The following is a 71,641-nucleotide window of genomic DNA, read 5'->3' as shown; positions in this document are numbered from 1 at the left end:
ACTTTTCACAAGGGGGTCCATCTGCCAGATGAGATATGGGGACCCTGCCCATGGGACGTGTCTGTCTGTTGCTGGTCCACCCAGCAAGCACTGCTGAAGCCATGACAGCCATGCAGCTACTTTGGCAGGTGCATCTGGTGCTCCACATGACCAGCACTGGTCTGTGTGGTGGCCCAGAGCAAGGCGTCCCAGTGGGGGTCACTCGAGCTGGGGCTCTGCGCCACACATCAGGTGCCACTGGGAGGACAAAGTGGTGAAGGACCATCACCCTTCCCGCTCCTGCACCCTGTCCAACACCAGCACACCTTTCCCTCTGGCTCCATCACATAAAAATAGGCTATTAATAGCCTGCCAGTCCTACTGAGAGAAGATTCCTGAAATAACACCATTTCCTACCCCTTTCTGCCTGGAGCAGGGCTATTTGCCAGCTCTACTCAACACAAGGACTAACCTGTACCATGGGAACACCTATTTAAAGCAACACACTTTTAGCTACTCCTTTTCATAGCCAAAGTGCCTGGAGAGAACTCAGGAGTGACTCTCAGGCACCTCTGAGCTGCTGGGTAATTTGGCTGTAGCAGAAGCACTAGGGTGCAGGGGTCAGTGTGGCAGAGGTCTGGTTTTATCTGGCTCACAGTTTTACAGTCATTCTTTCCAGGAATATGGTCTGCATTTCTTTGCTTGGCCATCCTTGTTTCCCAGCGGATTTTCTGATTTCTGTCCTGGCTCTAGCATTTCAGAAAAAGGATGCATGCTGGGAAGTCACTGGTGAAAAACTGTGGTCTTCCTTCTTGGCTTTTACTGACTATCCAGGCCACCAAGACCAGAACATGTGTTTTTCCTACTGCATTAAACATTCTGAATCTATGCTAAAAATGTTAATACGTTATTGAAGGGACTGGAATTTTTCCTTCAGGTATGATACCTTCAGGCCGTTGGTGCTTCACACACTGCTGCAGGTAGGGGCTTGTTGCATTGGCAGAAGCACGCACCTAATAGAGGGCTAGTCTCTGTCTTAAGGGAGTCAATAAGAGAGCTCAGCATCACTCAGGTTTAATGTTTTTTCTTTCAAAGCTTTGTCCTGGAGTCAGAGCTGCAGTGAGGCTGTGGCAAGATGGATGTCTGCGCTCTGAGGAAGGCCCCACACAGGTGCAAATGTGCCAGAACCCTGCTGGCTGCTCTGGACACCTGGGAAAGCAGCCAGGAGATGTGCAGAGAACAGGTGACACCAGCAACAGGAAGGAGCCCAAGAAGGAGGAGGAGAAGGCACGGAAGAGCGCCATGAATAGAAATAGAAAGGGGCAGTAGAAATAGAAAGGGACAGTGGGGACAAGGTGGCAGATTTCACCCTCTCTCTGGTAGCACACCAGCCTGGTTTCGCTGACAGCCCAACCCTTGAAAAGCTGCACAGACACAGTGCCACAGTCCAGAGCAGAAAGCAGGCTCCCTGGGAGGTTAGGGATGTCCCTGGGAGATGCCCAGCTGCAAAACATTCACAGGAAGGCAGACAGCCTGGGGGTGCTGGCAACGAGCTTTACCCCACAGACACAGCCCTGTGGGGATCCAGTCAGTCCCTGTGTCCCAGGGGGGTCATGGGCCTGCTTCATGTTGCGGAAAGGTTAGTGGCACAAGGCCTTGTGCTTGGAGACGTGTCTTACTGACCTCGACTGCTTTGCAGGAGTTGGCTGTAAGCTGGCTGCTCCTCTCTGCTCTGCTGAGGCAATACCTCGATGAGGTGTCTACCTCAGGGGATCCCAGGGCTGGTTCAATGCCTTTGGCCTTTCATTCTGGCTAGTTTTATTCATCATCAGTTGTGGTGTGGTCATTTCATTCTCATTGCATGTTATAGGTTAAAATAGTCCCATACTGCTTCATCTTTATCTTGAAAGCCTCAGAGAACCAGTGAGCTGTGTTCTTCTCCTGAAGTTACCAATACCCACGGATAAGGACTGCAGTGTTGCAGTATAACACGAACAAACATTGTCTTTCATTTATGTTTCTCAATTCAGATTTAATTTCTTCATGTTGAAGATGCTGAAGCAGGAGAGGGCCCAGATAGCTGTGCCCAACACATCGGCACAGGCTGTTTTGCTGGGAGTTGGCAGGGTTTATTGCATACCCACAGATAGTGTTTGGGGGGGGGGACGACGACACACAGAGCACGTTCAGGGCACCATAGCTGATGGAAAAGGTTCCACATGCAAAGAGGCGTATCCACGTGGCCTTGCAGAAGGGAAGGATGTTGGAGGCGATTGCCAGGCTGAGCAGGCCTTTGCGTGCCAAGCGTCCTCAAACCATACTGTGTGCCACCGACCTCATTAGTTTGGCTGGGAGGTGAGGGTGCTCTCTTCCCACCACCATCCTCACCACCTTGCAGGCCCGTGCCCTGATTTTGACTCCTAAACGTGTGGCCTCAGCGTGGCTGGGCGCCGGCCCCAGCCTCTTCGGCAGCCGAGCGTGTTGTTCCGCCTGTCTGCTCGCAGCTCTCGCCTTTCTTCTGTCCTCCTGCTATTCTATCGCTACCATAAAATGCAGTTCTGACCTTTTTGTCCTCGGCAAGCTATTCATTTAAAATACAAATGCTGTCCTCAAACAGCAGTCATTAATATGAGGCAGCAAATTCTTTCCTTTGTTCTTCATTGTTGATTTTCCCCCATTGGGAAACTGGGTGGCAGGAGAACTGCATAGTCGCAGGAGCAGCTTGCTAATTGCATACTTTCAAATACTAATTTGTATGAGCTTGTTTGGTTATAAAGGGAAAAAGAAGCAAGCCGAGGGGGGTTGGGGAAGGATAAAACAATGTCAAGGTTATAAACCCCATAGAAGCTCTCTGGCCTGGAATTTTTATTAATTCTTTAAATGTAAATTGTGGGCCCAGGGCTGCACATCCATGCCTCCTGCCGAGCACCAGGTAGCGTGATGCAATTTGCCCCGTGGACCTTTGGCGCGGCACTTAACCTGAGGAGCCGAGCTCTGCCGAGCAAGGCCGGCGAGGTGCCAGCTGGGCCACTGTTCCCATTGTGGGCATTGCTCCCAACTCTCACCCGGCTGGCTGCGGGCAGGAGCCAGCCTCAAACCCAAACGGGGTCAGGTGGTGGGAGGGGATGGTGGTTTGGAGTGCTGCCACGGGGACATTGTATCTTTACTGGTCTAAGAAAAGAGGTGAAAGAAGGTACACATCAAGGAGTGACGATTTTTACTAAACCGAAGGGAATGGCTGGAAAAAAGACAAGTCTTTGGGTGCCTGTGCTGAGGTTGCTGCTCAGAGTTTCCCCGTGGTGTGTGAACCTCTCAGCCTGGCAAGAAAATGCTTACTAAACATGAACTGCAAGCTTTCCCGCTTTAGTAAAGGAACCGCGAGATTTGGTATGGAAAGCAAACCAAAACTTAAGGATATTCAGCTCTTTTAAGTGCTCAAACCCTTGAGAACCAGCTCCTGGTAGTCTATTAGAGATTGGTTTTTTGAACAGTTGTCCTTTTTGCCCACTTCCAGGGGTTTTCGCCATACTTGATGTATAGATTCTTTCTATAGGTTTTTCCTTGTCACCAACCGATGTCTGCCACTTTTCTTCTCTTTCTAAAAGGATATTTTTGCATGCTGTCTTCTAAGACGTTCACAGTACCCACGGTACTCATGCATAGCTGAGGCATTTCTGCCTACAGCAATCGGATCTGTCTCATTTGGACATTATCATCACTTTATCTCCTTCCCTGTCTCTCTTGCTTGCAGCCACAGGTTTGGAGAAGCACCCTGACACCCAAGAAGAGCAGAGCATCCTGCACTCACTCTCAGCACCAGCGCTGCCCTTGTGCCCAAGGACTGTGGCTGCCAGTAACCCCCACTGCCTGCAGAGATGTCTCCCAGCGTGGCTGCTGCCCATGAAAGCGTGCCTTGAAACTTTTGCCAAGTTGCTGCTAATGTGGCAGATAACCAGCTCTAAGGGCCCACTTTTGGTACTGCCTTGTGAGCGATGTGACAGCAGCTGATGCCAGGAGGAACCTTCCCAGGGCAGTAACCATGAGTCACGGTCATCCCAGTCAGAGCTGCCACTGTATCAGCAGCTAGAGATACTGGAGGGCTCCAAGGCTGTGAATGTGAGGGAGGCAAAGTCAAGAAAAAAAAATTATTAACCATGTTATTTTGTGTCTGTTTGCTGGGAACGGTAGCAATCTCTGTTATTTTCACTCTCTTGTTTACAGAATCACAGAATTACAGGTTGGAAAAGACCTTTAAGTTCATCAAGTCCAACTGTTCCCATCCTATGCTAAACCATATCCCTTAGCACCTCATCTATCCTTTTTTTACACACAGCCAGGGAAGGTGACTCAACCCCCTCCCTGGGCAGCCTGTTCCAGGCCCTGACAACTCTTTCAGTAAAAAATTTTTTCGTACATCTACTCTGAACCTGCCCTGGCACAGCTTAGTGCCATTTCCCCTTGTCCTATCTCCTGTCACCTGGCTGAAGAGACCATCACCCACCTCTCTACAACCTCCCTTCAGGCAGTTGTAGGTGGTGATAAGGTCTCCCCTCAGCCTCCTCTTATCCAGGCTAAACATCCCCAGCTCCCTCAGCTGCTCCTCATATGATTTGCCCTCCAGCCCCTTCCCCAGCCTGGTTGCCCTTCTCTGGACTCACTCGAGCACCTCAATGTCCTTACGGTGGGGAGCCCAGAACTGGACACAGCACTTGAGGTGCAGCCTCACCAGTGCCGAGTACAGGGGCACAGTCACCTCTCTGGACCTATTTGCCACACTATTTTTGATACAATGTCCCATTACATGATGCAGAGTCAAAATGGATTTTGTTGTTTACCACTCACATTAAAAAAATTACAATTGTTTCCCAGTATATACAACAATACAACAATAGGCCACTGCTCCCCCCGCCCCTCCCTCCCCACTTCATAAAACAATCATGGTTGCATGACAGCACCAAGGGAAAAAACTATGCAGAGGTGGCACCAGCTCTCTCAGAAATAACTTATGTTGCATTTTCTTGATGAGAAAAGGTCGGAGTCATCAGCCCAGTCACAGGGTTCAAGTGGGTTTACAGTGGAAAGCACCACACTTGCAGGATGGACCTGTGACATACCCAATACCTAATTACAGATCTCTAATTATAACACCTACAAATGTTATGTTGGCTTGGAAGGTTGTTTTTGAGTTTATAACAGGTAACACAGTGGATCCTTTGCACCGGAATCTTTGAGGTTGCTTTTAGTTATGTGATGCTTAAGATAATTGACCGATTTATTTCCTTGACTGGAAGGCATTATTATTACTATTATTATTATTATTACTATTACTATTATTGTTGTTGTTGTTATTATTACTATTAAAATAGCTTTTATTCAAGGAGCAGCACAGAGAGTATTGGAGTGATGGTCAGTGCTCAGCAGCTTGTGAGTCATTAGGATAAACCTGCTTGGCTGCAGTAAGACCCACAGAACCTATGGTTTGCAGTAGGTGACCTCTGCCATCTCTCAAACCTCCACTCTCTCTCGGTGAGGGATCAAGCCCTGCCCCAAGCCTACATGAAGTGGGCTGTGGTGTGCTCCAGATCCACATTATATGTTTTGCCATGGCTTTTATACACTCAGGAAACCAGAAGGTGGGTGGAGTTATAAACCACAGAGTCTGAAGTGCCTTACTACCATATACTAGCAGGTTCTTAGGAGGCTTGTTTCGTGGCAGCTAAGCTGCCACCAGCAAGCTGGGTGCGCACATCTACCCAGGGAACTGGGTTCCTATGGCTACACTGGGGCCTCTGTCTCCACCCTGTGCTTTCTGCTGCTTCACCTTCTGCAAAATCTATGTCAGGACTGTGGCAACTGGGAGTTATGGTGTACTTGTCATGCTAGTGCTGCTGGTGATGAACACTGAGCCCTGAGTAATACCAAGGAAGGAAAACAAGATCTTCCAAGCAAGACAGGGGGACGATGTTTCTCCTCCCAGTCCTGGTCTTTCCAGAGTCCTCACACCCTGTGGGGAAAACACTCTTTGAGCAGCACCTATAGCTGCCTTCCAGTACCTGAAGGGGACCCCCAGGAAAGCTGGGGAAGGAGAGCTTGTTAAGGGCATGTAGCGATAGGATGAGGGGCAGTGGTTTTAAACTAGAGCAAGGTGGGTTTAGATTAGACACTGGAAGAGGTTGCCCAGAGAGGTGGTGGAGGCCCCATCCCTGCAGACATTCCAGGTTAGGTTCAGTGGGGCTCTGAGCAACCAGCTCTAGTTAAAGGTGTCCCTGCTTACTGCAGGGGGGGGTGGATTAGATGGCCTTTAAGGGTCCCTTCCAACCTAATGCATTCTGTGATTCTGTGATTCGTTCTACAACCCATCACCATCCTCCAACCACAACTGGGTGCAGTTGCTGCACCAACTGGGGACGCAGAACAGGGCAGACTGGTAGTTCCCCAGCTTTTTTCCATGGGTGTATCTCCATGGTCTACTATAGATAATTAGAATGAAAATGCTTCTTCAGTATGATGAAGAAACATTCAGAAGATTTCAGAAACTCTATTAAAATCATGGTAACACTCAGAGTCCTTTACCAGCAAAGCAACAGCCTTTCCTAATCACAATTTTTCTCATGAGGAAAAAAAAAAAACATAAATCCTTAACACAAAAGCAAAATCCTTTCTGCCCCAGGCGAGGGGATTAGCCATGCAGGTTTATTTTTGGGATGCCTTTGGGTAAGCTGTCCCCCAGAATATGCCACGCTGCTAACTCCCACTACGGGAAAAATAACAAGGCAGGAATCGTAACATGAAGCAAGAAGTTATCTGAGTTGTGGATAAGAGCCTGAAGCTGGCATCCAGCTGGCAGAGACTGGATGGCTATTAAACGTTAACAGCCCCAGATAAATGCCAGGATAGCCTTGTGAACAGGAACTCCTGATGGTATTTTCTCTTGTACTGTTGCTATTTTAGTTCTGTTTGTTTTCTATCTATTTTGGACATTATGTAGAGATAAAAAGAAGGGAAAAATAAAAAGACTGTACAGCTATGGAAAACAGAGTCCTGGAAGGAGAAGAATGAGGATGCCAGCTGGCTACTCCTCCTTTGCTCCTGGCTAAGGTAACTGCTGCGTGCTTTATTTTTTCCAACTCACAGACGGTTTAAATGACAGGTATGGTCTGTCCTCAGAGTGTGTCATCATCTGCCATGTATTCAAGGATTTCTAAGGATCTAAGCTTGCCTGCTGTTTGAACACAGGGTGAGCAGCGATCCCTGTTCTCAGGCATGTGTAGAGCTTCCCTGAGGGTGGAAAGGGAGACTGGAATTTAGAGCGATTCTCATTTATTTATTATATCCCTGTACAAAATCCTTGAGTTTCCCCAAGCTGATTGGAGTGCAGTCATTTGTGGAGAACAACCCGTGGCTGCTACCTGGGTTGTGTCGGCATGTAACAATACCTGTCTGCCTCATGAATGTCAGACAAAGCTCTCATAAATCTTCAAGCCCAGCAGTAAAATTAATGGGAATTGCAGAGAGCAGGACCCTGTCAGCTTCATAATAGGTCTGTGGGTGGAAAAAAATTCTCGTGCTTTCCTTCAGGCCTCAGGGAACCCAACTACTGATGCTTGGTGGTCATTATCCAATTATAAGTTTTTTAGGTTTTTTGCTCAGAAGAATTCAGTCGTTATCACTTTCAATGTGCCAAAGTTAAACAGTCACCAGCACTTAGCCCTGGCAAGGGAGCAGACCCTGCTGCAGCCCGCAGCAGAAGTCTGCCAGGCCGGGCCATCTCCTCCTCTTGTTTCTCAGTCCTGAAGCTCTTCACTTGCACTTTGTCATTTGTAATATTGCTTTGTCATTCCAGAGGTGACCGGGTGCTGCGGGAGCCGAGCCTCTTCCCTTCTGCCCTGTCCAGCTGATCAGTATCAGCCTGGGGTGGGGTGTCCTGTTTACATCCCTGAGCGGGACTGGGAGTGCTGGCCTGTCCCACCAGCACCAACACCAACCCCTGATCCCCAGAGCGCTGCTGCAGGGTGTGTGGCTTCTCTGAGCTCCAAGGCTGGGCTGTTTGTCCGTCCTTCTTTGAATTGTATTTACAGCGCCTTTCGGGGTTTCTGTCGGTCAGCCGCTGCAAGGAGAGAAGTATTACACACACAACTCCCCCCCCAGCCCCCCTGCTGCTGCATAACTTGGCTTCTGTTTTCTTGTTGTTGTTTTTTTCCTCCTGCCTTTGTAGCTGCTGGCTGTGGCCACGGCCAAGTCACGGGGCAGGATGTGCTGCTTCTCCGGAGGTATTGACATGCGAATAAATTACACAGTTTTCAGGGACTTTTCCGGGCACTGGAAGGTGATCATCTGTACCATCAAGTTGTTAGCGTGGCTCCTGGCACAGCTCTGTCCTGTACTACTTTGTCCCCTCCTGACCAGGGCCAGCATCCCTCTCAAAATACCTGTTTTGGAGGTGTTCAATGGCACAGACAGGGGTTGTTTGCACTGCAGAGTGGCTCTGGGAACATTTAGTTTGCACACACAGCTCCTGGGTCTCTTTTGCAACCCTGCAGGGGGGGTCAGGGGATCCTTACACTGCTGCAAACTGCCACTGACACCTCATGTTAGGTGGGGCAAAGCTCCAGTCCTTGCTTGTGTACCTGAAATAATGCTTCCTTATCTCTTACAGGTGCTATTCAGATAAAGCCCAAGTAGAGGTTATGCAGCAGATTTGACCACCTGGAGGCTGCACAAGTTCAAGGTCCAGCCACGAGTTGGACCTGATGCGAACAAAGGAGAGATCTGATGAAGAGCAGAGACAGAGGGCAGCCATGTTTTTCACAGGTATACACTTTAAGGTTGTAACATTAGAAATATCCCCTACCAAACCAGGTAGGGATGATGTGTGTGAATCAGTTATGGGAAATACAGTGAGGAAAAGTTCTTTACTCCAGGTTAATGCCAGCCTAATGGAGGGTTGCTTGGTGTTGATTTGGTTTTCCTGTGCATCAGTGCCTCAGATCCAGATCCTGGGCCTAGATCTGGACTGCATTTGGCACTGGCTGAAAGGGGTGTGTATCCACACCCACAGCAAGTCAGCTCAGGGAAACATCACTAACGTTGGGTTTAGAAAGGAATTTTATTATCCCTCAAAGCAATTTTCATACAGAGCTGAGCAGCTTTTGCCAGTCCTGATTTCCAGATGTCTTAAAATCCATGTCCTGTGCACAGCATGTGTATATAAAGTCTATGTGTAAGACTGAGGGAAGACGAAGCCAAAGAAAGAAACACCGTCAGTGTAAGCAACCTGTCTGGTCAGGGGGAGCTCAGAGAAGTGAGCAGAGAAACCACCACCTGGGAAAAGAAGGAGTGAGAAGTCCCGTTGGGATGCACATAGACACACCCTCACTCACACTGACACCCCGCCATGACCTCTCAGCAGGCTGATGAACTTCTTTCACTCATCTTCTACTGCTGAGAAGGTGTCCAGGTAGAGCTTGCAGATGCCTTGACCTGCAGACTGCATTGCAGGGAGCAAGGCTTGGGCATGACAAAATTTTCACTGGGCTGCGTGCATCATTTGGGCATATCTGTGACCCCATCACACCTGTGAGCACATCACACCCATAAGCACATCCCATCTGCAAGGAGCCCAGAGATATTTGCCTCCAGAGGAGTCACCAGAGTGATGGAGAAATGAGGGGATGGGCATAACCCGGATCTGGGCTGGGCACAGAGAGTGGCTCTTCCCTCTTGGCCATGCTAACATTTTCAATATGCCAACAAGCTTCCCATATATAGTAGATTTCCTGGCCCATGAGCCTTGCCGAGGTCTCATTGCTGTCCCTTGAAGCAATAAAAGGCATTTGTGATGTTTCTGTGCTGAACTGTGGGAAAAGAGAGGCAAGAAGCTGTGACCCCTTGGCAAGGGCGTGCTTTGGAAACACTGTCATTGAAAAATCAACATGAGCCCAGAAAGCCCACAGGCTGCTGATCTCCTCCTGCCTTATCGGAGAGAGGGGCTTCTCTGGATACTGGGGCAGCAGCCACCGGACATTTTTGAGATGTTTATTCTATCCAGTGTTGATACTGAAGTCAATAAGATAACTAAAAATAAAGATTAACAAAAAAAAAGAAGAAGAAGAAGAAGAAATGCACTGCAGCTATTTGTTCCCGAGTTGTTATGTTTACCCATACCAGCCCGGCTTCCCATTTCGGCAGGCCGGTAGTACCAGATGTTCAGTCATTTTCAGCAACACGGTCACATCCCAGAAGATTTCACCCACTGGAGTGACTGTATTAAACACGCCTGTAATTTTCCACTGGGGCTGAAAGATCACATTCCTCTGGGGCGAGCAATGGCTGGCCGGACAGGCCCTGTGTGTGTGCAGCCAGCTCGGCCCCAAGTGCTCTCCTGGCTCTTGCCATGGCAGGAGGGGACACGGCTTCTGCAGCTTGCTGGGGCCTTGGTCTGGGAGATGGTGAGAAGGAAGGAGGCCTCTGCCAGCTGCAGCTCCTGGCAGGTGGGGGATGTGCTATTGGGGTCCATGGGCTGTCTGGTGCCCCTGTAGCCTGCTGCTGCTGCAGGGAGGGATGGGGTCAGGGCTTCTTCCCCATCCTTCCTTGCACCTCCACCCTGTAGATATGGTTGGTAACTGCTGTGGCAGTCCAAAGACAAAAAAGCTTGTAAAGGGAATAAGAGCAGATGATTCACCTAACCCTACCCGCTCCACCCCGCACCGTGCCCCGCTCCACCCCACACTGCACCCCTCTCCCCCCCGCCCCGGCCCAATCACCTTCTGCTTCCTGTTGAATGGGCTGGACAGAAGTGCCCATCCTGCATTGGGGGGACGCTCACCCCATTTGCAGATGTTCATTTGCGAGCAATAGGCTGTGTAAGGTGACCTCCCGGAAGGAGGGTGTGGGACATCTCTGAGTACAGCCTCCTCCAATCACCTCTCTTCAGGTCAGTCAGTGAACACTAACATGCAGATCTGGGTCGCTTGTCCTGCTTTCTTCCACAAGTACCAGTGAACAGCAGAGGACAGTGGGGAAAGCTTCACTTGCACAGCAGCTTGTGGATTTAGCTTAGTGCCTGGTCCTGGCAAAGCTCAGCCCCTGGGAAGCTGCCCATCAGCAGCTCTTCTCTGTAAGGCCAGAGGGCTATTTCTGAAAGTAAAGATGCTTCTGTGGATGCAGCTGCCGACTTCAATTGTGATCAAGCTGTTTTTCCTGCCACTGATTTTTGTCCCAAGCAGGACTGGTCAAAGCATTGCTGCTCCTGGAGTCATCATGCAATAAATCTACTCTGCAGGTGGGCAGGGACAGACTTCCCCTTCTCATGCATGTTACAGATGGGGTTAGAAAGATAAACCAGGCAAGCTGCTTTCCTGAATGCACTCAGTTGCCAGGATTTACTGTCCAAGCTGAGAGAGGCTTGGCTGGCCACCTTGTCACTGTGGGTAATCCCACGCGGATGGAGGGATATCCCGCTTACCCCATTGTGGTAAAAGGACGTTTCCTCTACCAGGCACAATTCCCTCACAGAAACTCTAAAGGGCAGATTTTCCCTACAGAAACAATTCTCTTTCCTCTGTAAAACGTTCAGTGCCCAGACCCCAGGCTCAGACCCGACCTGACCCAGGGTCAGACAAGGTGCCATAAGCAGGGTCCACCCCCAGAGCCATTCCGGTTCCCTGTGGTTTTTGAGCCGCCTGGGGCTGAGGACCTCCCTGCTCACACCCTTCAGCTTTCACAATGCCACGTTAATCAACTGGACGTTGTAAGTGTAGTTTTAATGGCATTAAAACGAAATGAAACTAAAAATATGCCAAGCAGGTAAAACTGTGAAGTTTTAAATCAAAGCAGAGCTATTGGAGGCTCTTCGTCTCCGGGTGTCTCCACAGGAGTCTTTCCCTGACCTCTCCTCCAGTGGGACATGGGTGGTGCCTGGTGCCCCCGCAGTCACTGATTAACTGCCCACCTGGAGAGCTGCTGCCCATGCTGTGGCTCATGCCTGGACCCCCCGGCCACTCATTTCTGATGCTTGACTTCACTCTGCAGCGTTTTTATAGAGCTTTTGCCATAGAGTTTGTTTCCCACAGCCTATTTTTTTTTGCCCCCTTTTACAGTTTCAAATGTAGGGAGTGAGCCTGATTTCCACCATCCCTGGCTAGCTTTTTGTGCTTTGCAGCTCAGCCATCAGATGGCTTGTGTGGATGCAAGGACCTGCCCAGCTTTGAAAATACTTAGGTACAGTTCCCCTTCTTATGAGAAGAGTTTACAAGCCTCCCAAAATAGAGGTGAAATGGGATTTCTGTGAGCCACCCATGCTACCTGGCTTTTTATCATATGGTGAACGTAACCCCCTCCCCACCCCCCTAAGAGGAAAATACCCCCAGAGCAGCTTCTTCTCACCCAGCAACGTCTTCACTGTGCTCTCTAGTGCAGGCACAAGGACTGCGATGCCAGTGTCATAAGCAGTAACAGAAGACAAAGATGTTGAACTCATATTATATTTATTACATACATGAGATATAAAAACAAATTACCAAAATAGGATTTTAAATTTTTTTTAATTTTTTTTAAAGAGAGTCCACAGGACCTTGAAAGAAAAATACATATGTAAAGCGGATTGGTAGACTTGTGACTTGTCTGGTGGTGTGTGTCTTCCTTTTGCCCTCACACTGATGAACAAAATACACTCTATGCAATGTGGTTTACAGATGCTTTACAGAAACAGATATATTTTAGTGCTGAAAACGGCAGTAAACTGTGCTATATTCCATACTGGTGTTAATGAGGAAGTATAATGGCCATATATGTTGCAAACAGTAACACAGAAGAAAACAAAATGTTCAGTTTTAAATACTAACATAAAAATAAAATAAACTCCAGGCCCACCATGAATCACTGGGTCGTGATACGTGAATGCGAGTCCTTTCCGTTCTCTGCATCCACTGCTTTTCCTGCAGGCAGTTTCTCTCCTCAGGCAATTGCATTTTTTAACTCTCAAAAGTCTCTTCTTCTGCTTCTCACAACTGCTTGCGAAGTCTCGCTGGAGTCCTGCCCACGGGGTCCACGTGCTGGTCTGAAGCTGGGACTTCAGTGCAAATACTTTATCTTTCAGATTGCATTCTCAGATACTCTGAGTGGCCAGTGCCAGGCTGGCCATTCCCTTTATACCATTAACGCCATCCAGCTGGGGGGGGTGGGGGTGGGGGTGGGGGGTGTCTTCAGGAGTGCTTCTGTTTCAGGGAGTTATTTTTCACGTGTCACCTTCAACCTCTTCTTTCCCCAACACAATTAGACTTCCCGCACTGTGAAGTGGCAGGTAGTAAAGTGCTTTATACAATGAAATATTTACACTAGGGCTTAGGGTTCGTTTTTTAACACTTCAAGGACAAAAGCTCAGAGACTCTTCAAACCTCCGGAGCTGGCTCTTCTCTGTGGCCATGAGGTGGGTGGAGAGCTGGCCTCTGCCCTGCATCGTGCTTGTGCCAAAGCAGAGGGATTCGGCCTGCTCCCGTACCTCCATCCTTGCCAGCACCGGCAGAGAATTTAGCCCTCAGAACCTACAGTGGGGTGACCAGGTTAAAAGAGGGTGATACCTGATTCTCTTCGATGGGTGCCATCTCCTAACCTGAGGGGCTGGTTCTAAAGAGTGCTCGTCACTGCCACGCTGCTGCCAGCACCTGCCCACTGCTGCAGCCATTGCCTTCCCCACAGCATCCTCTGGGAGCCTCTGGAAGTCGCTGAGGATCTGTGCTGGCAGCACTGGCAGCGCTGTTTTGCTTGGCAGCTCTAACTTGTGGGCATGCTTTCCCTCTCTAGGGTGGCAATTTAGTCTGGGGCGATGGGTGGGTTCTCAGGAGTTGCTCTAACTTCACTCTGGAGAGAGAGAGAGAGAGACACAAGCGTCCGCCCTTCCTTTCATTTCCTCCAAGGTAAGGATGAGCTGGGCTCAGGCGAGGCCCTGGCAAGGAAGCTACCGGCGGGTGAATGAGCATTGGCTGGGAAAGGTTAAATCAGGCAGCGCTTACAACTCTGACGCCTTGCTACATGTTTTGGCACTATTTTCTTACATTCCAGTTTTCATCCTAGAGGTCTTCTCTCTGCGAAGGCTGTTGCGTTTGGTGCATAAAGGAATTGCCCTTCGGCGCTCGCACGCTTCTAGTTGCAGTCTCTCTTCAGAATCTCCAGGACCTTTCTTCCAAGAGCCGACTTCCACTGGTGGACAAAACTCTTCATGTTGACAATGAGCCTGCCCGTTCGGGTGTCCTCATGTCCTGCCACAAGGTACTCCAAGCCTGCAAACCAGCAAAGCGGTCAGGAACTGCACAGCACTACGCTCCAGAGGCCCACTGATGCTGCCAAGCCAGCCTGGATATCATAGAATCACAGAATGGTCTGGGTTGGAAGGGACCCCAAGCATCATAGAGTTCCAACCCTCCTGCCACAGGCAGGGCCACCAACCTCCAGGCCTGGATCTACACAAGGTTGCCCAGGGCCCCATCCAACCTGGCCTTGAACACCTCCAGGGTGTTCAAGTTCTATGGATATCTAGTCCCATGGAAAAAAGGACTTATACAAAGAAATATTTATGCATATTGATTCTTTCATATATCTCTATATCTTTGCCTCTACCTGTATCTGTGGAAAAAAACCACCTCTGTGGCACACCTGTCAGTAATGCAGCATACAACCTCTGATCTTCTTGGCTTCTAAATGTAAATGGAAGCTGAAGTGTGGTGTGAGGGGAGGGAGGAGGGCTGCACTGTAAGTTTTTATACCTCATTTGTGAGCTGCTATTACCTTCATTTGGCAGCCTCCTGCCTCACCCCTCCCTGAATACACCTGAGCCTGGAAACTGGTGGGTTCAGCGCTTCCCAGGCAATGACAGTGCAGGACAGATCAGTGCTGGTGCATTGCTCAAAATAATCAGTGCCTCCTTTGCAGGCAAAGGCACGCTGGACCCTGACAAGAGGCAGCACTAGATTTCACAGCATGAGCACCCCAGAAGAACCTGAGGCGTTGGCAGCCACACTGAAAAGAGCTGCATCACCTCCTGCCTCTGCCAGCTGTTTCAGAGGCATGACAGCAGCAGTGAGATCTGTGGCAGTGTTTCTTTAGCTAATTCAAGGAGAGGAATTGGCTCCTCTTCCCTTGCAGATGGCTGGGACCTTTACATCTTTCAGCTTAGTGTCCTACCAGAAGCCCAACCTGCCTCTGAGGGTGTATGTGGAAGGGAAGGTGTGGCAAGAGTAGCGAATATCCCACCGTAGGAAGGAGCACATTTATCATCTGAAACAGCCCATGGAGATCTGATAAATGCTTGGAGTTTGCATTTCTTGCCAGAGCATTTAAGAGCCTACCCTCCTTTAGGTATGCCTCTAGCCTGGTGAAACAGAATAAAAATATGTCTTTCTTTTATTTTTATCTTTAATCTCCTCTATGTTTTTAGGAGATGTGACTTCCATTACAACTATGTGTCAGGAAATTGCTTTGTATCAGCTTGGCTTTTCACCCAGCTGTTGTTGGTTTATTCATCTGGAAGTCAGAAGCTCTTATAGAGATGGTCAAACCTGCTAATGTAGCATTGCCAACCATTCAGAAATGAATGTGGTAGCTAAAGGAAAACATGAGATTAAAAAAAAAATCTGAGATTTCCCCCCCCTTTGAAATGATTGAACCTTGAAGATGCACTCAGCTGATGTTTTCAAGTTTCCCATTAGGACTAAACTTCACTCCTTCTTTCCAACATGAAAGCTGACATTCATTTATAGTCATGGAACTCCAGCAGCTCCACTTCAAGACAATACCAAGCTTTGCTCATGAGAGCTGGCAAGGGAGTAACACTTCATGTGTCAGGTGCCTGCATCCTCCCTAAAGATAACTGCACCTCCATCCTTCTGCTGGTATCCCAGTGACCTTCACAGATTGTGTGACTGACACAGTCTTTGCTGGGGAAAACCAGTGGAGCTCCTCCAGAGGTAGCAGAGTCGCAAAGCTTGGTGTCAGGTGTGGGGCTGCCCTGCATGCCTGTTGTCTGACAGCTTTCCTGGCGTTCCTCCAGGTTCACATTAATGCTTTCTTGCTTGCATTTGCATTGCATATGGAAAAATAATCCAGCTGTATCTATTTAATTATAGATTTATGGTGTTTTAGCTGTATCCAAAGTTTTACTGCACTTAAACTGTAAAGTCTTGCCTAAGGCTGCTGATTCATCCAACCCTTGCCCCTGACAAGGCTTCCTGAATTACAGCTGTGCTATCACAGCAGCTTTGCCTTCAAAGCCAAAGACGGTCACTCAGGTAGAGATGAAAGAATACTGCAAACACCTCATCAATGAATAACCTTTCTGCATGATCCAGCCTCACAGACAGCCCTTTCCCACCTCCACGAAGGAAGTTCCTACTGCTGCATATGTAAAGGTCGTCCCAGCACTGAAGTTGAGCTTTTGATCAGTGATTTCCAAGTGATGTGTGTGCCTCACAAAGAAAACCCTTTATCTGAACTAGCTGGTAACTGTTGTAAAGAAAGGTGTGTCAGCCTGGGCTTAGTTTTGCTTTATTGAAGAAAAACCTGAGTCTGCATGTCCTCATCCCTGTGCTGGAGGCTGCACACACTGTTCAGCCACCATGGGTTTTACTCCATTTCAGTGACAGGAGATGAAAGAAAACTGTGAAGCCAAATCTGCCCTCTCGCTGCGTAAGAGAACCTCTTCCTTTTGTAGATGCAAATCAGCATTACTTTCAAAAGAGACACCTTCCCTTGAGTTTAGATTATAATTTTAGTATAATATCAGTACTCAAATTAGATATAAATGTGTTTTTATGGATTCAAATTAGCATTAGTTTTGAAAAGATATGTCATGTAGTCGGGGTACGATAGGTGCCTCTCTCCCTCTGGGAACAGACTGAGACAGGTAAAGCTGTATGAATGTCATTATGCTTCATAAAGAGAATCAGATGTTTGAAAGTTTGTAGAATGAACCAAGTTTTTCTCCACAAAATTCAAATTTGATGGAGATTGCTGTTGGAATCTAAGAGATGTAACAGCCAGTAATTTAATCAACACCTGGCTGCAATCTCGGCTCATTGGCATGAGGGGACAGAGGGGTGGGAATGAGACCTGTGTAAATGGGGTGGGTCAAACGTACCAGGATTGAGGATGGGACAAGTGCAGCCTCTGTTAGTCCAGGATTCAGGGTAGAGCGTCCTCTTGCCCCGGAGGATCTTCAGCTTTGTGGATTTCAAGACTTTCTTGATCTTCACATTGACTTCTGCGTGGGAGCCTTTGTCATGGGCTGACAAGATCTTTGTTTTGATCACTGGGAAGACACAAATTCAAACCCTGAAATACATAAACTATTTACAATAGTTTGGGGTTTTTGGGTTTGTTGTTTTTTTTTTTTTTTTTTCTCTAGTGCAGGTGTGTGGGCAAAGCCATGAGGACAATCAGTTACAGTGAAGTCAGCCTGATGCTACTTGCTGGGAAGCCCAAGGTGAGCAGAGCTGATGGACAAGGACATATGTCCCCATACCCATGGGCAGAAATGCTGCTGGTTGGTTTGGAGTATTTTGAACTCACAGATAACCCACAGGCATACTCCCACCGTCTGAGTCCCCGTGTGTTGGAGGCTCAGGTCCCACATGTGAGCCTCCTGACCATGCTGATACCTGTCCTGGCAGGTGCTTTATTCAGTGTGGTGCATTAGGAAGCTCAAGGGAACTTCTCCTGCTGTATGACCTCCTGGAGCTCATGATGAGCCCCATAACTCACCTGTCCCTCCAGTTTAGCTGACACCTTTGCACGTTGAGTGATGAAAGGGTGGGAAGCCTGAGTGCACTTTAGATAAGATTTATGAACTTGGGTCTTTTGTGACTTTTTTTTTTTTTTAAATTTCTTATCTTTTGGAAGATTAAACACGGTCACTATCGCAGCCAGGGAGCAAAGCAAAGCAGAATCAGATTTTTCCCTAATATCGCTAAGCCAGGGCTATATTTCAACAGCTGTCGGCCCCTTGAACTTCCCTTTGTAGGTTGCTCCCCAGCCTGCAGAGGTAGGGGTTATCTCTCTGTGCATTTTCAACTTCTGTGCAAAACAAAGCAGGTGAAGAGACCCCTGGAAGGCTGTCAAAGAAGGGAGTGCTACACGGAGCATTCCTTGCTCTGCTGTGGTATAAAGGAGTCGGTTCAGTGGGACACATGGAAGAGGTCTTGGGAAACAAAGTGCCTTCTCTTATTCATTTAAATCCAACAGACACATAGACAATACACATCACTCCATGCAACAGACGAACCCTGTTGACAGAGGAAAGATCCCAGTGGTTGCTGGAGTCGTTTTCTCTGTGTGGTGATCACTGTCCCTCCTTACATTCAGTGTAATTCGTATTTAATGATTTCTGGACTGTGCTTGGGGCACCTGGTCTACAGACAGAGTTTCAGTGATGCATTTTTTGGAAACAGTGCTTTATGGTCTGTCTCGGACCTAGACAACTCTCAGGGAAGCTTCCAGATCTTCCCCCCCACCCCACCCCATGATTTTGGCACAAGGGTATTTTAATAGCAAGAGAGGTGGGGAGCAGGGGAAAACACTTCCCCTACCTTGAGATGGGACCATGAGATCTAAGTATTTGAGAAAGGTCAAAGATCTGCCCTTAGATTAAGTCGCCCAAGGATTTGCCAGTATGGAGAGGCACACAGATCAGTACCTCTCATGCTTCACACTCTTGCACTTCCCCGCAGCACCTCCCTTTAAACCCCTGCCGCCTCACTCACAACTCACCGTAGGTGTACTTCATCCCGCAGAAGACCTTGGGATTCCCTAAAACTTGCTCTTTACATTCGCATTTACCTGGGGAAAGAGAAGGAAGCAAACAGCTGTGGATTGTACCTAAAAGACAGGAATGGGCAGAGCCCAGGACCTGCCAGAAGTTTCCACGTGGTCCACAAGCCCTGTGCAAAAAAAAAAAAAAAGCCCTATTTTCAGATCCTGACTGAATACATAATCTTAGCCCAAGGGCAATTATTCCTTGTTTACAATTTGAAGAGAAGGGAAACAAAGGCCTCATTATTTTGCCTTGGGATGCGAATAACATCCATGCCTTTCCCCGTGGTATTTTCCACACCGTAATGTACCAGACGAAGTTTTAAAAGGAAACGTTGCAGAGGTTAAGGCAGATTGATGACTTCCGTGATCCTAGGACAAAGAATAACACGATATACTTATTTACGTCCAGAATGAAGTCGCCCAGACAAATGATGGAGCTTTCCCCTCAATTAACTCAATTATTGTATCTTGGAGATGCTATCGTGCCGCTTTCTGAGAGCGCAGGAAGTGACGCATGCCTGCTTGCATGCAGTGATTGCTGGGGGGGGGGGGGACGGCTTGACGTGGTGCCGTGGGGCCAACCTGCCTCCCAGCAACCTCACACGGCACCCAGCCCCGACAAAATGGGGCAGGGGGGGACAGGGGCGCAGTACCTTTCCCGGCTGTGGCAGTAGCTGAAACACTAGGTCCTCTCGAATTGCATCCTAAGCTGCAGTTGATGCCAAAATTGTGGTGTTGGGGAAATAAATTCTGAGTTAGAAACACTCTAATTCCCTGCCAGTGGAGCGGCCAGCCCCACCCTCTAAGTAATGTTGCTGGTTTGTCCAACACGTAATAGTCCTAATGAATACAGAGGCACGTGTAAAGCACGATGGCCAAGTAAAACACCAGAGCATTCAGCCTTGAAATTCGGAGCTGGGACTGCAAACTCAGGCAGGCAGCTCTTGCCTTTATCCACAGCTGAGTGCTGGGTACAGCCTTCCGGCATGGACAGGCTGCCTAAAGGGTTTGCATGTCCTCACACTGATGGGATGAGCCGTAAGGCTCCTCTGGCTTCTGGAGAGAAAGGAGGTGGTCACACAGGACACCAATGGGGGAACGTCTATCCCCGCCAGCAATTGCCAGGGCACTAATTACACCCCAGTGCAGAAGACTCTATCCATGCTAGCTGGTGGCAGGAGGGACAGGGCAGGGAAACGTGTGAAGCACCATCCTACCCGAGTGCCGGAGTGCTGAGAAGCCCTGCTCATCCTCCCAGTCCCAGGAGGGCTCGCTCTCATTGAGCATGGCCTGGAAAGGTGGTGCTTCATTGTGCCAGGTCGTGTCTGAGCTGTTGGGGGAAAAGAGAGATGGTCATCCTTCCTCCTGCAGCAGACAGAAAGCAGGGCCACTACCAACCTATCCTCTGGGCACAACCTGACAGCGTCTTGGTGGTGTTAAAGGCAAGGGGCAGTTTTGGAAAGCAAACAGGTTGAGTGTTGTTAGAGTGAGTCATGAATCTATTTGGGGTTTAAAATATGTTATATGGATTTATATGCTATAAATATCCCCAGCTTGGTAGGAAAAAAAGCTACGTGTGAGATCCGGAGAGTGGGATACTATTACAATGTGTGTCTTCTCAGAGTCAGAGCCTGCCTCTAAGTCCAGTCATTGCAAGCTGAATTGTTACAGAACCATATGGAGCCTTTGGTCTTGTCTCACCCAGATCTCCCTGATGTTCACATTTTGCTCATCAAAAGGAAGCAACTGTGAAGGTTGTGGATAACACCCCATGCATTAATACCTGCACCGAGAGGCAATAATCCAACGGTGTGTCAGGAACACAGATTAACTGCAACTTCAGCTCCTGCTTCAACTCCAACTCCTGACCACCCCAAACCCCACATATTTTATATAATGGTTTTTTTCAGACCATGTGCTGTGCATAAATCAGGTCAGAGCAGTGCTTTCCCTGCGACTGAGATCATGGAGGTAATGTTGAGGCTGGGGAGGGTCACCAGGACCCCCCAACTCACCTGCTGCTGCGGCAGTCACCGGTGTGGGGGTCGCAGCTGCGGGCACAGTCACAGGGGCGACAGCCATAGGCACCGAAGCCCCAGTAGCCGGGGAGGCAGTGGTCACAGCGGGGCCCCGCCACGCCGGGCTTGCAGGGACAGTCACCAGTGCTGGGATCACAGAAGGTGCGGGGACCCAGGGGGAGCGCGGCTGATCCCAGGGGGTGGCAGGAACAAGCTGCAGAAGACACCGTGGAGGAAGAGACAGGATCTGTGAGTGCAAAAGCTCTGTCCTCCTAACTCTTGCCTTTTATGTATTTATAAACATGAATAAGGTCACCCCTCAGTCTCCTCCAAGCTACAGAGGCCCAGCTCCCTCAGCCTGTCCTCATAAGGAAGATGCTCCACTCCTTTAATCATCTTGGTGGCCCTGTGCTGGACTCTTTCAAGGAGTTCCCTGTCCTTGAACTGAGGGGCTCAGAACTGGACACAATATTCCAGATGTGGCCTCACCAGGGCAGAGTAGAGTAGGAGAAGGGCCTCTCTTGACCTACTAACCATACCCCTCCTAATACACCCCAGGATGCTACTGGCATTGCCATTAGCCATGAGGGCACATTGCTGGCTCATGGTCACCCTGCTGTCCACCAGGACCCCCAGGTCTGCTCTCCAACAAGCCAGTCCCCAGCCTATACTGGTACCTGGGGTTGTTCTTCCCTAGATGCAAGACCCTACACTTGCTCTTGTTAAATCTCATTAAACTTCTCCCCACCCAGCTTTCCTGCCTGTCCAAGTCTTGCTGAAAGGCAGCACAGCCTCTGGTGTGTCAGCCACCCCTCCCAGTTTTGTGTTGTCAGCAAACTTGTCGACTGTACACTCTATTCCCTCAACTGTCTTGCAACTAGGTGGTTAACACCCCCTCCCCCCCCCCAAACCAACTACCTTAGAAAAGTAATTTTAATTAAAGTGGAGGTTGAACAAAAAGTACCCCTCTGTTGCTATCTGATTTTCTTTTAAAGGCATCATTTCAAGACACTATAAAAAAGAATGAGGACACCGATGGCTCAGAGCTGTACTTTTGCACATACTCCAGGACAGGAGCTTGTGCAGCTGCTCTTCTCTCCTCCCCCACAGCCCCTTGCAGCAGAAGCATACTGGGACACACGGGGGGAAACGTCTGTTCTCACAAATCAGAAAGGACATCCTAATACAGGTGGTGTGAGGTTTTCCTTATATCATTATTAGGATTTTTCTTTTGGATAAATACAATTCGTGTCTGGTGCAAGACTGTGGTCTTCCCATCACCCTTCTGTCCCCCCCGCCCCCCAAGATGTTAATCTTCTCCAAGATCAGAAACACAGCTACCAAAAGTGTGAGCCAAACCTCTGAGCATTCAGCCTGGCCAGCAGGCAACACTGTGCCACGCAGGACCAATAGCAGGGTGACCCATGCCCTCCTTCCCTCACCATTTGGGTCCCCGACTAGGCCGTGCTGCAGTCAGCCTTGTGCATTACATCAAAAACAATTCCCTGCTGAAAGGCTTTTGTCTAAGACTCTATTTACATAACAATTAGATTTCCTGAGAAAATTTCATTTGGAAGGAAAATTTGTCACCAAATTCTAGTACCAATGCTTTTATTTTGCAACCAGGAAGGCAATAAAGCAGAAAAGCCACTGCATGTTCTTTCTTTCTCTTAAAATACTTACTGTTACACACACACACATACAGATGTATTTAACTTTGCTCTGACAACATTCTTGTGGTTTCAGGGTTTTGACATATCTGAAGTGTCGTTTCAAAATATTAAAGGATAGATTAATATTGGCAGTTAACTTGGAGGCGACGACGATTCCAAAATCTTTGCCAAAGTAATCCCCAAATTTCCCCCACCCTTTCCATTCCCAAACAAATATAATTATATAAAATTAAAAGATTAGAAGGCCTCTCCACAAACTGTGTAACTAGCTGCAGGCAGTGAACTCCAGTACCTTTAATAGCATAGTTTTCAACAGCGCTCACCAAGGCTCGCATACCTTTCTCCTGAAGTCTATGAAGTGTTTTACACCTGACACATGCAGCCAAATGCTCCCTTTTCCTACTAGATGTGGTGGGTATTTCTGGCATTCCTCAGCCCCTTCAGGGGAAATATCAAGCACTTCAAGCTCTTCTGTTCTCCTGCAGTTAGTGAGCTGAACCTGTGGCTCAGAGAGCGATTTGGCCCTGTTTCAGTTGGGTTGCAGCAGAGTTTTCCTTCAAACCCTACTGGGATTGGAGCTTTTTATGCTCTAGACAACAACTTTGCACAATTTCTTTTTTCTAATAGAAAATCTCATGGTGGTGGCACACCGTTGTGAGACAAGAATATTACATTTACAAGGGCTGTTGTGAAAAATACAACAGCAAGCTCACAGGCAATTAAAATGGCAATTCACCATGAGAATGTAGTTGGCTATACCTATTAACAAAAGCTGTAAAGAGATGCAGCTTGTTGTAAAGGTTGGGCATTTCTACAAGGACTGTGTACCCACCTCCACGGACCACATCCTTCCTAGCTGTTCCACTGTGAGTTCCCAAGGTGCTTTCCACCAGCAGCCAACAAACAGAAGGTTTTTGGTTTTGCACCTAGGGTGGAGGCCTGAGATGACACTAAGTGGCATTATTCTGAATGCTTTTGGTGGCAAATTTACAGCACAGTAAATATTTGTGATGAACTGCAGTGGAAACGTGCTGGGCAATGTAGAGGCAGAAGAGAGACTCCAGAGCTCAAATGTGAATGCATTGTGCCAAGTTTGAAAGAAATGCCTGAAAATAGGACCAAGTGCTTCCAAGCTATAGTAACGTCAGGAAGAAAAGGACTGCAGGACTGCTGCTGCAACATTTGGCAGCTGCAGCTACTGCTCCCTCATGGGCTGCTGCTCTGAGTGTTGGGTTTACACCCCGTTTTCCTCCTTCCACCTAATCTGTGCCACACTGCAGTACAGATAGCCAGGGACCCACCTCCAGGAAGGTGAGAGGAGCAGCCAAGCAGCAGATAAAGCAGCTCCAGGCCGTGTTGGATGGCACTTTGTGGTGGATATACAGGCACAGAGCACAAAACTCTCAGCGTGAAGCTTTGGGGCAATGCTTGGCTCATGTGTTGGGGCCATCCCATGGGAGACGCTGGGGTTTTCCATGGCCAAGGGAGCTCCAGTGAGAGAAGGGTTGGCTGGGCACCAAGAGAAGCCTTCCACAGGGCTGATTCTTTTTGCTTTCCTTTCAATTCATAACCAGCGTTGCTAAAACAACAATTAACCTCCCTGTACTCCCTAGCAGTGTTCTGCATGTCACTTCCCCACGTGTATGAACTAACAGCCGCCTGTCTCAGCGTCACGTGTGCTGACTGGGATCGAAACCCAGTGAAAGGGACTCTGTTAGGGCAGGAATTCCCCCTCCCCCCCATCGGTGATACCGTTGAGGTTTCTTCAGCTGCCAGCTAACCTTTGGAAATGACAAATATTTACCTTCAAAAACCTACAGTTGAAAAGCAAAAATAAACTCAGCAATTATAAACCCCGATTTATTGTTGGCAATTATACTGTAGTTGAGGCTTAAAAATTCATAAGGGATGTAAAGAAAAGGACTGATATGTATGGCAGGGGGAAAGAGTCATCAGATTGCTGTTTTAAGTGGCAGAACATCTCATTTTATCAGGTACACACCTACTCCTGAGCAAATATTATATACGCTCTTCACGTACAAGAATCTATAAAGTATCCTTAAAGATTATGGCTTAACAACTCCTTTATTTACTTTGACCTTGGTATTTTTAAATGTTCAATGCTGCCCTGCAGTTGAGCAATAACGGTGCCTTGAGCCAGAAGCAAGCAGGCAACTCCATGGCGTTCCCTGAAAGGATAACAGGGCACCACGCGTGTCCCTTGTTCTTGCAGACCATGGTACGGTCCTTGGAAGTGTGCCAGGCATAGGCTGTAATCAGTCTTATATAATTTAATTTAACAGTCATTAGTCATTTGCTACGGCCCTGCGAGCTGCGGCCTCCCCCGTGGGATGCCGGGTCCTCGGGTGCAGCCCAGCAGCAGGAAACCAGAAGGGAAATGGGGAAGTGGTCTTGGGGAGGAGAACATTTGTGAGGGTTTGAAAAGCCCAGAGAGAAATAATCGGTGTGCTTGCAGCAATAGGGTCCCTGAAAGGAAAGCATTCAGATAATCCCTACACTTTTGTGGAACCCAGTTTATGCCGGGGAAAGTTGTCTCCCTGAGCACTTTGTGCTCTGTCACTCATAAATATGGGGGGTGTGAGGTGTGTCCCCCAAAAAAAAGAGAAAGAAAAAGAGAGAGACAAAAAATAGATGTACTTAACGTAAAAGGTAAATAAATGTAGACTTTTTCTCACTGTACTCAGGGCTGTCTTACAGTTCTCATCAACTATATGTTACCTTTGGCCTTTAAGTAGCAGAGTTCACAAATACACAGTGGTACAGAAAGAGGCTGGATTGTTGCTTTAAAGAGTAATGGAAACAAATGCATGGTCTTTATGTCACTATAAAACAACGTGGAAAGTGGAATGCCACAGGCTAGTGATGTAGAGATGGATGCAGAAAGCTGAGAGGACCGAGCACTGGCATATGTCAACAAAAATACCCATTAATCATCTCATCTCCACAGCTTCATCCTGCCCTGAAGGGCTGGCAGGAACTTCAAATCGAGCCTCCTGGGATTTGGCTAACATATAGCTAATGATGTGATGTAATGCCTGACTTCATTAGCACTGGTCTAACTTGCACACAGGCACACGCACGCTGTTGGCAGCCTTCCCTTTGAGCTAGTGGCTGTTCAGCAGCAATACATCCAGAGACCTCTGTTTGCATCTGGTTCTGCAAGGAAGGAGGGGTTCCATGGTGGCCAGTGCAGGAGATGCTGTTTGGCTTCCTCTCAGACTCTCCAAACAGCTGCAGGATTTGGACTGGGTGTTATGGCACCAGGAAAATGCTATGACGGGTCCCTTGTCAAACTCTGTCTCCTCGATGGGCCACATGAGATGTCACAGGAGACAGTGGACACTCCTACCACCTCCAAGGTGAAGTGGGTTATTTTTAAGTGTCCAGAAGCCAGCGCTCAAATCAGTGCCAAAGCTTGAACTGGCTTCAGTGGCCTTGGAAAAGTGCATGCTCTTCCCTGATGTCAGCTGGCACGTAAAGAGCATCACAAATTACAGTCCTAGGGAAGGTGGCAGAACCCCAGTAGAAGCACATTTCAGAGCTTGAGGGTCCCATAAAGAGTTTATTTCAGTCTTTCATCTACCAGGAGGCAATTAATCCAATTGTTTGGGGTTTTTAAATCAGCAAGACTGAATTAATGTATTGTAAAAAAAACTCTCAAGCTTCTTCTTTGGGTCTAGATACAAGATTTAACCTGTTTTTTCACTAATGAGACTCTAAACCAAAAGTTCGTTGCTTAAGTTTTGGCAATAATTACAAGGGGAAAGTATCTGATGTTCAGGGGAGACTTGGAACTTCTATGTACACAAGTATGTAAAGGAACTTAAAAAAGTTGTTAAATGCACTGTTTGAAAAACAAATTTGTGTACATACTACAGCAGTGAAATGATTATTTACATAAGTAATGCAGAACTGTAGTCAATTCTGTTTTCACAAAGAGAATTAGGGTTGTAAAACAGGCAGCTCATCTGTTGCGGTTCCTCCTTGGAAACAGTGAAAGGTGCAGAGGAGGAGGAGGACTTCTTCTCTGGAATTTTGGTGGGGCTGCCCAGAGTCTCACAAGGATGATATGCGGTGAGGCAACAGGACAAAAACAGTCCTTCCCCAACCAACCCTGCAGGCAAAAGTGAAAGTGCACACACCCTCCCACCCCCAAAAGGTTTCTCTTCCTTTAAATACAGGAATTTCTCCTTTGCAGGAGACAGATGGGCTCAGTCTCCCCTCAAATGACACAAGAAGGGTGTCAGTCAGATGTTTTTATGTGGCCTATGAAGTTCCTCCTCCAGATTTGGGTCAGTGAGGAGCAATCCAGTGAAGCCCATGGGTACCTGTGGGCGCAGAGATGAAGCCATGCCTACGCTCTGTATTTAGCTGACCAGTGTGATGTGCTCAGTGTGGTTTGGGGATCTGGAGTCCCCCACGGTGAGTCACCATTGCTCCCTGGGGAGAGTGGCCTTTGGATGGCTGCTTTTGCTCGGGAAATATTTAATTTCACATGTGGCCAAGTCATTGCTTTTGGCCTGGCCTCCTCGGTGTCACAGCTTCTGGACTATCACTTCATTTGTGTTCTGTCTCTCCATCCATGCCCACCTGCTGCTGCCACAAACACGCACTGGTGGGCGATGCTGTTTATCAGCTGCTGCACCCCTGTTGCAATCCCAAGGCACCCCTCCTCTGGGCTTGAGGTCATCACCAAACAAGGACAACATGCAAACATGATGCTGCTTCTGCTCTCCAAAAATAGCCGGAGAAAGTAAGTGAATCATCTGGCTTTCCCTGCCTTGAAGCTGCAGGGATCCTTGGGATAGATTGATCAACAGCATCTGCTTTTTGCCCTGCAAACTGTACCATTGCTTTTAGCCAACAGCATCACAAAGGCAATTCAGAGAGCTCCCTGTCCTTCGTTGGAGCAAGTTGATTGCTCCAAGGACAGGCAGGAAGATCTTACCGTCTTTCCTTTGATGCCTTCTTACTTAAGAGAAGCATTTGACTAGTGAAAGGTTTCTGACTTACGTTTGCAGGCATCTGGGGCAGAGAAGGGCTTCCTGAGGTCCCTGTAGAAGCCTGGCTTGCAGCGCTGGCAGTGCTGCCCTTCCGTGTTGTGCTGGCAGTTGTCGCAGACGCCGCCGCTGCGATTGCCCGATGCCAGCCACGCATCCATATCAAAATGACAAGTGTCAGCATGCCCATTACACTTGCAGGCTGAAACGAAGCCAAAGGGAAAAGAAAGAGTCATTAAGGCAGTGAAAGATGTTGATTTATGGAGAAGAAACACAAAACCCCAAAGCATGTTCGGGAAGGGGAGACCCAGCCTACAAACCCATTGTTCATTTGAACGTGTGAAGTATCATCTCATTTTCATCCACGCTTCCCAACCTCTTGTGGTGACATTTAAGAAAGGATAATGCCTTTAATTCTTTTATTTCAAGTACGAGTTTTGCAGTAGAAGGGCCGCAATGTGGTCAGGTTGGCACAGGGAGACCTCCCACGTTCACTGCTCCTTCTGGGGTGGGATCCTTCTCTCCCTGCTTTAGAAATAAGCAGTGCCCTGAACAGCACCTGGGATGCTCCTTACAGCTGAGGGAGGGAACAAGCAGGTGGATGGAAGGTGTGTGAGAGAAGTTGAGCATCCCCTTTTCCAGGCATGGGCAGTGACAGAAGTCTGGATGCCCACAGGACTGAAGTTGGAGACCGAATGAGATCTGTTCCAACCTCTGCAGGGAAACAGGGATTCACTGGCACTCCCGTGAGGAACATCAATTCTGCAGCAAGCTATGACCACATGCAGGCAGGCTGACACTAGCTTAAGTGTTGGTAGCATCCTAGCCACACCAAGACAGTGCTCAGCATGCCTGAAAACCTTCCTGGCATGATGCAGTTAATCCTCAGCACCCTCCTGGCTAGGATGCTGCCTGTTAGTGAAGCAGATCATCTTGTGATCTCTGCAGTCCCTCGCAGCCTGCACTTTCCCCAGAGCCCCTGGCTCCTCCTGCCCCCAGCACCCAACAGCTGACCAGAGCCCAGGTCCAGCAGCTGAAGGCCATAGCTCCTGCAAACATGCTTGTCAGTGGTGTCCATTGAGGGGACAACACTGTGCCCCCATTGCATCCAAGGCACCCAGGCAGTCTTGCCCACAGCACAAGGCTACATCTGAGGGAGATGTGCTTGGGACCCACAGAAAGGCAACATGGTCTCATGAGGAGACCAAACAAGGAGCTTTGTGAGCAAGGCTGAGAAAGGTTGTCCTTGCCATACAAGCGTGCAGTGGGTGCTGGGCAGGAATGTGGCACCGGCTCTCCACTCACCAAGCTGCTTCTCAAAGAGCTGCCCACCACCTCAGTATCTGCTGCCCCTTGGAAATACAGATGTGCACCGAGAAAGTGTTTTGCTCCAGCAGAGGCTCTGGAGATGCTGTTCCTGGCTGGATACTTACACTGGCACTCTTTGGGGGCTCCAGTTTTGCCGTCGGCAGCCTGCCAAGGCTGGTCGTTGTACAGAGGGGCACAGTGCTGGCAGTGGGATCCTGCTGTGTTGTGCTTGCACATGCATTTCCCATGGACCTAGTAGGGCAAAGAGAGCAAGGATCACCCATGGCAATGCCCAAAGGATCTCTGGGGCACAAGCAGTGCCCATATACAGGAGATACCTCACCAGCTACATGCTATTACAGAGGCTAGAAAGAGGTCTAACATAATGTGTCTCAGTGTCTAATTCAGTCAGAAGCAAATAATCTGCAGTTATGCTACTGATTAGATTAGTGTTTGTGGATCTGCAGGTCATGGTATCCTATAATCACAGTTTTCTTTTTTATTATTATTATTCTTATATTTTGAGATCTAAAATACTCCCCAGTAGAGATTTTCCAGACGCAGCATGGACAAATCAAAAGAGGCCAAGATTCAAAGCATCCTTGAGAAACACTATAAAACCTTTCTCTCTCTTGCACCTTCCTAGACATCAGTAAACTTTTGCACGTCTGCAGGGACTGCTTTCACCATCTCAGCATCAGCTCTGTGTGACCAGTCACCAGAGAAAAAAAGAAATTCAACTCCCTGAAACAGATATCTACTCATCCTAGGCAGAGTTTTTAACCCACAAAGAACCAGTGATAGTAAAAAGGCTGTAGGGGACTACACTTGGATATCTTCATGACAGATAGGTGACTTAGCAGCTAGACAGCCCAGTGTGAGGGGTAATTAGAGATGAAAAGCCAGCATAGCATGCTCAGTGCCAGCTGCCCTGTCAGCTGCTGGCATTGCTCACACTGCTGGCAAAAGCAAAGAAAACAGGACGTAGCCAGAGGGCAAGAGCAGCCCAGAAGCCCCTAGATACAATGAAATCAAGCTCAGAAGCAGCCTGGCTCCTCCAGCAAGGCTGAAGGCTCTGCTTTTTACCAGGGAGCATGGCAGGGAGCTACCCACCACAGCCATTTCGGTGGCTGCCTATTCCTGCACCTTCACTCTGCTCAACATCTTGCTTTCACGTGCAGTTTCACTACGAGCATTTCTGCTGCAAACCTCTCTCCAGACAGCTAAAGCACGGCCAGGCTGAAGGCACAACCGGCACCCTGTGCTTGCTGAAACACAGTGTCTTACGGTGCCCATTCCTTCACCGGCCGTGGGGAAAATGGTAGAGAAGGTGGCAATAAACCAAGCGTGGGTCGGCTTCTCCTGCTGCTTGGTAATGAGCCAGAGATCTCAGCCTGCCCTGCCAGCACAGCCCTGCACTCGTGCCACAGGTTGGCCACAAAACTAAGGCAGCTGGGGAGCTGCACCAGGTGCCGGCCACTTTTGGCATCAGGAGCAGCACGGGGCGGTTGGGGTAGCTGGAGACCCAGCCCAGAGCTGGGGCATGGCTGTAGCTGCTGCTGGAACCTGCTGCCTTCCGCTCTGATTAACTTGTGGTTTTATGAGTGTGCTGCTCCCAGCTGCAGGACTGGCTGCCCAGAGCTGCCATGGGAAAGGTTCCCCCGAAAAAGCAGACCAGTAAGCAAAACAGAAGAGGAACCTGAGCACGTTGTAAGCAGCTCCTGCTTGTACGTAGGTGCACACATACACACCACACCCACTCCTGGCTAATGATGGCTTTCTGATCTAGTTTTCTTTTCATTAATAGATTTAATCTGCTATCTCACAGGGGCCAGTGATAAAACTTTCCAGTGGACCTTGAAGGTCCTTAACAGACTTTTCAGCAGCGACGCAAATAGCAAAACCTTTTGAAAACTTTTCAAGTGATCCTTTCCTGCCTTGTTGAAATGCCTGGATCATGAAAGTGGGAATAAGCAAAATACAGTCCAGCAACTGGACTACATAAACAATGGACAGAGACAGACAGAGTCTGAATGCACGATCATCTAAGCTAAAACACAACTGCTAGGATAACATTGCATTCTGTGCTATTTTGGCCTCATCTCAGGTATCAGTTGTCTCACCAATACCTGATACAACAATACCAGTTGGCCTGCATTGATATATGCCCAAATGTGCCCTACTGTTTGAAAGAAATGAGAAGCAAATATAGAAAAGAAATAAATCAAAATTGCAGAAGTAATATTCAGTTCTCAAAATGTGTCAAAGGGAGAGAAAACCAGATCAGAACCAGGTGGTCCTTTGGTGCTTTTGTGGTCCTGATGCGAAAGCAGGAGAGATGAGGGAGAAGACTTGCAAACAGGGGTATGTCTCAGACACAGTGACTCTTGGGGTTACAGTGGGGGCTCATGATCTCCCTGCCTGCCCCCACATCCCGCAGCCTCACCCTTCAAATTCAGCTCCCCCCTTGCCAAAGCTGCACAAAGAATCAAAATTAATCAATCAGCCACCTGCTGCTCAGCATTAATAATATGTGACTTTGAAACTTAGCAGCACCTAAGAATCTCTCAAAGGATTAAACACCCCAGGACACCAGCACAGAGTGAGATAAAACTCCCTGCTGAGGAGCATTCATGGTCCCAAGGCATAAGAGGCTCCATTTTCTGAAAGCCCAAGTACCGTATAATAGAGCATGGCACATGCCCAGGATAGGGGGAGGTGGGTGAAAATAAAACAGAGAGGGTGGGTATCCCAAGAACCTGATGTGCAGACATTAATTTGGTATGCAAGGTCATCATTAAATCGCTGAATGGCTGCATGCCAACCTCTTAATCTGTATATGAACTCTAAAGAAAGAAGTTTTATAACCTTAAAAAACTGCTACAGCAATGGCAGACTTGGGGGCTCTCAGAAGAGGTGTTGCTGGTGAGAGGTGTCCCTGCCCATGGCAGAAGGGTTGGAACTTGATGATCTTTAAAGCCTGTTCCAGCCCTCACCTTTCTATGCTTCTATTCTAAGGAGCACTACAAAAAAAGGCCAAATTTGGAGATGCTGCAAATCAAGTCAGCAGGTGTTTAGAGTGTCCCTGAGACAGGGCAGGACATGATGCTCCTGGACCTGATTGCTTGTGAAGGTATGATGCACCTGGGTGAAGGAAATGAATGGTCTGGCTGAAAAGCTTAAAAATAATAACAGAATAGAATAGTAATTCTGTGTAACAGCAAGTGCAGGGTCAGCACAGAGGTCTGTAGGGGTGGGCACCCCGGCTCCCCGGGTGACTCAGTGGGGCTGGAAACCCACTCCTGGTAAGGGCTGCTGCAGCCTGGGTCAGGGGGAACCACATCTTCCCAGTCCTTATCATGAGGGTGCTGCTTTGCAGACTCTTCTCCTCCAGGGTTTATCACAACCAGATTCTTTGGCATCTTCGTCAGATGCTCCTTCCCAAGCCCAGATCTAGCCATGGGTCCTGTACCCACTTTGTAGAAGTGCCATCTTGGCATGGGCTGGGCTGGCCCTTCAGTGTCCCAGCCTGCCATGCACTCTTGGCAAACCCAACTGCCCCTGCTTGCCCTGGGGCAAGGGGCTCATGATCTCAGTGGGACTCATGCCTGGGTGAGCGCCCATGGGGGCACAGGATATGATGGCCGGCTGGCATGGCTTCTTCAATAGCTGCCCATGCCAGATCCAACCTCTGGGAGCAAGCACTGGAAAAGGTAGCTGGGTTCCCAGTTCCCATGGTGCCAAGCCTTTACATTGACTCAAACAGCCAGGATCCCAAGAAAAATCTGCCTCCACAAGGGACTTGACTTGTTCTTCGCTGCAACTGTTTTGTTAATACCTTTTTTCTCTACCCCTTTTTTTTTCCCAGAAATTTAATGAAAGCTGGACTGAAGTGCTTCAAAAACCTTGCCTCAGGCCGATGTGTTTATTGTCTTTCAATAGCATTACAAGGATTACCCTCCAAAAGAGCTCTACTTTAAACATCTCTCCATCCTAGCTTCACCCCATCGAAGAAGATATCCTCTTTTCTTCTGTGCAATTCCAGCATGACAGAAAAGCTTTTCATGCCTCGGAAACAGCAGAAGAAGGTGAATATTAGCAAGCCCTTTCTTGCAGCAGGCAGGTATTTTTGTTTAGTTCTAAAGAAATACAGTGACAGTTGAAAATGGGAGAAAGAAAGGAGAAAAATAATGGGCAGCAGGAGGGAAAGAGAAGCAGCAGCAAGTGAAAAACAGCCAACAGACTGTCTACACTGCAAGAAATGAATGCTCTTAAGAGCTGTAGGAGGGCCAGATGCAAGGCTGTGATGCCCTGTAAGCTCCCTGCTGTACCAACGAGCGTCTGGGAGCTGGGGCTGAGAAACCAGCCCGGCAGCTCTGCTGGGACACAAAGTAGAGGAGGGAAATGGTGTACCCTGCATCTCTGGCATCTCAGCACCTTTCTGAAGGCAGGCTGCGACCCCCAAGCATCAACAAAAGAAAGAAGACCTTCCCCCACCCCCACCCCCACTTTTAATTCACCTCGATTTACATGTGAGGGTAAGGCAGACCCACTCGGGTCACCCTGGAGCATCGCTAAGTACACAAACACAATCCCCAGTACGTCTCCCCGCCACAAGCATTCACACGCCTCGGCTCACTTTCAGCAGCAAAGCCCTCCCCGCTCCATCTTTCATTTTGTCACGGGGTCTTTACACCCCAGCTCACTCTCACACTGTTCCCCTTCTTTGCTCGGCAGCCCCCGCCGCACCGCCAGTCATTAGAGGGCACAATGCAAACAGTGTTACAAAAGTTGACTCCGGTGAGATAAAGGAGTGACTGATTTCTCCCTACAAAGACAGTTGCTAGGGCATGCTTCCTTCCCCAGCCTTTTGTTGCTGAATTATAACCTCCCAGCGCTTCCTTTCAGATTGCAAATATGTGGGTTGGTGGGTTGGGTTTCCCCCCCCCCCCTCTTCAGTCTTATAAAATACTTTCCTCCTTAACTTATCCCGATCCAAAATTTGGGGCAGTGAGAAAGAAATGCTGCACTGAGGGGGAAAATGCTTTCAGTCACCTGTTAGGAATTGATTTCTATTGCAAGAGCTCACCCACTATATCTCACCCAACATAAATGTTACACCAAAACAAATTAGAGAGCTTTCTTTCCTTCACTCTGTGTTGAGTCTGTTTTGCTCATGTTGTTGATTACAGGATGATCTTTCCCTGTCCTTACCTTGACTCCTAAGCCTCTCAAAATATATTTTTTCCCCTGTCCAACTGAAAAGGGGAGTGATGGATCAACTTTGGTGGGTGTCTGGCCTCCAGCCCGGGCTAAACCACCACAGAAAATCACTGTCCCAAAGACCCAATCGCGTACATAGGCTAAGGAGCAGGGAGGAGCAATTGCTTTTAATAGAGTCTCTTTCTTGGAACTGCTAAAACTGTGTTTTCTCTTTTTTTGGTTTGGGATTTAGTTGGGTTGTTTTCACTTTCAGGGAAAATGGGCATGGTATCAGCCTAGAGGAAAACCAAGGCATTCATGCCGAGTCCCCAGCGATAGCTTTTAAACTGTGCTGCGCCCGAGCCTCTGTGCCAATTTTAGAAGCGATGCCTACTGGCTGCTGTCGGCGTGCAGGGAGGTATTCTTTCCCAAAGCACCAGACAACCAAATTTATGCATGAGAAAATTCTCATATCCTATCTTGTTCCTGTGAAAGAATACAAAGCTTGTTGTCCGGGGAGTGGGGGACGTCTGGAAGGGTTTGGGTTTTTTTTAATTCCTTGTACAATAGGCTTCTGTCAGTACTGCTGGGGAAGACCTTCAGCATCTTTTGATGTCAGTAGCACAGTAACAATTTATAACAGCCACTGGGTTGGCTATGTGGGAAGGGGGAGGAATATTCACCCTGCCCGACTATACAGAAGTTCTTTAGTGTGGTAGCTCGGTCTACCTGGGATCCCAACCATGGTGTATATCTCCACTCCTTCATAACTATGGAAAGAGCCCAGGGAGATCCGCTGGCTAACTTGGGTACATCAACTGCCTGCCTAAAATTAGGTGAGGTATATCTGGGGCTTGGTGCCTAATCGTTGGGCAACTGCCAGAAATCAAGTTCAGATGCATTCGCTGATCAGGTTCCTGAACTGATTTGTTTGTCCAGCCTGGAAAATGAAGCACAGTTCCTGGAAAACTCCTTGACTCACACTGACACGGCACTTCAGACTGCTGAAGAAGCATATGAGCATAGTTGCAGCAGTACCATTTCAGTACGGCAGCAGTGCCCCACCAAACTGCTTTAGGCACAAGTCCACTGAAGGTTTTTCATGGCCAGATTCTAGTTTCCCATTTCCTTTCTTCAGAGCAAAGATAACTGCTGTATCATGTTACTAAAACTGCCACTGAAGGGAAAAGAGAGCAAGAGGAAAGCCAAACCAGACTGCTTCACCTGGTCTCTCCCCGTCCAGTGCAGGACAAAGGTGTGCAGGCAGGGCTGTGCTAGTGGGAGTATAGGAGAGGAAAGCCAGGGGACAGTGGGAAACATTAGATACTTGATAATACTGGATTATCAATGAGATAATGACTCATCAATTGACAATGAGATATCATCTCATAGGGGTAAAAGCAGGAACCCCTACAAGGACACAGCCTTCTGAGACAGAGAGCTCAGGCCAGCTGTGAAAACCACTTAGTTGTTGCAGGATTCTGCAGCCAAGGAGTCTCTGAGATGGATGAACTCCTGCCCTCACCTTGAGACAGAACTGCACATCCCAGGTAAGGTATCTCTGAGTTTGGATTACCCACTTAGGAGTCCCAGATTGTAAGGTCCTACCTATTTCTAGGCTAATCTCCTCTCTCACAACTTTTGCCATAGGTGCAAGCAGGCCATGGGGGTGCTTTGGCTGGCAAAGGGCAAAAAGCTCCATACATAGAGGTACTGACAAGGGGTGAGGGGCTCCTATGTTACATATCAACAGAAAAAAAAACAGTCTTCTCATGGCCACTGAAGATCAGGAGTGATCTCCTGTGCCTGTGAATCCATATGGTGTGAGGTGTGTTTATCCATGCACATCTTCCTCGATCGTGCACTGGGCTGTTGTTGACAAGATATGGGCAGTGATACTTGTAATAAATTTGAGAGGAGTGGGGAAGAGAAGGAAGAGTATCTGTGTCACCCTGATGGCTATTTGTTGCACACAAGTGTGTTACAAGGGACAGTCAGGATCATGCTACCCGCAAGGAGCAGCCTTTGCCACTGCTGGAAGGCAGCCAGGTCTTCTCTGAAGGCTTCCCTGCAGCTCACGGAGAGGTGCCCTCCCCTGGAGCTGGAGCCTCACCTGTATATTCAGAATTCACCTAAAGGTTGACACAGCATTTCTGATGCTCAAAAGAACCCAAAGCTTTCCTACATTTCCTCACACCTTTAGGAACTGCTGGCAAGATTTGCTCTGTGGTACCCAGACAGTCACCACCACACAGAAGAGCATCTTGGAGAGTGTTGCAGCAGGATGGTGGTGAGGGCACAGACACACATCTTTTATCAGGCCCTGGCTATTGCTTTCTGCTCTTGGGGCTAATGTGAAATATTTTTTCTCACAGTGAATGTTTGGAAGCTGTAAGGTCCACCTTTGCTCGGAGTCAACTCAGGAGGTTATCCCACCCCAGTGAACAGAGGTAGACCTGCTTCTGCTGGGCTGGAAGGAGCCATCATTGTTCATGGAGCCATCCTGTTTACATCCCACCCCCACGTCTCGAGGATGTCCTGTGTTGCTAATATCTCATAGCCAAGCTGTACTTCTAGCCTCCTTTCAGCCACTCAGAATGTTTACCTTCAAAACTGTCAGCTTCTCAGCACATGATGGCCTGACCCTTGGGAAAAAATGCATTCAATAGGAGGAACCCCACAGCAGCAAGCTGAACTGATGGGCCAAGCTGAGTGGAGCTTCCTGGCCCCAACCCTGGTCCCTGCACCAAACCTGCTTGAGCAGCAGCCACCAGCATCCCTGCATGCCTGTGCAGTTTTGTCAGATCCTCTCCAGGTGAGAAGGCTGAAATACTCCCAGTTGATTTGTGAGATCCACCCAGCTACTCCCAGTGCTGCCAGAACACCCCAGCTTGCTGCCCACAGCAGCCCATGAGAAAAATATATCATGTCCAGTTCTTCTGCTGGCCAACCAGGGACTGAAACTAAGCCTGCAGTTAGGGTTTTGCCCATGGGCTGAGACCAAGTAGGGCATTAAGAAAACTTGTGCATATACTTATATTACTTTTTATGGAAAAGATTATTTTGTTGTTGTTTTGTTTTGTTTTTTTTTCTTAAAAGATCTTAAACTTGCTCAAATTTTGATGTTAACTCTCTGTCTCAGGGGATGTTCTTCAGGCGTGCTCTGGTCTAAACAAGCATATAAACAGAGCCAGATTTTATCATCATATTGTGAAATGGAAATGTCCTTCCCAGCTTTTGCTGTCCTTGGTTTTACAGTGGAGGTTCTGCTAAATTCTGACACAGACACAGTTGCATGAAGACAAGACTGAAGTCCTCATCTCATGCTTGAATGACTAACCACCATCCTTTGGAATTACCCTTTACGTGATTTTTCAAGGTGAAATGTGCAAAAATGTTCCCCTCTGAAATCCCACTCTCCTTTCAGGAGTTTCACTTCTCCCAGCTAATCAGCCACATAACCCACAGTCTTTTGTCCCTCTTCTGGTTGTTCACACACGTGAGTCTTGTGATCCTCTTGGAAATAATCCTCTCTTCCCATCTTGAAGCAACACACTGGCAACCCCCAGCCTGGTACCCACAAGTGGGGTGCCACTGCAGACCCCAAATCACAGCAGCCTCGCACCAGGCAGGAGCCTGGCACAGACTCCAGTTGCCCCAGTGCCATGGTGGAAAAGGAGGCACTGGGAAACATCTTACCACTCCCTGACCCTCCCTGCAAACCGTGGGGCTATGTCACCCTTACACCAGCGCATCCCTTAGGGGACGTGTGGAATCAGCTGCAAGGCGCAGCGGCATGAGTCAGCCTCGCTGCAGAAACGTCACCTTTGGGACTCTTGCCACAGACACATTTATAACTGGAGTTGAATTTCCAGTCCCCCTGGGGCCAGCGCAGGGGCTTGTTTCTATTTCTTGCTTGGGTTTTACAGTGAGATTCTGGCACTCGATTCCTTCCCACAGCACCGCCTGTTACCTGCACACTATGGTTTCCATAGGCTGTAGCTGTACCAGAAGCATGTTTGGCTGCAGGCTCTGTTACAGCCCTTGGTGGTGCTCTAGGGAACGCTCCCATGCAATTGTATCCTACTGAAATAATCCTGAGCAAACAGCTCCTTTCAAAGACTTTCCCTTGGGGAACATCCATGGAAAGCAGAGCAGTGCTACTTGAAACAGCCTTATCAATCACAGCGCTGCATGCCTTCAAACCAGTATATTCTCAAGATGTTCCAAGAGCAGCTCTGTTAGAAGGGAAACATGCTCACTGCTTCATGCCTGAGACCATAATTTAAGTGAAATAAGAGTTGTCCAAAGAACTGGACAGACGCCAGGCCTCCTTACCTCGAGTAACTGCCTTATGTTATTTTAATGGTTGCTCCCTTTCTAACATTATTCAGCTCAATATGTTTGACCTCCCTGGCTTTCCCTGCTGCTCCTCCACCAGCAAAGTCAGGACTGTTCAGAGACACCCAAGACAGGCAGAAAGGACAAAAATGTGTTGGGGGCAGTGAGACCAGGGTGTCCCCAGGCTGACAGAGTGCAGGCACACCATGCTGCAGGCATCCCACACATCAGCTGCTGCTGTGCCCATTGCCTCCCCAATGAGTTAGTGGTCCTTGTTTCTCTATAATGTGGGAGGACTGGGGTTTTAGTCTGGGGTCAGTCCCAAGGGATTTGAGCTCAAAGCTCTTGAGATGGGAGACTCCTCAACAGTGGAGCACGGGGGTTTTATGCAGAGAAAGGTATTGCAATGGAACGCCTGGGAGCGAGAGGCAAAGCCCAGCTCTCCTGCCTCTCAGTTCAGGAGCCAACCCAGTATTTGAGGATATTCCAGAAGCAATGACAGTCACAAGATCCCTAGCACATTTGAGGGATCTCTCCAACCTCTCTGTCATCAAAATGCATTTATTATTTTTTAGCTATTGTGTTACTCAGAGTTAACATTTTGGGGAAGAAAAGAGTCAGTGATTTTAACTTCCTTTAGGCATCCACCTGAAATAAATAAACTTAAGTCACTGTGGAGCACCCTTGAAGGATAAGAGTCCTGGTGGACCCCACGCTGAGGCACTAGGGAAGCCCAGCACCTCAGCCTCAGACCACCTCCTTTATAAAGAACGCTTTTGCTCACCGTGCTTGGGACTGGCGACATCACATGTCAAATATCATATACTTGGACCTGTACCATACTCTGTACTGTTCCCTAGTAACTTTACCACTCTGCTCTCCTGCAGTGCAGGCATCGTTACGTGCACGTACGTACCATGTGGAAAATGCCCGCAGCCTTGACGGGCTTGAATCCAGCGACGGGGACGCAGTGGTCAGCGTGGCCATTGCAGAAGCAGCTGCCCTTCACGATGAAGTCATAGATGGCGTAATGCAGGGGTGGTGGGGACTGTGAGGGCTGGGGAGTTGGGCCTGCCGGGAGGCAGGGGCAACCCTGTTGCTCCAGCAGCTGTACCCGCAGGTTGGTGATCTTCAGCTGTGCCTGGGCTTCCGGACTGTATGGGTCCTCCGTGGCATAAGGCGGCGACAGGGCTCGGTATATCACCTGGGCAGAGACAGGCAGCAAGGGAAGTAGAAGATGTTAGCCAGCCCCACAGAGGCTCAGGGGCTGGGGTGGAGGTAGGAGCATCCCCCAGGAGCACACACCAGGGTCTTATGATGCTCTGGTGGGAGCAGCAAATCGAACCTCCACCCAAGGGTGTGCAAAGTGGCACTCCGTGATACCTTATGCCCCTTTCCAAATGAAATTTAGACCCTATATATGTCAAACAAAATTTTCCCATTAACTTAAAGCAGAGGTGGGTGCCACTGGTACATGGTGTGGCCCTGGCTGCGGTGGGCAGTCCGGTGCAGGGATCAGAGGTCCTACAGGCGATGCTCAGGTTGGGAACTCTTCATTAACCTTCCCGCCCCCAGAATGGGTGTATTTTTTAACAAATGAAACTCAGATTTCCAAATATTTGGCTCCTGTCAATCCCAGGCTGCTTCCTAGTGGAAAAGTGATTGGGTGTGGCAATTAGTGTGATTGGGTGTGGCAAGCTGATAGCCAGAAAACCAAGATAAGAAAGAAAGAAAAGTGGGGGGCTTCTGAAGTGTAAAAAAATACTTAGCAGTCAATCTTTCTTTTAACTTTGGCCCGATTGAATAGGTAAATATTGGCTCAAGCTGAAAATTGAGAGCACTAGATAAAAATAACCAATTCGATTGAAAAGATTTATTTTAAACTTGTCCATCTAGCTGACTGCAGTGTGACATCAGAAGCAGCATATAATTCATATAACTGCCATTTACATAAAATGATGTATTTACAACACATACGTTAATTACTCATACTTTTCATTTACAGTGACACTAAATAGTTAAATAGCTCTTCACTGAGTAGCCACCAAAAGCTCAGCAAACAGTATTTGCAAGCAACATTCAATCAGTCACTTGACAAGCTTTTGAGGGTGTGACATGGTCTAATGGTTTGATGCTCCACTCCCAGAGTGGCTTAAAACCTCCTCAAACCTCCCTGCTGCCTCACTGACAACCACCCATGCCACCTGAAATGCCATCCAACCTTCTATGGACAAGAAGGTGTGCAGCAGCAAAGGACGACCATCGTTCCTTGTCAGGAAGTGCTTTGGGGTGCCTGGTAATAGGCAGCAGGCAAGCCTGCCAGCACCTCTTATGGTGATCACAGACTCCTCTCCCTAAATCCTACCAGAGGATGTGGCTGATACACTTCAGCTGATGAAGGCTTCCCTGGAAATTATGACTCTGCTGCTGCCAGTTTGTCTGCCCACAGGCTTTGCTTGTCAGCTGCTGCCTCTGCTAGCCCCTGGCACTGCTCTGGCCTGGAGCCTGGCTTTCCTCCAGAGCTGCCAGGATCTAGCTGGAGGAAGCTTTGTACTGGCCTGGAAGGAGATTTAGAGCTTGTTTTGGAGTTGAATGGTGGCAGTGTGCTTTTGTGTGGCCCATTGGCCTGCCAAGCGCAGTTGCTACCAGTGGCCGGTGACAGCAGGGCCCGGGTGTGCTGGTGCTGGATGCCACGTGCTGGCAAGCACATCGTGGCTGGAGCCCCACGCTGCCATCCTGCAAATGCTCCCTCCCAAAGGTATTTCAGCATCTTCTGATGGAAAGATGTTGATAAGGAAGAAGGTTAATGGGAAGAGGTGGTCAGAGGACCAGCCTGGTGAGGCTTGTGCGGAAGTGTAGAGTCTGATGAGGGATATTGATAAACATTAACACATTTCAGAAGTGGGCTGGGTTTTTTTCCCTCTCTCTTTCAAGAACATACAGAGGGTTTTTGTTTTCTGCTTTCCTAAAATAAAAATGTCAAGCAGATATGAACAGAAACCCAAGCGAACCCAACTATTGGCCCTGCACCCCTACCCAAGGCTTGCTCTTTACCCAAATTTAAATTGATGACATTCTGATCACATTTACTTGTGAACATAAGATGTTTTTGGATGCAAAAAGAAAATCTATTGGGAAACATCCCAACTGGAGACATCAATTTCCTTTTAGTAGAGATGATGGAAAATGTCTGGCTGGGAAGTTTCCATAATAAATAGCATTTTGGGTTCCTGTGATTACTTGAATCACATCTTAGAGAATTCTGTGTTTGTCTTGATCCAGATAAGAGTGGCGAAGAAAATACATAAATAAGAATGATTTCTTCTAGATGGAGCTGCAGACTTTCACCATTTTCAATTTTTCTTGTTTATCTATCCCCATTTAAAGCATGTGACTGATGCTTGCAGTTCTAGCAGGCAATCACAACGAAGAATTCAAGAACCCTTCACACCAAGAGAGTTAAACCATGTCTGTGTGGAATTCAGGGGGAGTTATGCTGCTGATTTCAATGGAGCCAGTATTCCCTCTTAGGCCCTAAAATGTTACAAACATTTCTTTTTATGGTTACTTGAAAACAGTGATGCTAAACATGAGCTCTATCTGTGATTGCCAGGGGCTGGGGGCTCTCAGCCGCTACCTCTGGCTGCCCTGTATTGCTCCAGCTGTGCCCAGCAGCTCTGTCCCTGGCTTCAGAGCCATGCTGCACCCCATAGCAACGCAAAGTAATGGGGTGAGCCTGGTCTCAGTGCTGCTGACACAGTAACACCCTCATCCCTCCATTCCAGATGCTACTTGTTCTGTTTTAATAAAATACAAACCAGTCATTATAACATGCAGGATGCCATACAAATAGCAGCTCTCCACTCTGTCCCGGACAATGGAGCTGGATCTCCCAGAGGCTGCATAATAAGGTCAAGGACATGTTTGCCAGCAAGATTTCCCAGTTCAGATGTTAACCTCTCTGATTTATTCCAGCCCGTCCCAGGATTCAGCACATCACTGGGGCCACACCATCCCCATACAGCTGCTATGGGTCTGCACCCCTGTGCTGCCCAGCATCTCAGCCCCACGTACACACACAGGTGGGTAACAGCTTTCCTGCTTTTTCCTCTCCTTGGTCTTATCTGTGCACTTGTTCTACTGATAGGGTTAGGCCTGGTCTGCAGCATCCCATCTATGAACAAACCGTGGTTTGCACAAGCCTGACTGGGCTTTCAAGCCTACAGTTCTACTGGCAGACCCTGGCCACCACAGTCAAAGGCTTCCCCCACCAAAATACAGTTTTGTTTTAATGGTGCAGTGAAAGCATTTAGGCAGGATTTGAGGAGAATGTGCTGTCAAAATGCCTGTATATCTCATGATGGGGTTTTGTAAGCCCAATATCTCCCTTGTGCCACTGGGCAGGACATCCTCTGATCGAGCCTGCTGGTCTGGTTCTCCCCACCCCAGGATGCTTGTGGTGATGTGCCCAACCCACAGCCATCATCCCCTCTTCCCAACAGCTCCCTGAAGCCCTTTAGGTTTATCTATCTTGCTAAAACCACACAGAAATCACACGCACCTGGCTCAACCCAGAGGGACTTTCCCCAGCAGATCTGCCACTGCAGTCTTGACACATGCTCTGTCACTGTTTTAGCTGTTGGAGAAGTCCCACTGACAGATGCAGTGGGGGAATGGCTGTTCCTTCCTACCCCCAGAGAAACTGCTGCCTGCAGAGCCATCAAGCCCATTACTCTTCCTGTGCCAAAGGTGCTGGAAGAAGTCATGCCAGAGGGTCTTGCCGAAGAGGTTACACAAGGGAGATGAATAGCTCAGGGAGTTACAGGAGAACATCCTTTTTGATAGATGAAGCTGTTCCTGTTTTCACAGAGCAAGGCCTCTGCTAGGAGAAAGTTCCACCATGTGCAGGGGAACGTATCATCTCCCTGGTAAAGGAATGACTGCAGCAAAATCTGGCCATATACCAGCAGTGAGCAGAAAGCACCCCCATGGTGACCAGACCTTTGACTTCCCCACTCATGTCTGCCTTCATGCAGGTGTCTTTCCGATGGTATGTCAAAGCCCAGCATTATGATGTTGGGCAGAGTGTGAGTTCTCCCAGTAGTCAGCACCTATAGTGTATGCACTAATCCACATTTTCTATTTTGTAGAACAAGTAGGAAGCAATAAATTGAAAACCCACAGCACTTCTGTGTTAGACAGACCATACTATCACCTCTCTGAAAGATATTTTCTTTTCCAGTGTTGCTAGCTCACTATAAATTTCATGGTATTTGGTATTCTTCTCAAACACAAATTCAAGAACCAAGCATTTATCTTAGCTTCCTTTTAAAACTAAGTGGCAATATCTCATCTCTGAGGAGCAAATGTCACAAACCAGGAGGTAAATAAATAAAAAAAGAACCTCTGTCTTTAAAACAAAATATTGGTATTTGGGGTAATGCTATTTCCACTTCACATGGAATTCTACTGTTAGACTCCATGTCCTATAAATGTGATGGTGCATGAAGAAACATCAATAGAGAAGTGATGTAAAACTTGCATGAGGATTTTTTGGTGGGGAAGAAGTCTCTACACAGCCAGACAGGAACTGTAGACTACAATCCCTGAGTGAGGAATGCAGGAGCAGGAGGGATCCCACCCCACTTTCAGGAGTGCAGGAGAGAGAAGCTTGAGCATGCCAGTGGCAGGAGGGATCCCACCCCACTTTCAGGAGTGCAGGAGCAGAGAAGCTTGTGCATGCCACGGAGTAAAAGTATTCTGCTCTTCATCTAGATGGCTTCAGCTGGCTGTGGTCTGGGGACACCCCTACATATATAACTGCTAATAAATTTCCAGAGTGTTTCCATGTCCTTACAAGCTGTCATGAGCACTTCTTGCTCTGTTGATTACTTCATTTTGCCTTGGTGGCTCAGGAAGCCTTAGCTACTTGCCATTCCACAGACGCAATAATGTAGCCCTGTATATAAATAAAGCCGCAGCCATGAGCACAGTGCACTCAAGTAACCGCCTGCACCACAATGACCCCGATTTATAAATACATAAAAGTCCCTTTGCAAGAAGTACCCTAGTATGTTTACACTTGAGAGGCAATGAAAGGACATCTTTATATATATCCACAGTGGGAAGGAAAATGCTAATGAATGATGCCGAGAGCAACAAAATAGGCTCTGAAGTCAAAGTTGCCCTAGGAAGTCAACAAACCCAGTGAAAGATTTGCTGCCAGCAAAGCCTTCTCGATGAGTCATGGGTGCATCTCAGACCACTGGAGCCTCCACTAGCCCCAGCTGCAAGTGCCGAGACCTTTGTCGAGACACAAGTGTGCGCAGCGATGAAACGGGGGGAGCTTTGGGTTGCAAATGCCCACAAAATTGAGGAGACACACGTGGCCCACAAGAAGCTTCTTCCTCACAGACCCTCAGGAACAGGCACAGCCACAGAGGCTGTGGGCAGGGGCTTGCAGATCCCATGAATGCACTCCATCCCTAGGTCCTGATGCCCAGCTAGAGGCACATCTCAAGTCTGGAAGGCATCAGGAGATGATTCACAAAATGACACCACCAGTAAACTACAGACAGAGGGAATAAATGGATGAGAGACTCAAGAAGTGTATACACATGGGAATCAATCAACAAATGGGAATATGGCAGAAAGAAAAATAATAATTAAAAGCATGAACCCATCTTTATTTGGTTGCAAATGAAAACCAAGATAGTAATGCTGCACAAGGTGGTCCGTGGTTTCTTTACAACAAGGTAAGATAAGGTAAGAGATTGATGGACTCTACCCTGTGTCACCTGACCTGGATGATTGAGAATACATGTGTAAGAACTCTGTAATAATGACATATCCACATCAGTGATGCCACATGGGCATTTAATAAATTCAGTGCTGCTTTCTTTGTTCCTTGCCGGTGGTTTTTAGTCCTTTTAATGGATTTTATGGGAATGCAGGGGAAAAAATAATACAAATAAAAAGAATGTAAAGTTTGCTATCTTCTCCAAATAGAGACACAGTGAATGCAATGGGGAACCTGCACCACCTTACAAAGAGGAATGTGACATCTAGGTAAGTGTTTAATAGAAAAGTTCAGGTTTGCATTAGGAGCCCGCAGTGTCTCTTGGCATGCAGACACTAAACAAATGTGGCTAATTTGCCTGTATTATGGGGCCCTGTTGAATCTCCACGTCACTGGAAGCTATCTGGTTTATTTAGTGCCTGGACAATGCTCTGGAAATGCAGGCAGCTGTGGATCTCTGCCAGGATGTCTGGAACCTCATCCCTTTGCCTCCCGAAAAATCTCCCTCAAGCACAGCACACAGCTGAGGTTAGGCACCGCCTGCCAGGAGCTGGTGCTAAGGTGAAAGAAGACCCCTCATCCCCCACATCCCATCCCCAGGTTTTCCAGCTGTGTGCCCAGCATCACCTCACATCTGCTCATGGCCACAGGCCCCAGCTGTTGCCTGCAGCCATACACAACTGCAGCTCAAGCTGGGATGATCCATGCTATACCCACTGTCCTGTGTGCCCCTGCCACCCCAGCTACTGCGTGCCTGTGCCCTGTCCCTCTGCTCTTCTCTCCACAGACAGCCCAGCCCATCAAACAGCCCAGGACCTCTCCCACAGGGACTAGACAAAATCAGCAGCTGCCCTCAGCCTTGGCAGGTCTTGTTTGGAGAAGTTTATCTGGGAAATTTTATTGGGCCAATTAAGCTTTCCTTCTAAATAGATGTAAAAGTTAGAAAGTAATAATTTATCCCAGTAAACATCACAGAGAGCTCACTGGGGGCAATAGGGCTGATTTGTAGAAGTGTGCAATTGAAAAAATAGTAATGATGATGCAACATGTGTGTGCCCACTGAGGCTGTAGGCAAAGTCAACCTGCCAGAGTGTCTGCTTCCAACATCCACACAAGAAACTCCGCTAGGAGCAGTAACCTCATCATGACCACAAAAGCCTAATTAGGCTGCTTGGTCTTTCATTTGCAGCTGGCATTTAGCTGCAGAAATACAGTGCCAGACAGGTGCTCCCACCTCACAGAGGGTGTCAGTCACACACTCCTTCTCTGGCACCCTTTGATGGTGCAAAGGAGCCTCGGGGATGAGACCACTTTGTCCCTCTGCACCCTCCCAGAAAAGAGTGATTAAGCTTATGCCAAATAACTCATGCAAGAAAGACAGAGGTGAAACTGCCTCACTGTATGTGTGAGGATGGCTTGACTCTCAAGGTTTGCTGTGCCAAGCAGCAAGACTCATGCCCCAGCAATAAATACTGGTGAGGAGCAGCGATAGCCCTACCTGCTCTGACTCTTTTGGGGACCCCTTTTTGCAGTGGGAAGCCTCAGGCATGGGAACTGCCTGGTCTGAGGGAGCTCCCTCAGCCCTGCCAGTGCAGGAGCAGCTCAGGTGCCCCATCTATCAGACACATGGTCTAACCACCAGAGCTACAACAACCGACACACTCCCCACCCACGTACATCCTCTGAGAAAGACCGAAACTCCCAGATAGGCTTTTCTAGTCTCAGTTTCAGTATCGAGGACTCAACCCCATACTAGCAGTTTCCTTCCTGGTCAGCATTTTAGCTTCCAAGGATTTTCAGCATCAGCATGGTGAACTCCTGACATGCTCTCTCCTTGGCTCTTCCCAGAGGGGAAAGATGTGTCAGCAGAGGAGCGTTTTGCTTGCAAAGTCTTCCCCTACCTTTTAGGTTAGTTCCCTACTGAAACAGGCCTTATGTCATTGCACTGCACTGCATCTGCCCATTGGTCTGTCCTTAAAATATTTGAAACCACTGACTAACATGAAACACATTTGGGAGATATATCTTAAAGGTGTTAAGATCCTTAAAAATTTTATGAAAACAATCTTGTCCCTTCAGAAAATCAAGCCTGGTGGACTCCTCCCACTGTGAAGAAAGCTAGCACAGCAACAGTCCTGGTACCCTCTGTTGACAAAACAAAGCTATGTGACATATCACCACACCAAGCAAAAGAGCTTTTAAGAGAGAAATCCATGTGCATCTCTGTGCTACGTTCATGGCAGTGACCCTAGGCTTAAAAAAGAGGTTTTGGCAGATGCTGTAAATAAATCATATGGTGTGGGAAGCTCATTGGCCTAAACTGGGCAGGTATCACCCACCAGCACCTCTAGCATACTTTGTTTTTTTGCCTGTCAGACCGAGTGGACTGCAGGGAAGAGTATCTCTTCCTTCTCATGGAGATGTCTGACCATCCCCTGCATGTACATATTCACAGTGCACACTTCAGCATCTTGCAGGTGAGATGAAGCAGCAAGAAAAAATGGGAAACCTGCCTTGCCATTGCAGAGAGGTGACTGTCAGAGAGACTAAGGTCACACTGAGCAGTGGAGCCCCCCTTTTAGTCCACAGCAAGAAGCACTCTGTCCGTGTCCTTAACTATGGTGATGGAAACCTGCTGTGTACCACCAATGGCAGCCCCATAACTCCTCAAGACCCCGGAGAAATGGCACTCCATTTTGGCCCATGACTACAGCCCTTCTGCAATCTTTTACAGCACTTAAAACAAGGCAAATAATGCCTTGTCTCACCAACAAAATATTAGGCAATCTTGCAGAGCCTTCAGGAGGATACCAAATAACTGGCCCTTGCAGTGGCCTTAGCAAGGCAGCTTTCATCTTTTGGGAAACTCAAGGCTTTCATCTGCCATTCTCAAAGGCAAGAAGCTGTATGGGATGAATTTGCACTTACAGGCAGCAGCCAGGCAGTAGGGGGGAGGGAGGGCTGGAAAAGGCAGGAGGAGATCCAGGTAAGAGCCTTGGGATTTCTCCAGGATCCTTGACATCTCTGGCAATAATCAATCAGATGAGAGTCATCCTCTCAGCTTCACTTTGACATCCCACCACACAATTTCATTAGATGAAAATGAAACACTGCTAGGTCATGCCTGCCTTCATGCAGACAGAAGTAATATTCTTACCAGAAAAATCTCTCTCCATCTCAGAACAACTCAAAACATTTGAATTTCTCCACCTCCAGTTAGCAGTGCTTCTGCAAGCATTGAGTTTATTCCACAATGGCTTTATTTTGCCTAATAATGACTTTCACCCATCAAACAGATTGAAACACTCAGTTTCTTGGCTTACAAAACCCTCCAGATGCATGATATCATCAGCTATGTGCTACCAAGGAAAATAATTACTACTTTTTTTGTCATCTTCAGAATCACCCTTTCCAAGGCTGCACTATCCCATACAGGAAAATGTACCAGCACATTTCAGCTGATGACACGGAGTCCTTTGACCACTCAGCAAGAAAGATGGTACTTAAATACTTTCCCCCCCAGCAATTCCCCTCCTTTCCCTACCCCCACAAAGATGTTCTCAGCCTTGGCATGATGGCAATACCAGTTGTGTGTATGGAAGACCAAGAAAACCTGGAGCTACCTCCAAAGAGCCGGAGAGAGAACTGGACTTGCTGGTTGATAGGCAGGGCCATAAGAAAGTCTGGCTCACTCCCCAGAGCTGCAGAATAACCCCTTTAAAAGTGCTTGAGCATGACAAGCCACTGCTGAAGCCTGCAAGGCAGCAGGTTAGCATTTCAGCAATCATGCCTGCAACAGTACTGGGGAAGGGGGGGGGGATTTCTCTCAGTGTAGGAGCAACCCCATTTCATTAGCATTTTTCAGTTGCTCATATCTATAATGAAAAGGCTTTGTGTCTTACAGAGCTGAATGCATAAACCACCCAGTTACCATGAGCTATGCTTAATTTTAGGAAAAAGAACACCTGCCTGGATTATATGTGAACAGGCATAGTCAAAAACACGGGGAGAAACAGCACCAGCACTGCCCTTCCAACTCGTGGCTGCAGATTTTGACCACAGCAATAAGGGAGGCTGTGCAGAGACTGGTAATGCTACATGGCATACGTGTGCACTAAGTCTGTTTTAGGACATTAACTTCTTTTCTTTCTGAAAATGTTGCCCAGGGAGAATTGGAGGGCTTCCCCATTCGTGTAGGATTTTGAATGTTCATAGACTGGATATCTCATGCTGACACCTATTGTGCACGGTGATTAATCTCAGGTTAAGTCCCTGTAAGCTTTTGATCCAAAACTTCTGAGATGTGTGGATTCACCGCTTTAGATTGCACATTCCTTGTGTAACCAGTTGTATCCAGGAAATCCAAGGAGAAACATGGCAGCCCTACGTCGCAGCCAGCGAACTGGGAGCTGAATAAGTAAGACAGTCCTCCCTTCATGCCAAAAATGAACTGTGAAATGAAGCGGTGGGGTGCAGTGCCTTGAAGAGAGGCTCTGACTGAAATCCCGCGGCACTTTTCTCAAGAGAAACAATAGTCCTGCTAACAAGGCCAGGTGCCAATTCAGAGAATTAAATTCTGTCTGCCCAGACTTCTCTTGTTTCGTGTGGGTACAGTGTTCTTCACTTCCTACATAAGAAGTTTGGAAAGGGTCTCCTGGAGCCCCGGGACCCCATTCCTTCCTGCTGTTGGCAGGCTACAATATACCCCCTTTCATGGACTGGTCAAGCTCCCTCTGAGGAATAATTTGCTTTAGCCATAATTGGAGGCCAGTCCAGAAGCCCTGGTCTGCAGTTGTTAGAAGCTCGCTGCTCTGAATGGGGGACGGCCGATACGCACTGCTAAACACTGGCTATGCTCTATCCCAGAGGCGGCTGCATTTCAGGAGCTGGCCAAGTGCAGGGCCAACCTCCAAGTGCCAAAAGCACTGGGAAAGCCAGGGAGAAAAGGAGACAATGAGTACTTCCTATGAGCTAGCTGCAAGGGGGGGAATCATGCAGAGCATCACCGGGTAGGTTGGAAAAGCATCTTGGCCTTCACATGCCCCAGTCCCCCAGAGATGCTGAGCACTTGGGATGCCCAGCAAAGGGACACATCTGTCCTCTGGCAATGACTGCGCCAGAGAGGGAGGGTTTGGCCACAACCTGGCCCAGAGACCTGACAGTATCATCCCTGGCACTCCCCATATGGAGAACTTAAAAAAGCAGGTGCTGGTGCCCAGAAAATAGCAGTTGTGTCACTCAGCCCTGATGGTGCCCAAACTCTGGAGCAAAAGTATCTTTGAAGGTAAAACTCCCTGGAGAAAAAAAGGTTATCTCCTCATGTGCCCAGAACTGCCATCATCTTGGGTCCTTTCAGGCACTAAGGGGAAAACTAAGCTCAGTTCTCCCGTTTTAGCTGCTCCACTATTTAAGGGGAGAAGCTCCCCCTCACCCCACTACGTTGAAGCCACTGAAAAACCCACACAGGGCTTGGGAAGACGGGCTGGGTGCCAGGGGGCAGGGCTGAGAGACGTGGACCAGGCTGCTGACAGGATGACGGCATCCTGCCCGGCAGGCATGCATCCCGCTCAGCTCTCACCAACCCTTCCCAGCCACCCCTCACTGCATGGTCAGATGCCACAGCCCTGTGATTTCTAGGTTCCTACATTATTTCATCAACTCTGGCCTGACACAGTTTATTTTGTCTTGTTAAATTTTCCCCTACGTATCATTATCCTTATGCTGATGAAATAATGGCCCCCATGCCTTGCTAAATTAACTGATACAATACAAAGAGTTTGGCTGGGTCTTGCCACCACCCCCATCACCCCTGGCCTCTAGCTGAACAGACTCTCCTTTGCACGGGGCATTTCTGTACAGTACCTGACAATTTGCATTTTGCCAAAGACACAATCATCAGGAAGATGCTGTTAAAGAGGGTGTTTTGGTTTGGTTTGGTTTGGTTTTCCTGTAAAAAACACTTCTACAAAGTGTAGAGATGGGACTTGAAAACATACTTCCCTAGCTGTGTCCTCACGTGTCCTGAGCACTGCTGAACACCAGCCAGGATTCCTCTTTCCTTCTGGTCCGTTTGGGCCTTTGTTTTCTCTCTGTGCAGGCACCAGTGGCACAGGATGATCAAAAAAATGCTGTTTGCAGCCCTCTAATATGCCGACGTCCCCAGCTGTTTCAAAGTTATTCTTGCATATTTGGCCAGGTTTTTTGTGGAGTCCCAAGTCCTCCAAGTGACTGAACTCAAATCTTCCATGACCCATGAGATCCCTGAAGGATCTCAGAGTAACGGAGATGTAGCTTCAGTTAGGGACAGCAATGATGAGCTTAAACCCAAGCTTATTCAGGTCTAAAAGATGGGGAAAAAAATAGGCAAAAGTTTCTAGGCTGCAATGGAGTTTCCACAACCCAAAATTAGGGCTCCAGGATAAAAATCACTGAGCAACTTGAACTCCTGTTTGTGCCAGTGTGTGCTGCAATTCCTCATCATCCATCACCAAGGCCAAACCTCTGAGCAGCAGGACACGCTTTACCCCTCCTCAACAGAGCTAATTTCAGGTAGAACCACCAGGACTGGTGTCCAGATCCTGAAGGAACAGAGGCAGGCTGCGTGCAGCAACAGCGCAAGGCAAAACATTTGAAGGGTTGGGGTGGGTTTTTTTTTGCTACAGGAGGCACATGAGAGCAATAAAACACTCAGTAAGATGCAAACCCCGCAGCACAAGAGCAGTATGTGGTGTTTCAAAAGTTACAAGCACGTTAGAAGTTGTTACTGGAACACAGTGGAGCTGCAAATACGCCTCTCCTATTAATAGCAAACAGCAACAATAGTGGAGGTCTCTGAGTGATTTATTAGCAGTATTCTGAATAGATGAACACTCAAATAAGCTACTAATTTACTAAAATCTTGTCAAGGACACTCTGCTTCAGTAAGTCCTTTTATCCTGGAGCTTGCCTAAATGGGGACAAGTCAGGCGAGCTAATCTGAATTGCCCACAGATGGGAATGTAAAGTGAGTGAGATAATTGCATTGCAGAGTGGACAGTCACTCTCGCTCACAGTTAAAGAATTAACATCTGCTAAGGGCCCCTTGGTGAGGAGCCCTGAAGAGAGATCAGATTAGGCTGCAAAGGAAGAAATAGAGTAATGCTGGCTGAAATTACAGTAGGGAAGACAGCTTTTTCTGTGTACTAATAAAACTGACTTTCCTGTCTAAGCAAGATGCTGAAAGAGGTTATTTCTGCATCTTGTTTACTTAGATCAGATGATGTTTGGCTGGTGAGTCCAGTTCTGATTTCCCTTGAAATGATGTGGCTGAAGGGTTACACCCTGGAAAACAGTGGAAATACTCTGGATTTGGCAGATGCTTTGAAGCTTGCTGGAAAGCTGGGTCAGTTGTACTGAGCTTTCCTCCTCCTTTCCCCTTCTCCTCCCATATTGAACATACTCCATGATGGTGGACAACCTGCTACTATGTTTTGAGCATTGAAAGGTCCTGAAAGCAGTGCCAGCCTGCGGCCACACTGCAATGAGTGCCTGGGGATGGTGGGGCAGGAGACCGGTGCCCATCATCCACCTCTTTCCTCTGTTCCTCATCAAGGAGGCACTCAGTTGTTTTGTTTGGCTCCTGGATCCTTGCAGAGAAGTCACTGGTTTCCTGGCTGCTGAAAGGGTGGTCCTTCTTTGCTTGAGGCCAGACTACAGCCAGGGCGCGCCGGCAAGGGACTCGGCAAAGTATTTAAGAACACCCAGACTCATGTTTACTTCTACAGAGAAAGCCTTTAAGACCAAACCCAGGGTGTCAGTGCAGTGTTCCTGACATCAGTACTGTGCCATGCAGCCTGCAACATCTTCCCTCTACAGTTCTGTCCAGATCTGCCCTTTCCTTCCTAATCCCACCATTAGGCTGCTGACCCTCCTGCTGCAGGGTGGAGGACTCAGATGCATCCAAAGTAGAGTTCAACAATGCCTGGTGTTTTTTCAGCATCAGGGACAGGTAGCAAGGAAGGGCAGAGACCTGCCAAGTTCCTGCTGAGGACACTCTACCCATCAGTAAACCTGACAAGTGCCACACATGGCGTGTGATATTATCACTGCCAGCTCCCACTGCCATGCAGACCGTTCTCCCAGCGCCCTCCACCACCCCAGTCCCACCACAGCAAAGGAAAGTCAGAACTCTACAACAGAAGAAAGATGAAAGGCATTTCCCAGAGCTAACTCAGCATCTCTCCTTCCTCCACAAGCTCTGTGAAATGATCCCACAGGCCTGACAGCTTGTTTTCTGTGTATCATAAATCTCCTCAATATCAACATCATGGCAAAGTTGTGATGGGGGAGGATATTTGTCATAAGAGTTGGACTAGGCATTTAAGGAATGACTCGTGATGATGAGGGTGGAAGAAATGCAAAAAGCCTGATGTTTCTTTTCAGTAAAAACTGAAGCAAATACACTTTTGCTCCAGATTAAGGCAGGTGATTTGTTAAAAAGAGGCTATAAACTCCTGAGTACTGTGAGCTGCTGCGTGCGGCTGCCTTGAGACGGGGCTCACAGGCACCATAACAATCAGCAGAAACACAGGCAGATCAGCACCACCTGCTCTTTGCAGAGGGCTAAAGCCAGAAACCACCAGCCCAAACAGCCATGGGTCTGTGCTCGAGCTCAGGTGCCGTGTGGGGTGAGCCACCATCTCCAGAGGCTTCCCCTGAGCTCTGCAAATGGCTCTTCCAGGGGGATGAGCAGCAGTGACGGAGCTGCCAGCAGCGTGCAGAGACCCCCCACCCTCCCAGGAAATCCTGCAAGCCCTGACTCTGTGCCTGGAAACGCACATGTGGCCTTGAAATGTTTGAGGTGGGAGAAAGTGGTGTACCGAGGGTGCCAGTTTGGGTCACAGGCTGCAGTTGCTACACTGCAGCTGGAAAAAACCCAACTCTAAAAGTGAAGGAAGAAATCCAGTAGCACTAGAAGAATTTAGGCTTGTGCTTTAAAGAGAACTGTGGCCAATGAGCTGCAATTAAACAATACCCTTCAGACCTGGGCATTTCAGACGGCTGCATACTTGAAACCACTGTTTCAAGTGAAATTACTGCTTCCACATGCCTGACGTCAGGTGCTACCAGAAGTGGGAGTAAAGCACAACCAAACAGAACACAAAACTCCAATGTTTCTTTAGGTGAGATACATGTTGCTATTGGCAGTTCCAAGTAATTGCTGGAATGTAGCATGCTGTAATAAATTAAGGGTGATATTTGCTAGGCATGCAGGCTTGCCATCTGGTCACCAGAAAGCTGCTGTTACTACTTTGCAGGTAAAAAGTGGTGTTTACATGCAGGGAACTGAAGTGTGCCATGTAAGTAAAATCTTGTAAGCTCCAGCCCCTTGGACTCAACATGAGTTTAAAACCTGGAATAACAAAATAGTCTTTGGCTTTTATAGTTTCTTCGCAATAACACAAACTAAAGTGATGCCAAAACAAGAGATCCCACAGGAACAAGCTCTGTAAATAGCCTCTTTTTTTTTGCAGTGTGCTACTGCAGATGCCTCAAACACCACTAAGTTCCTTTCTTTCTTGAGATAGGCACTGGTTTCCACACACAAGGCCTTGATCCGACTCCCACACATCGCCCCCAAACCGTAGAGGAGCCATCCCGACGTCAGGATTTGCACAGGTTCTTGCCAGGCTCAGTCCCTATCCTGGTGTGTAGGCACATCAATGGGGGGAGTGAAGGATAAGCCACATTGGGGTGCTAGCTACATGGAACCCAGCACAAATGAGGCAGATGCTTCCCTGAATGATGCCGAGTTTCCCATCCCTGGGAAGGCTAAAAAAAGGAGCATGCAAGTCAGAGTAACCTAGACATGTTCTGCTGGCTGGCCCAAGAGCTATAGATTTAGGTCTGTGCCCTGTATCACAGCCTGGCATAGCCTTATGATTCAGGTGGTGGGACACACAGGCTGCCAGAAGTGCTGTGGGACTGGAAAATTCCCAGGAGTACCTCCATCATTCCTTTCCTAGGTCCAACTTTGTAACTAGCCCTGACTCAGAACCACAGACTGGTTTGAGTTGGAAATGACCTCAAAGGCCATGTAGTTCCACCCTGCTGCTATGGGCAGGGACACCCTCCACTAGCCCAAGTTGCCCAAAGCCCCATCCAGCCTGGCCTTGGACACTGCCAGGGAGGGGGCAGCCACAGCTTCTCCGGGCAGCCTGGGCCAGGGCCTCACCGCCCTCATCATAAAAAAGTGTCTTCCTTCCATCTGATCTAAATCAATTTCAATGTAAAATCATTGCCCCTTGTCCTGTCCAAACAGGCCCTGGTGAAAAAGCTTTCTCCATCTTTCTTACAAACCCCTTTATATATTTCACTGTGACAGGAAGTTCAGACAGGTTTTTGGAGGGCATGAGTAGAGAAAGCAGGAGAAGAGAGGAAGACAGCACTTTACGTCACCAGGTATCTGATTTAAACCCATTGCTGAGCTAATGAAATTAACTGTCCTGGGTCTGTTTGGCAGGTCTGGAGATCCTTGCTTCTGAGCTGATGAGTGTGTGGAACATTGGCTGCCTCCTGAGACACAGCTAAGAGAGCTCTTGGCATTTCTGCAGAGTGGCTTCCCAGCCAGGGCATGGCTAAAGGTGGCCCCAAATGACTGCAAAGGGATCTGAGCAGGTGAGCTGGTCTCCAAGAACCAGGCTTTCACCTCAAAACCAGTTCTCAGCTGAAACTACAATGATATAACTGACCCCTGATGCAGTTTCTCTGTGTTAGGTCAGAGGGGAATGTTAAGTTTGATGAACTTCAGAGAAGCTCATTAAATTAGGCCACTAGAGGGAGCAGCCCTTAAAGTCCAGAGCTGGTCACTGGGGACTCATCCCCACGAGTGGCAACCCTGCCTGAAGGGCAGCCCTGCAGCCCTGGCTCCTAGTGAGGGTCTCTGGCACCATGGGGACAGGCTTAGGCATCAGAGGGAAGAGTATTATTGGTAGCACCTCCAAGTGTGCATGATTTATTACCTGCTGTTCCTGATATCAAAAATAATCTTTCACGTCTATTTTTCACATGTATTCTGCCTCTTTGCAAACATGATGTTGCTTTTCTTTCTTCTTTTTTTTTTTTTTTTTGGCTCATTTCACAGGCGAATCAGTGTGCACCAATAAAAAAAAAAGGATGAGGTATAAGTTTTCTTAATTACCTGGCTAATGTGGCTTATGGGAATGGGACTTCCGCGTGGTCAGTAGCTACTTTGAATGGTCACACGCTTGCAGGTAACCATTACATGTAGTGATGTGAAGGCAGTCGCTATTTAAAGTGAACCTGGTGACTATTAGTCTTAATGTAGTGGTGTTTGGGTCAAAGTTGGACTGAATTGCATCACCTTGAAACCACACGACTGCAAGGGCTGGAGAAGGCTGTCAAGAGTGACATTCCCTTTGGCATTCCCAAGGAATCGGCAGCACCTGCCTTGTTTGCAGTTGTGTGGGGGCTTTCACTGGGTGAGGCGGGGGAAGAAGAGCTTTTCAGAAAAGAGGGGGATCACGATCTCAGCAAAACAGCAGGCAGGGCAGTGCCTACATCACCTGGGAATGAGTGGTGTTAATTCACCCTGTGAAGTAAATTCGGCGACAAAGGATGACAGTGAGGTAAAATAAGCATAAATGTGGGAATGAAGATTGCAAAGGGAAAGGGGGGCTGGAGGGAGGGCTTTATCTCCCTAACCCTGCTAGACCTACCTCTCCTCCGGTGCAGGGGAAAGGACTCGAATACCTGGAAGTGCAAATCGCTCCCCTCTGACTCACGTCATCCTCCAGCCCGAAGGTGGCCGAGCAGTTAGCAGCAAAGTATTTGTAAGGCTTCCACGTCTCACCGAAGTCCTGGGAGCGCTCCAGCACCATGGCGGCTGGCCTGGGCGACTTGAAGACCAAGATCAAGTGAGTGAAGTAGAAGGCGGTTTCCAGGTCCAGCCGGATGGTCTCGCGGGGGGTGTCCTGGGCTGCTTGCCACCAGGTGCGGGGCCGCCGGAAGGGAGAGTCGGCCATGGCGGCAGGGGGGTGGGCCAGCCCTGCGTGGGTCCCGCTGCACCGGCTGCAGGCGGGGGGCTTGCAGCGATGCTGGTCATCCTCGGCGTAGGCGCAGAAGGGCTCGGCAGCATGGCGCCCGCAGGCTGTCTCCGTCTGCAGCGCCCTCCCGTGTGCCAGGTTGCCCATCCGGGGGTTGCAGGCCTTCTCACAGGGGCTGCCCGCTCCTGCTGTGCTGCCCAGACCTGCAAGACAGACAGCAGAGGGCTGAAGCTGGCTCCAGAGGTGGGCACACCCCATCACAGTGGGAGCAGACCTGCCCCGAGGCACATTTTTGGGGACGCTACCCCCTCTGAGACACACAGAGCTCAGGAGGGGCCAAGAGAGAGGACAGCACTGCTGCTCAGCTCTCCCTTCCATGGAGCTCAGGGTCTGTAGCATCAAAACAAACCAAGAGCCCTCAGGGCTTTCCTTCTTGAGAAAATCCATATGGGGGGGGTTGCAGAGCAGAGCAGACAGCATGAGAGCAGGGATACCTCCAGCTCACCCTCCTGCCCCCAGGGACCCAGAGCAGGGCTGAGGCTTCGTGGCCTGTGACCATGGCCATGCCATCCCTGCCCTGCAGCCTCCAAGGGGGTCCAGGTGGTTCTGCGAAAGAGGAGAAAAGCACAAGAGAGTCGGACTGCCTGCAGCACTGGGACAGCCAGGGTGGCATGCTGGTGGAAGGCCAGCAGACAGCCACAGGGGAGAGCATTGCTGTGTCCTGGCTCTCCATGAGACAGATCAGGTGTCAGGGGTGCAAGAGCGGGTAGGAATATCTCCTGCCACCAATGACCTCAAATCTTCACCCCCTTTCACACCCCATCCATTCCTACCCCGAACCTCCCCACAGTCCCAAACTGTTGCAGAGGTCAGGATTGAATCGAGGCACCGCTTAGGTTTGGGAAGGCTCTCACTGATGTGTGTAAAGGCAGGGGCGGGGCGGGGGGAAGTAATCCTTGGTTGAAATGATGCTGGCAAGCTGCCTCGCAGCTGAGGTTCTGTGGGGTTTGTTCAAATCTCTCTGGAAGCCTCGTCAATTTAAAAATCCACAGTTAAAGTGTCAAAGAAAAATAAAATCACCATGGGGTTCGGTGTGAAACCATCTGCAGTGAAACCCTCCTGGTGCAGGAATGTTTGATTAGGGGCATTCCATGTCTTTATTTGCAAATCTAACAGTAGGTTAAGGCTGTATTTGATGAACCCATAGCTGTTTAACATTAAAAAAACCCAACCCAACCCAAACCAAAAGCTGTAATGACTTGGATGTGGGCAGGCCAAAGCATCTGATGTGCATAATGTCTTCTTCATCGCTAGGCCAGTCATACATAGTCAGCTTTGTGCACCGATTATTACGGCTTCTTCTTAGCATTTTTGTTATGTCCAAAGGTTGTTCCAGTTTAGCATCCAATAAATCCTTTATCTGGGGTTTATTCAGCTTTTGTCTACAGTGTCATACCAGCAATTAAGCTATAATATGCACTAGCACAGGCTAAGCCTTCAGAGTCTGACAGCGTTTCCCACTCTTTATGCTCCTCAAGAAAAACCCAGGTAAGGAAACATTTCTACCACCAGAGATCTCTATAGTTTTTCTATACTGATTATTCAGAACAGATGTGGACTGCTGCTTGTCATGCACCCAGTAAAAAGCATTTCTGAATCCACTCTCCAGATTTCACTGGCTAAGCAGTCTTGGGAAATTTTTAGTGAACAAGAACAAGCTCAGTGAGGTTGGGCTTCCTACAGGGGCCGGGTAAAAATTTGTCCAAGATGATCTATATTAACTGTGTAGAATACGGTTATGCTAGAAAAGTAAACAAATGTATCTGTAAAATTAGCGTCATATCACTTCCATCTCCTGAACATCTTTTCCAAAGTATTATATAAACATTAACTAACCCACGTAGGTCTCCTGAGGGGTAGGTGAGTAAGTGAGTGCTATTATCATATTATCAGTTGGCCTAATTTATGTCTTTGGCTGCTTTCCTGGATTCTTTGGCTACACGTACCCCAGCGCAGCTAGCCGCTAAAACAGATACCGCGCTTCTCTCGGCTGTGGGATTGCAAGGCAGGGTTTCAAAGAGGTACAGAGAGCAGGGCTCAGTCAGCACCCTCAGGTTGAGATTACTGCCTGTGTTCACCGAGACCTTTTGGCTTTTGCACACCATGGATTGTGGCGCCCGGGGAGGCAGTGGAGGAGGACCTGGTCAGTGAAAGGTGTACCCAGGACTGCTGTGATGGCAGGGCTTGTCATAGCTATATCCCTGGAACGGAGGCAAGGCTCTGCCTGAGCCGGCCAGAAGAGACTGGCTACCAAATTCCCATGTGAGACCCTGGGAGCCGAGGGTATTTGATTGCTCCAATGTCCTGGTATGCTCCGGCCTCGGTCACGCACGGTCACTGACTGCAGCTGTCTTCAGGCCAAGCATGGAGAGTCCCTTCCTCACCTGGGGCCAGATTTGGGGCCAGGGACCTTGGCTTCAGCAGGATTTGAGAAACACTGCTGGCACGCAGACCCCGCTTCCCATGCCGGGGGCGGAACGGGGTCGGGGGGGGGGCCGGGGGGGAGAAGAGGAAACCCCCTTTGAAAGGGTGTTTGTTTTCACTTGAATTGGAAGGAGTTGCATGACGGATGCAGAGCACCGTATGTTATGAAAAGTGACAGCTTTCTAGTGCAACGCCGGCTGCCACAGGAACTCGGCAGGAGGACAGAGGAGAGCAGGAAGATTTCCATGCCGTCAGCCCCGAGCTCGCGGCTGCTCTGCCGCAGCCCTGGAAAAGGTGCTGCTTCTCCTTACTTGCACTTAATGAGTCTGCCCAATTAAATGCTCCCATTCTATACGCTGTACATACAGAATGAACACCAGACCGGTGTCTTCGGCAATGAGTAAGAGCATGCAGCAAATACCATGACTCACCTGTAAAACATCCATGGAAAATCATACGCTTCCTGCTTAAGTGCTTTAGCAACACTTGCCTTGTGATGTCTCATTTATATCTTGTGCCTGATTAAATGTTTGTTTCCCATCTGAGGGGTTTTTTTTTCCTTTTTAAAGAAGAAAATTGGCACTCGGCTTGCGACCGGCCGAGGAAGCGTTATGCAAACTGTTTATGCCCAATTGTCTCTGCTGCGGCGCGGCGGGACCCCGCTGCGGGCAGATCTCAGCGCAAAGGGCTTATGCCGCGGGAAGGGGGCTTTGAAACCCCTGCCCCTGCCTCTGCCCTGCCTGCCGCCCCCCGCACCCCGGCGGCGCGGGGCACCGCCGCCCGTCCGAAAGCGCTTGCGGAGCTGGCAGCGCCTTTCCCCCGCGTCCCGCCCGTGGGAGTTGGGGGGGAAGCAGCCGGGCCCCCGCTCCTCTGGCATCCCCCGGCTGTCCCACGCTCAGACCCCCTGGCCGAGCACTCCCGGCCCCGCCGACTCTCCCGGTCCCGGCTCTCCCCTCCCGCCCACCCCGGCCTCCCCGCCGGAGACTCGGCGGGCAGCGCGGCGCGCCCGGACCCCTCTTTGTCTGCGGCGAGGGGCGCTGGGCTGGGAGCGCAGCCCCGGCCCCTGGCAGTGCTCCTGCCCTTCCACGTCCGTACCGCACACCTCCACACACAGCATCCACGGACATACGCACCTAAGGACGGGCATAACGCGCACAACAGCATGTACGCGTATGGACACGCAGACGTGCGCGTACGCAGATTACACACACACCGACGCGTGTGTACACGCTGCGCACACGCCTAGGGGATTACCCCATGCACCCGCAACACATGCGTGTGCGCGGACATACGCGCATCGGCACGGACACGCGTGTAGGTACGCACACGCCCGCCCGGCCCCGCATTCTACCTCGCACGCCCGCGGAGGACGGAGAACGCCGAGCGCCCGACGGTCGCGACCCACCTGCAGCGGCGGCCAGCAGCAGCGCCAGCCACATCCCGCGCCCCATGGCCGAGCGCCCCGCCGCCCGCCCTGCGCGCCCCGCCGCCCCGCGGCGCGACCGGCCCCGCGCGGCATCAGCGCCCCGCGCGGCACCGGCGGGCGGGCGCGCACCGCCCCGCCGCCCGCCGCGCACCGCGCCCGCCCCGCCGCCCGCCGCGCAGCGCCCCGCCGCCGCCCGCCCCCCCCCCCCGCGCCCCCGCCCCGCCGCCGCGCTGCCCTCCTCTCCCCTCTCCCCTCCCCGCCGGGGCGGCCCCGCCGCGGGGGGCTGGTGCCCGGGAAAGAGTCCCGAGCCCCGGGACAGGGGCCTGCCCCGCACCGGCCCCCGGGAGGTGCTGGCTCCCCAGCCCGGGCGCGGGGTGAGGGAAAAGAGGTTGGAAGGTAAAGGCTGAAGCGCAGATTCCCTCACCGAGCCCCGAGCCCCGGCTCAGCCCGGGCCGCTTAGAGCTTCGAAGGCGCTTTGTGTTTTATTGTCTCTTTCCCGGCGTCTGAAGGACCGGGCGATGGAGCTGAGGGAACGTGAGGGGTGGTTTTCCCTTCTGACCCGGCACTCGGCAATCCACGGCTTAGATCACAGGTTTTAGAGCCGAGATGTCCTGCCTAGGCTGGTGGGTTCACCAGCACCGCTCACCATACCTCAGCAGAAGCTTCGGGCTCTGAAAACAGGGGAAGACGCGGCTATGCCTGTTTTCTGGCTGCCAGACCGTTACCTTTTCAGGTCTCGGAGAGCAAGGGTAGCACCCTTCTGAGCAGCCACCTGATCTGGGAGGTTAGCTTGCTGCAAAGCCTCACAAAACGTTTCATCCTTCCTTCTCTGAACTCTGGACTCGGAGAACTCAAGAACAGCTCCCGTTCACAAACCCACGGGATGGTGTCAAAGACCACCATGCTGCCTTCTGCAACGCGCTTCAAACCTGCTGTGCATCCAGGGCTGCTCAGGGTTGTGCCGTCACCAAAACGCTCCCCGAGAGGCTTCTCAGTCCATAATCTAGTGGTAGCCGTCTTAGATTAGATTAATCACAGAATCACAGAATCACAGGGGTTGGAAGGGACCTCCAGAGATCATCGGGTCCAACCCCCCTGCCAAAGCAGGCTACTTAGGACAGATCGCACAGGGGGATGTCCAAGATGGGTCTTGAATGTCTCCAGAGAAGGAGACTCCAGAAACCCTCTGGGCAGCCTGTTCCAGTGCTCTATCAAACATCCTACTCGTGGGGCGGAGTTAACTCTATCTCTACCTTAAAAGGTCCAGGTAGGCTGATCTTTGTCATCCTTCTGATTTTTCAGTGCTGAATTACACACCACCATCAGCTCCTGTTGCCGATGTCATTTTCCCTGCCCTCCAGATGTGTGTGTCTAGACGGGGGGTACTCCCAGCTCACAGACACCTGTCAAGTCCCCACAGCCTCTCGTGAGCTACTCGGGGGCTTGCCCTGCAGCCTGGCTGTCACAGCGATGGCTGCACCCACACTTCTGAGCCTGCTCATGGCAGCAGCCCTGGAGGAAAAGGATGTTCTGGAGGACTTCTGCCTCATGCCTTGTGAAAGGGTGATGTGTGCTTGAGGAATCCCACAGGGGTTCGTGTTGTTATAGTTGGGTTGCAGCAGCCACATCACGCAGAGCTAGGAACGGGTCAGTGCAAGCCATGCATAAGGAATTTACCTCCGTTGTAACTCATCACTCATGGTTCCTCCTACGTCAGAATTAGGAGGTGATAAGTCTACTGTAGGGCGGTATTTCTGGGTGGACATGAGGAAAAGTGTGGGCTACCGTGTCAACCCATTCAGCATCAGGAGCATGAAGCAGGTTCAGGTCTGTGTGCAGGAGGAGTAATTGTCCTGAAAGGAGAAGACAGGGCTGATGGGGGGCAGAGGGTGGCTCTGTGGAAACCCCTGGAGGGGGAGGGAAGGATGTGGTCTGGACTGAAAAACTGCACAACAAAACCTTGAGGGAGATGGACTGTGGGATCTATGGCTGGAGAGGGAGACTGCAACCAGGGAGATGGCAAAGTGAGAAATGAGAGGGAAGAGTGGTGGCCAGCGAGGGAAAATGGGAGGAGAAAGGCTATGTGGTGAGTAGGGAATTTGGGCGATAGGACAGAGAGAGAGCATGTGGTGAGGACGTGCTTGCAGCAGTGGTAGGGGCAGGAGGTCTGATTTTGCTGAAACAGATCGACTGCATAGAAACCTGGAGAGAATAAAGGGCAATTTCCAGACAACCCCAGGTGGAGCACCCAAAAGTCAGCCTGAGCATCCAAAAACTTGAGAGAGCTGGTGAACTGCTCTCACCTTGGTAGCCTAAGCCTGCTCCTTTGAGCTGCTGCTGGCTCACATGCCTTGGTCCTTGTAAGCCCAGTAACTTGTACTTTCATTCCTGTCCAGCAACTCTGCATGCTAATAAAACCTGGTTGGTCTTCCTAGATGAATTTGTTTTACTTGTTTGAGGCCACACAGCCTGTAACTCTGGCCACAGGCAGCTCAGATCCTCCTGACACCCTTCTCCGGGCTCTTGGTCACCCCATGGGACCTGCACAAATGCAGATCTCTGCACCCAAGCAGGTGGCTCTGTGAATATGTCCTGTGGAGCTGTGGATGGCTGCAAGCTGTGGGCATCTTCCACAAGCTTTGCAGGTGTGGTGGGAGAGGGTAAGAAGTGCAGAGAGATGTTTCATCACAGTTTTATTTTCTTATTTCTGTCAGAGTTGTCTCTGGAGGTGCCAGAGGAGAAAATCACATAGTTATGAGGAGGAGAGTGTTGACCTGTCCACAAACTTTCTGCAGAATCATAGGGGTTTGAGTTCATACAGTACTGCCAGTTGAGAAGGAGCAAGAGGTGTTTCCAGCTGTCATTCCTGCAGTGTGTTTGTAGGTAGTCAGGTAGGCGCAAAGGCCCAGAAATGTGAAGATCACCTGTCTTTGTCTGGTGCTTGCATTCTTGACTACACTTCAGAGGTCTTTAAAGAGTGATGAAGTTCCAGGAATATTTGTGTCCTGGTAAGTTAGAGTGGAATAAGCAGGGATGACAGGCCCAGGAGATGGGCCAGAGAGGTGGTGGAGTCAGCATCCCTGGAGGTGTTCAAGAAACGTGTAGATGTGTCACTCTGGGACATGGTTTAGTTGACACGGTGATATTGGACAGATGGTTGGACTTAATGATCCTAGAGGTCTTTTCAATCTTATAGATTCTATGTTTCTATGGTCTCTGCCTCCTCAGAGATGCCTGGAGGAAGGACCAGAGCCTGCTGCTTTGGCAGAGGTCCCTAAGGGGGTGATGCCATCCCTGGGGAGATGCAGCAGAAGCCCTTCGGCCTTTTTGGTCAGAGTGAAATCCTGGCCCCTGAATCAGACGAGGAGGGAGGATTCTCTGTGAATCTTTTCCCCCAAGCCCCCTGCCAAGGGTAAGGATGAGCCAGGATGGACATTTTCAAGTCAGTGTGTGAAGCCAATTTTAGAAGCAAATGATGGGGGTAATACCTCACCTACCACCTGGTCAGAACCACCTGGCTCAGCCTTTTGCCACAAAAATCTCAAAAATTCAAAATATTAGATTTACTTTTTAACTAGAGGCTTGTTCAAAGATCACAATTTTCTCTATCTGCATCCTTCTAAGCATGCAGAACTCCTGTTACAGTTTAACAGGAGGTCCTTGGGGCCGACACAGTCCTTCAGACATGCCTGACTATCTTCAGTGTTATGGTCCTCTGCCTGGTCTTGTGCCTGCCCGTGCACTCACTGCTCCTCCACAAACTGGGCATGGCCTGCTTGGTTCTTTCCATGGAGTGGAGGTGACACCTGAACAGAGCATCACACTTCAGCAGGAAGATGGATCAGAGTGCTCTCTGCTGAGGAGCATCAACTGCAGGGCAGCGATTCCAGCTAAACAATCTCATGCTTTAGCGGGAGCCACCACACAGGGTCCTTCCCCATGGCAGCTCTGCCTTGCTCCATGTCATTGTCACTGAACTCTTTTGCCTTTTCCCAATGTTTTGGGTGACCATCCCTTTGCTCTACCCCATGGGAGATGGCGATGCTACTGCCTCTATGAGGGATCTACTGGATTAGAAGGCCTTTTGACTTCAGGGAAAATATGCCTCACACAGATCTGGTGGCTGTTGCTGTTTTCCAGAAATGACCCACTCCTCCAGCCATGAACAGAGGTCACTGTACCACATACACATTCAAAGGTGTTAAAAGAGCTTTGTTGAAAGGAGTAGAAATTTGTCTCGAGAAAAGATAGGGTCTTGATTCAAAGTCCACTGAAGTGAATGGAAGTTGACATGTGCTCAGTTGGTTTTGGATGGGGTCCAAAGCTACCTCCCTCTTGTCAGTTCTGGTACCACTTCACAGAATCATAGAACGGTCTGGGTTGGAAGGGACCCCATGGATCACAGAGCTCCAACCCCCTGCCACAGGCAGGGACACCAACCTCCAGACCTGGATCTACACAAGGCTGCCCAGGGCCCCATCCAACCTGGCCTTGAACACCTCCAGGGACGGGGCATCCACCACCTCTCTGGGCAGCCTGTTCCAGCACCTCACCACTCTCTCTGTAAAGAGCTTCCCCCTAATATCCAATTTAAACCTTCCTTCCTTTAGCTTCAATCCATTCCCCCTTCTCCTGCCATTGTCTACCCTTTTAAAAAGTCGATTCCCCTCCTGTTTGTATGTTCCCTTCAGGTGCTGGAAGGCTGCAATGAGGTCCCCCCGCAGCCTTCTCTTCTCTAGGCTGAGGATTAATCCTTTCTATTAAAACCTGTTCCTAAGTCTTGCACTTTTCAATTTATCTTTTTTTTTTTTTTTGCAAATCAATGAAAATCTTCCAGCCAGCATCAAATGAGAAATGAAAAAGTTTTGCTGACCCATTGTATTTTGGAACAGCTTTGTTCCTATCTTTTCTGTCTGAAAATAAACCAAAGAATAATCCAGAGTGATAATTACTGCTTAAAGCTCTGTATTTCCTTCTTTTAAAAGTTCCTGGTAAAGCTGAGTTGTGCAATAAACCCTCAGCCTACAGGCAGCTGGAGGAGATGAGGGAACCGAAGTGCCTTTTCCCTGTAGCCAGTGATGGACTTTTGGGAGCCAACTACCTTGCATGCTGGACCAGTGTGCATGCAAGGATGAGAGCACTTTCATGGGATTTAGTAATCGGAAATCAAGTCACAGAAACATCGTGGAGCAGATCCTCCTCCTAGAGACTGTGCTCAGGCGCATGGAGAACAAGGAGGTGACTGGTGACAGCCAACATGGCTTCACTAAGGGCAAATCATGCCTGGCAAAGCTGGTGGCCTTTTATGATGGAGTAAGAGAGATGGTGGACAAGGGAAATATGATGGACACCATCTTCCTGGACTTGTGCAAGGCCTTCAACATTGTCCAGTACAGCATCCTTGTCTCTAAATTGGAGAGACAAGGATTCGACAGATGGAGCACTCGGTGAATGAGGAACTGGCTGGATGGTTGCACTCGTTGTTGTGCTCAGGGGCTCAATGTCCACATGGAGGTCTGTGAGAAGTGGTGTTCCTCAGGGGCCAGTACTGGGACTGGCACTGTTCAATATATTTGTTGATGACATGGACAGGGGATAGAGTGCACCCTCAGCAAGTTTTCCAACACCACCAAGCTCTGTGGTGAGGTCGACATGCTGGAGGGAAGGGATGCCACCCAGAGGGACCCTGGCAGGCTGGAGAGATGGGCCCATGTGAACTGCACGAAGTTCAACACAGCCAAGTGCAAGGTCCTGCGTATGAGCTGGCACAATCCCAAGCACAACGACAGGCTGGGCAGAGAATGGATTGAGAGCAGCTCTGAGGAGAAGGTCTTGTGGGTGCTAATCGATGACAAGCTCAACATGAGCTGGCAGTGTGTGCCAGCAGCTCAGAAGGTCAACCGTGTCCTGGGCTGCATTAAGAACAGCGTGGCCAGCAGGTTGAGGGAGGTGATTCTGCCCCTCCACTCTGCTCTCTTGAGACCCCACCTGGAGTGCTGAGTCCAGTCTGGGGTCCCCAGTACAGGAAAGACATAGAGCTGTTGGAGCAAGTCCAGAGGAGGGCCATGAAAATTATCAAGGGCTGGAGCACCTCACCTGTGAAGACAGGCTGAGAGAGTTGGGCTTGTTCAGCCTGGAGAAGAGAAGGCTCTGGGGTGACCTAATTACGGCATGTCTATACTTAAAGGGGTCCTATAGGAAAGTGGGAGAGGGGCTGTTCACCAGGGAGTATAGTGATAGGACAAGGGGTAATGTCTTCAAGCTGAAAGAGGGTACATTTATGTTTAGGTAGACATTAGGAAGAAATTCTTTACTATGAGGGTGGTGAGGCCCTGGCACACATTGCCCAGAGAGGCTGTGGAAGCCCCATCCCTGGCAATGTTCAAGGTCAGGTTGGATGGGACTTTGAGCAACCTGATCTAGTAGTGGAGGATACCCCTGCCCATGGAATGGGGGTTGGAACTAGATGACCTTTCAGGTTCCTTCGAACTCAAACCATTCTACGATTCCATGAATGATAGTGCTGCTCTTCAGAAGTCTGTAATGAGGATGGAAAGGACCCTGTTTCTGCCCACCATGGGGAAAAATGCACAAGGACAGTAGAGAATGTGGAAAAGAGAGGAAGAAGGAACCCTGGAGTTACTCACTGTGGTTCATTTTATAAGGGTATAAGTCTTTGGGTAGGCTTCTGCCCATTGCACGTAATGATAAACCACTTTATCAAACACAAACCTATTTACTATGTAGTCTAGTAAAGATTTAAGAGCTTTTCCCTCTGGTTATAGTATCATTCCTTTTAGTGGACACCACAAGGTTTCTCCACACTACTCAAAGTGTACTAGACTGTGCTCCAGCAAGGGTTCATCACCTGGTCATGAAATCAGGTTTCGCTTCCGCTTACAGTCCTCTCTTGGGATTCACTGGAGGAACAAGAGGGTTAGGGTTCATTCTGGGGTCCAGGAGGTTGGATAGCTGCTACACTTCTCTAACTAACAGCAATGAAATGCCTTCTGACAGGGGTTTGTTTTAGGAAGGAAGGTCAGCCCCTGAGCCTGCTGCTGCAGGGGGATTGCCTGGCAGTGCACAGACTTGGATCCAGGTGCATGAGATTCTGTGCATCCAGGGATTAAAAAAAAAAAAAACCCAAACCCAAGAAAACCCAAGCCAAAACCTTCTTTTCAACAATACTTTAGAAGTTCTGCTGTCTTTCTGGAAGTTAAGAGGTGAGCTGGCATTTTATTCTCCAAAAAACCCACACCAATTATTTTTCACATGCAGCTGTTTTTTATCCACCAGCCATAGCTCCAGGCATTTTGAGGGCTTTGGGTTTTTTTTTTTTTCCCTCTCACTGTCTTCCTCTCTTGTTACCATCCGTTTTGGACAAACAGGAATGAAGGGCAACCAGCTAATCTGCCCATGGTCTAGTTACAGGGGATACAGGAGGGGAAAAAATCAAAGCAAAAGAGAGAGATGGGGAGGAGCACTTGCTAAAGAAAGGAAGGTGTTAGTAGGCATATGGCAAAATTTTTTTGCAATAGGACCTGTGCTTGCCAGATTATTGCCACCCCAATTTTCATAGCTCCAAAGTAACCTCTGCCCCTCCTCCTTCCTTCTTTTCCTGGATAGCTGATATGCAGATATCAAGACGATGATGAAATTTAAATGCCACAGACACCCACAGCACTGTCACTTTCTATGTCAGTTCTCCGCTTCCATCCTGCATGCGACAAATCATTAGGAGGATTAACCTGCCGAATGCCACCTCTGCCAGCTTGGGTGTCTAGCCTGCAGAAAGCCTCTGAACACTCCCAGGAGCCAGGAATAGCAGGTGGGGCGGTGAGAGGCAGCTGGGGTGATGAGGCAGCCATCCGTGGCTGGCAGTGTTGGGGCTGGCAGTGGGACGAGGCTGGGCACGGCCCTCCTGGGCACTGGCTGGCTCTTGTTTCAGCCCTGGCACCCAGCCTAAAAGCTGGGGAGCTGGGTGCTGGAGGGCAGCCCAGCAGCGGCCCGCAGGATGTGGAGCTGGGAGGAGTGAGCTGGGGGGCAGAGGGAGAGGGGTTAGGCAAGGATGACTGCTGCTGTCTCTCCAAACCATGCCGGGGAGCTGGTCTGGACACTGCCTTGTGCTGGAAAGCCACCAAGGGCAGCAGGGTCAGCACAGCTGAGAAACGCCTGGCTGGCCACGGTGCGCTGCAGCCTGTTTCTCAGTTCCTGATGGGCGTGGGGGGGATGGCTCTCAGCATCACTCTGCCTCACCACTGACGTAAGGGGAGCCAAACCCCCAAAGCTGGAGCTCAGGGCAACCAAGGGAGCTGTCCTCTGCCAGCTGTCATTAATCTGTGTGTGGAGATAGAAACCAGTGCGCCGTGCTCCTCTTTGTGCCTTTCCAGTGGGAAAGGAGGGCAAGGCAGCTGCATTTGCTCCCACCTCTCAATGAGGGCATCGGCCAGCAGGACCCATTTGCAGGAATTTGGGTGTATGGGGATACAGATGTTTGTGGAGCCACACTACCCCATTTGGCTTCTGCTCTTTGCCTTTCGGTTCAGTCCCCTTTCGTGATCCTCTTCACTTCACCTCTGGGCTGCCAGGCACCGTGGGGACTGTCACGGCATCCAGCTCTTCCATGGTGACCTGAAATGGTCAATGGGAATTTGGTGCAGAAGCACATGCTCCAGCCTACTGACATGCACCTTACAGGAAGGTAATTAAGCAGAGACAGCTGCAGGGACTTTCAGATGCAAATGCAGAATTAATTTGGAAAATGGGCTTAAAATGTAACTTCCTATGTCAGGAGTAGGCACTGGATGGTCAGGGATTCCTCCAGGGAAGTGACTTGCTGCTGAACTTGCCTCCCCAGAGGCATCATTTAAACACATTACATTTGAATTAAGTGAGGTTTAGTAGCCTTCAGATACAATCACTACTCATGCGGAGGAAAGAAGGTATTAGTAGAAAGTAAGACTGGAAAAATGTGCCTCCATCTGCCTGATCAACAGGATGAGCAATGAAAATCTGACAAACAGCTTAGAAACGCTCAAAGAAGCATTTGGCAGTGGCTTCATGGCAAACTTGGGGAGGGTTAGGTTGCTGTAAGTCACTCTCTTCAGGCATTACAAGTCAATTTAAATAATGACTGTTATCAAACATGGCAATAAAGGCAGCATTTAGAGAAAGTACAGGATCCTGGGCTGCAACTACACATAACCATTTCCCCTCCTTTCTTTAGAGAACAAAGTATCTGCAGTCAGGACATCAGGAAGAACCCAAATGAGCCAGAGCCTTGCCTCAGAGGAGGATACCAGCCCTGCCACACAAAGGTCCTTCCTTCTAATGGTTGCATCTATGCTGGCATGAAAGTCTGGATTCTATGTATCCATAAGCACAGTGGGTTTTGTGCTCTGCCACTGTCTTTGTTAAGGGCTGTTTCACGGATGGATGCTCTGGGAATGTACTGGGCTGGAAGATGCTGAGCATGGCTAGGTATGGGTGGCCCCACAGGTGTTCTGCTCTGGCTGTATCTAAGGCTGTATTTGCAGGCTCACAACAAGGATTTCAGGTTATGCTGGTTCAGAGGAAGGGTCCAGGCCATCCTTCACAGTGTCAGCCCAAACAATGCACATCACTTGTGTCAAGGAACAGGCTCGTGCTGAACACAACAACCTAAAACCTGCTCCTTTGAACACGACCCCAGCACGACAGTAAGAGCAGTTACTGCACATGAACTGCTGATCCCAGCAAGCCAGAAACAGCAGGAAGATTTGATGGCACTGGATGCTGGTACCCTGCCACCAGCGCTTTCCATCACACTGCAAGGTCCCCATTTTCAGGCACCTCAGTGGACCACATGCAGTTGAATACTCACAATCTGCTTGCACCCTCTTGGTGTCCATGGAGGGGTGTTCAAAAAAACAGGCACTGGAAGTCAAGCCAAGCTGGAAAACCTTGGCCTTCATCCTTGTCTACTCTTTGCCTGCTTTGCTGTTTTACTAGTTAGAATTGTGTGATGACTTCTTTGCTTTTGAATCTCTCTTTGGGGGAATCAGCTTGGTCACACAGTCACTTTCACCCATCCCAGCCTTGCCATGTATCTGAGGACTCCGGTGAGCACTGGGCATTGGATCTGACCATGGGCTCAGGCTACGCTTTCTGTGCTAGCAGAAGATGCAAAAGAGGTGTAATTTGTCCTCCTGGGTCAACCTCATCTTCAGCTCTGTTAGCTCAGGGTCCAAAATGCTGCTTTTACAGCCAGTGTTTATGGAATTACATGGCAGAATGGGCATACTGAGAACCAGAAAAATGCAGCCTGGAGATGTACTGGAACCTCTTAGCCACAGAAGAGGGTACCTATGCAGGCACACAGGCAAAGAGAGATCCTGGGGTGCCAGTCATGGCTCTTTTTGGGCTCAGGTAAGTTACGCCACGTAGCTGAAGAGCAAGAGTTCTTATGGCATAGAGTGGGACTGAATTTGGCTGCACTTCTACTTCCCCCTCTTATTAATATCTGTGAAGGTAAATTGTAAAAAGCAATGTATGTGATACAGTGGT

The 71,641-nt window shown here is 49.1% G+C and overlaps 1 protein-coding gene across 1 annotated transcript; it reads right to left on the bottom strand.

Annotated features, from left to right (window-relative positions):
* Positions 1-12,452: 12,452 nt before the first annotated feature.
* NTN4 (netrin 4) lies at positions 12,453-61,121 on the bottom strand (the record flags this gene model as incomplete). The annotated part of the gene is made up of 10 exons (XM_084268352.1): positions 12,453-14,255; positions 17,108-17,278; positions 18,736-18,804; positions 19,998-20,110; positions 20,796-21,012; positions 27,506-27,694; positions 28,926-29,052; positions 39,260-39,547; positions 56,860-57,389; positions 61,076-61,121. 10 exons carry the CDS (start codon positions 61,119-61,121, stop codon positions 14,119-14,121), a joined length of 1,887 nt encoding a protein of 628 aa, XP_084124478.1. The 3' UTR covers positions 12,453-14,118.
* Between the last annotated feature and the right edge of the window lie 10,520 nt (positions 61,122-71,641).

This window comes from Gallinula chloropus (genome assembly GCF_964237585.1).
Source record: "Gallinula chloropus genome assembly, chromosome: 1".
Classification (NCBI taxonomy): domain Eukaryota; kingdom Metazoa; phylum Chordata; class Aves; order Gruiformes; family Rallidae; genus Gallinula; species Gallinula chloropus.
This window is presented reverse-complemented; position numbering and strand designations above follow the sequence as displayed.